At 50.8% G+C, this 70,601-nt stretch overlaps 1 protein-coding gene across 1 annotated transcript; it reads right to left on the reverse strand.

Moving 5' to 3' along the window:
* Window positions 1–27,670: 27,670 nt before the first annotated feature.
* Window positions 27,671–57,044, reverse strand: LOC144487564 (uncharacterized). The gene is made up of 4 exons (XM_078205647.1): window positions 56,963–57,044; window positions 49,138–49,263; window positions 45,121–45,375; window positions 27,671–27,933 (listed from the first exon to the last, which is right to left on the reverse strand). Exons 1-4 carry the CDS (start codon window positions 57,042–57,044, stop codon window positions 27,671–27,673), a joined length of 726 nt encoding a protein of 241 aa, XP_078061773.1.
* Window positions 57,045–70,601: the final 13,557 nt, after the last annotated feature.

Genomic DNA, 70,601 nt, shown 5'->3' on the forward strand with positions numbered 1-70,601 from the left:
ATGTTAATCCAGCTCCCTCACACTGTCACTCAGTAACCTCTCTCCCCCAGCACCCTATGTTACTGACTGTATCTCTACTGATGTTAAGCCAGCTACCTCACACTGTCACTCAGTAACCCCTCTCCCCCAGCGCTCTGTGTTACTGACTGTATCTGTACTGATGTTAATCCAGCTCCCTCACACTGTCACTCAGTAACCCCTCTCCCCCAGCACTCTGTGTTACTGACTGTATCTCTACTGATGTTAATCCAGCTCCCTCACACTGTCACTCAGTAACCCCTCTCCCCAGCACCCTGTGATACTGACTGTATCTCTACTGACGTTAATCCAGCTCCCTCACACTGTCACTCAGCAACCCCTCTCCCCCAGCACCCTGTGTTACTGACTGTATCTCTACTGATGTTAATCCAGCTCCCTCACACTGTCACTCAGTAACCCCTCTCCTCCCAGCACCCTGTGTTACCGATGGCATCGTTCCCTCAGGTCTAATTTGGACCATAAGATATCGGAGCAAAATTAGGCCATTCGACCCATCGAGTCTGCACCGACCACAATCCCACCCCGGACCTATCCTTGTAGCCCGGAATTTACCTTGCTAATCCCCCTGAGAGTAGGGGGCAATTTACCAGGGCCAATCCCCCTAACCTGCACATCTTTGGACTGTGGGAGGAAACCGGAGCACCCGGAGGAAACCCACGCAGACACGGGGAGAACGTGCAGACTCCGCACAGACAGTGACCCAAGCCGGGAATCAAACCCAGGTCCCTGGCGCTGTGAGGCAGCAGTGCTAACCCACTGTGCCACCGTGCCGCCCACCTTTTCCCCATAACCTTTGACCCCTTTACCAATCAAGAACCTCTCTATCTCTGTCTTAAATACACTCAGTGACCCGGCCTCCTCTGTGGCAATGAATTCCACAGATTCACCACCCTCTGGCTGAAGAAATTCCTCCTCATCTCGGTTCTAAAGTGTTGTCCCTTTACTCTGAGGCTGTGCCCTCGGATCCTCGTCTCTCCCACTAATGGAAACACCTTCCCCACGTCCACTCCATCCAGGCCTTTCAGTATTCTGTAAGTTTCAATGAGATTCCCCCCTCATCCTCTTAAACTCCATCGAGTACAGACCCAGAGTCCTCCCTTTGATAGAAGCGGGTCCTGGTTTGTGACCTTTGAACCTTGGGGGCAGGCAGAGTGACGGGGTCAGAGTCCACTTTTAAAATATCGAGTGGTGTTTCCGCCCCTCCCACCCGTTTTCCCCCTCCGCCCCCCCCCCCCAACCCCTCCAAAACACACAGGAACTGCGCATCAACGGGGGTTGTAGAATCGCGTTCTCAGCCCTCTCACCTTAACATTGAAGGCCTCCCAAACCCAAACGTGAGTTGAGAATTCCCGTCCGTGCTTCTGCAGATGTTCAGCCCCTCTTTAAAAGCGCTCGGTATTCAACTTCCAAAGCACCAGCCTCAAACGACAAAACAGATTCTTTCTGACTGGAAGTAGGGAATGCAAGAATCGCTGGAAACGGATGTTTTGTTGAAGTTTTTCCTCTCGCACTCATCAGGTCAATTCGCAGGAGGTGTGACGATACTGCGCCTTTAAGAAGTTTACTTTAATCATTTTTAAAATTAATTCGTGGGTCATGGGTGTCGCTGGCTGGGCCAACACATATTGCCCATCCCTAGTTGCCTTTGAACTGAGTGGCTTGTTAGGCCATTTCAGAGGGCATTTGAGAGTCATAGAAACTAGAAACACGAGGAGGCCATTCGACCCTTCGAGCCTGCTCCGCCATTCATTTCGATCATGGCTGATCATCGAGTTCAATATTCTGATGCCCCCTTCCCCCCATATCCCTTGGCCCCTTTAGCCCCAAGAGCTATATCTAATTTTCTCTTGAAATCACACAACGTTTTGGCCTCAACTACTTTCTCTGGTCGTGAATTCCACACGTTCACCACCCTCTGGGTGAAGAAATTTCTCCTCACCTCAGTTCTAAAAGGTTTACCCCTTATCCTCAAACTATGACCCCTAGTTCCAGACTCCCCCCACCATCGGGAACATTCTTTCTGAATCCACCCTGTCTAACCCTGTTAGAATTTTATAAGTTTCTATGAGATCCCCTCTCACTCTTCTAAACTCCAGTGAATATAATCCTAACCGACTTAGTCTCTCCTCATATGACAGACCTGCCATCCCCCAGGAATCAGCCTGGTAAACCTTCGCTGTGCTCCCTCTACAACAAAGACATCCTTCCTCAGATAAGGAGACCAAAACTGCACACAATACTCCAGGTGTGGCCTCACCAACGCCCTGTACAATTGCAGCAAAACATCCCCATCCCGATACTCAAATCCTCTCGCTATGAAGGCCAACATCCATTTGCCTTCTTTACTGCCTGCTGTACCTGCACGCTTACTTTCAAAGAACAAAGAGCAGTACAGCACAGGAACGGGCCCTTCGGCCCTCTAAGCCTGCGCCAATCATGATGCTTGCCTAAACTAAAACCGTATGCACTTCCGGAGTCCGTATCCTTCCATTCCCATCCTATTCATGTATTCGTCTAGTTGCCCCTTAAATGCCGCTATTGTACCTGCTCCCACCACCTCCCCGGGCAGTGCGTTCCAGACATTCACCACCCTCTGTGTAAAAAAAAGTTGCCTCGCACATCTCCTCTAAACTTTTCCCCCACGCACCTTAAACCTATGTTCCTGAGTACATGACTTTTCTACTCTAGGAAACAGCATCTGACTATCCACTCTGTCCATGCCACTCATAGAGTCACAGAGTCATAGAGATTTACAGCATGGAAACAGGCCCTTCGGCCCAACTTGTCCATGCTGCCTTTTTTTAAAACCCTAAGCTCGTCCCAATTGCCCACATTTGGCCCATATCCCTCTATACCCATCGTACCCATGTAACTGTCTAAATGCTTTTTAAAAGACAAAATTGTACCCTCCTCTACTACTGCCTCTGGCAGCTCATTCCAGACACTCACCACCCTCTGTGTGAAAAAATTGCCCCTCTGGACCCTTTTGTATCTCTCCCCTCTCACCTTAAACCTATGCCCTCTAGTTTTAGACTCCCCTACCTTTGGGAAAAGATATTGACTATCTAACTGATCTGTGCCCCTCATTATTTTATAGACCTCTAAAAGGTCACCCCTAAGCCTCCTACGCTCCAGAGAAAAAAGTCCCAGTCTATCCAGCCTCTCCTTATAACTCAAACCATCAAGTCCCGGTAGCATCCTAGTAAATCTTCTCTGCACTCTTTCTAGTTTAATAATATCCTTTCTATAACAGGGTGACTCATAACCTTGTAAACCGCTATCAGGTCACCCTTCAACCTCTGCCATTCCAGTCAGCGACTGATGCACAAGGACACCAAGGTCTCGCTGAGTATCCACCTCTCTCAATTTGCACCCATTCAAGTGATTATCTGCCTTTCTGTTATTGCTACCAAGGTGGATAATCACAATGTGATCAACCACATTGCTGTGGCTCTGGAGTCACAAGTAGGCCAGACCAGGTAAGGACAGCAGATTTCCTTTTCCCGAAAGGACATTAGTGAACCAGATGGGTTTTTACAACAATCAACAACAGTTTCATGGTCATCAGTAGATTCTTAATTCCTGATATTTTGTATTGAATTCAAATTCCACCATCTGCTGTGGTGGGATTCGAACCCAGGTCCCCAGAACATTAGCTGAGTTTCTGGATTAATAGTCCAGCGATAATACCTCTTGGCCATCACCTCCCTGCAGTTTTCTTCACAAGAACATAAGAACTAGGAGCAGGAGTGGGCCATCTGGCCCCTCGAGCCTGCTCCGCCATTCAATAAGATCATGGCTGATCTTTTCGTGGACTCGGCTGCACTTACCCGCCCGCTCACCATAACCCTTTACTGTTCAAAAATGTATCTATCCTTGCCTTAAAAACATTCAATGAGGTAGCCTCAACTGCTTCACGGGGCAGGGAATTCCACAGATTTACAACCCTTTGTGTGAAGAAGTTCCTCCTCAACTCAGTCCTAAATCTGCTTCCCCTTATTTTGAGGCCATGCCCCCTAGTTCCAGTTTCACCCACCAGTGGAAACAACTTCCCTGCTTCTATCTTACCTATTCCCTTCATGCATCTCCTGGCATTTTAATTTTAGCACCGTAATGTCTGTAACCAAGATCCTCTGTAATTGTTACTGATGCAAAATACTAGGCATCATATATATTTTAATCTGGCCTAATGCAGTGTCCTGGGGTTTTAATATCCTTTGGGGATTGCTGAGTGGGGCTGGATTTGAGGATGATTGACAGGTCAGGTGATGTCTGGTTGGACAGATTTTTTTCCACAGAGAAAGCCAACGTTTTAGGAAGGCAGTGGCAGGATTTCTCTGGCCGTTCATGCTGGCAGGATTCTCCAGTCCTGCTGGCAACGCAGCCCCTGCTCGTGGGTTTCCCATCGGTGTGGGGGCGACATCACCGGGAATTCCCATTGACAGCAACGGGACCAGAGAATCCCGCCACTGGCAAACAACGCGCCACTTCCTACCAGCAGGAAGCACGCGGTTTGGAGGCCGGTGTTATTAGCCCCAGTGTGGTTTCTATCTCTGTCTCTCTCTCCAGAGGCATGCTGAAAGTTCCAGGGCTGGAAAGCCTCAGAGTTTTAATCCAACATCCAAAGGGCCAATTCACAGTAGGTGTTAAAATCTCTTACCAACTTTTACAGATGCACCATAGAAAGCATTCTTTCTGGTTGTATCACAGCTTGGTCTGGGGCTCCTGCTCTGCCCAAGACCGCAAGGAACTACAAAAGGTCGTGAATGTAGCCCAATCCATCACGCGAACCAGTCTCCCATCCATTGGCTCAGTCTACACTTCCCGCTGCCTTGGAAAGGCAGCCAGCATAATTAAGGACCCCACACACCCCGGACATTCTCTCTTCCACCTTCTTCCGTCGAGAAAAAGATACAAAAGTCTGAGGTCACCTACCAACCGACTCAAGAACAGCTTCTTCCCTGCTGCCATCAGACTTTTGAATGGACCTACCTCGCATTAAGTTGATCTTTCTCTACACTCTAGCTATGACTGTAACATTACATTCTGCACTCTCTCCTTTCCTTCTCTATGAACGGTATGCTTTGTCTGTATAGCGCGCAAGAAACAATACGTTTCACTGTATGTTAATACATGTGACAATAATAAATCAAATCAAATCAAAAATCCAGCATCACATGAGCATACTTGCTTTCTGTGTTAAGTCTAAAAAGGGGTGTATGTTTGTGGGATGTTGTTTGACTTGGAACAACAGAGAGAGCTAGCTGTTAAGTTTGATACAATATCATGGTTGTTTTCTTGTAATTGGTTAAAGCTATGCTAATTCTTTTTGTTACATTTTAACTGTGTTCTTAAACAATGATGAGACAGAGTACAGGGATGAGATAGAGAATCTGGTGAACTGGTGCGGCAACAATAATCTCTCCCTCAATGTCAACAAAACGGAGGAGATAGTCATCGACTTCAGGACGCGTAAAGGAGAACATGCTCCTGTCTACATCAACGGGGACAAAGTAGAATGGTCGAGAGCTTCAGGTTTTTAGGTGTCCAGATCACCAACAACTTGTCCTAGTGTCCATACCGACACTAAGGTTAAGAAAGCCCACCAACACCTCTATTTTCTCAGAAGACAAAGGAAATGGCAGTAAATATACAGTAAATGGCAGAACTCTTAAGAGTATTGATAGGCAGAGGGATCTGGGTGTAGAGGTACACAGGTCACTGAAAGTGGCAATGCAGGTGGAGAAGGTAGTCAAGAAGGCATACGGCATGCTTGCCTTCATCGGCCGGGGCATTGAGTTTAAAAATTGGCAAGTCATGTTGCAGCTTTATAGAACCTTAGTTAGGCCGCACTTGGAATATAGTGTTCAATTCTGGTCGCCACACTATCAGAAGGATGGTGGAGACTTTGGAGAGGGTACAGAAAAGATTTACCAGGATGTTGCCTGGTATGGAGGGCATTAGCTATGAGGAGAGGTTGGAGAAACTTGGTTTGTTCTCACTGGAACGATGGAAGTTGAGGGGAGACCTGATAGAAGTCTACAAGATTATGAGGGGCATGGACAGAGTGGATAGTCAGAAGTTTTTTCCCAGGGTGGAAGAGTCAATTACTAAGGGGCATAGGTTTAAGATGCGAGGGGCAAGGTTTAAAACAGATGTACGAGGCAGATCTTTTACACAGAGAGTAGTGGGTGCCTGGAACTCGTAGCCGGGGGAGGTAGTGGAAGCAGATACGGTAGTGACTTTTAAGGGGCGTCTTGACAAGTACATGAATAGGATGGGAATAGAGGGATATGGTCCCCGGAAGGGTAGGGGGCTTTAGTTAGGTCGGGCAGCATGGTCGGTGCAGGTTTGGAGGGCCGAAGGGCCTGTTCCTGTGCTGTAATTTTCTTTGTTCTTTGTTCTTTGAAATTTGGCATGTCACCAAGTTTTACAGATGCTCCATAGAAAGCATTCTTTCTGGTTGGATCACAGCTTGGTGTGGCTCCTGCTCTGTCTAAGACTGCAAGAAGCTACAAAGGGTCAGGAATGTAGCCCAATCTATCACGCAAACCAGCCTCCCATCATTGACTCCGTCTACAGTTCCCGCTGCCTTGGCAAAGCAGCCGGCATAATCAAGGACCCCAAGCACCCCGGACATTCTCTCTTCCACCTTCTTCCTTCAGGAGAAAGATAAAAAGTCTGAGGTCACGTACCAACCGACTAAAGAACAGCTTCTTCTCTGCTGCCATCAGACTTTTGAATGGACCTACCTCACACACTAAATTGATTTTTCTACACCCTAGCTATGACTGTAACAGTACATTCTGCACTCTCTCCTTTCCTTCTCTATGAACAGTATGCTTTGTCTGTATAGTGCGCAAGAAACAATACTTTTCACCGTATACTAATACATGTGACAATAATAAATCAAATCAAAATCAAATCAAATAAACTTTGTTTGATAAAAGCTTCCTAGTGGGTCACTTGAATCATACGTGGAGTGAAACATATCATTTATCCCATGCCAAGTTCAAAGTGCAAAACTTATGATCTAGGCTAACTTCATAAAACACCGTGGGGCGGTAAATGCATTGGGATAGGGCCTGGGTAGGATTGTGGTCGGTGCAGACTCGATGGGCCAAATGGCCTCCTTCTGCACTGTAGGGATTCTATGATTATTCTATGTTAACATCTTAGGGTTTCTGGCCTGGGGCATGACAGAGGGGACAGTGATTCATACTGCTTGGGAAGCCAGGATGATTGGCTGACAATTGGCTGAGGTGGCACGGTGGCACGGTGGTTAGCGCTGCTGCCTCACAGCACCGGGGATCCGGGTTCAATTCCGGCCTCAGGTCACCGTCTGTGTGGAGTTTGTAGGTTCCCCATGTCTGCGTGGGTTTCCTCCGGGTGCTCCGGTTTCCTCCCACAGTCCAAAGAAGTACGGGTTAGGTGGATTGGCCGTGCTAAATTAACCCTAGTTTCAGGGGATTAGCAGGGTAAATATATGGGGTTATGGGGATCGGGCCTGAGTGAGATTGTGGTTGGTGCAGACCCAATGGGCCGAATGGCCTCCTTCTGCAGTGTAGGATTCTATGATTCTATGAATTAGATTCTGAATGTCTTGACCAATCAGAGTTCCCCCCTCAATCAGCACTCTCCTTCCGTGCGGTGTAAATTGTTGCCTCCTTTTGCGGTTCCGTATTCTTGCCAATTGCCCTGATGAGTACAAGGCGGAAAGCTTCGTCAACACCTGCTTTTTTTTCCAGATCCGCTCAACGGGAGTAATAAAGTTGAAAATTGAACGCAGGTAAACACTGGAGACAGTGAAGGGACGGAGAGACTTTTAAGGATGGAAGTCAGTTCTGCCCCCTCAGGTGTGGTGGCTGGCCAGTCGCTTGCAGTTGGCTGGTCTGGAGTGAAAAGATGGAGTTGGTCAGCTGAGTTCAGCAGCAGCGATGGCTCTTATAGTTGAATTTAGAGGTTTCCTGATTTTGGGGACTCACGGGGGTGCAGCAGATTTCGGGAGAGAGAAAAGATGTTCCTCACGAGTTCTGCGGTTGCAGTGCTTCAGGAGGACTCCAATTCTTTATCGCAGAACAGCCGTCGATTGTGGACTCCTTCCTCTTTTGCCTCCCTTGGCCAAGATGACAAGATGAGTGGCAGAGCAAAGTGTACAGAGGATGCTGAAAGTCTGCAAAGGGATATAGATAAGCTAAGTGAGTGGGCGGGGGTCTGGCAGATAGAGTACAATGTTGGTAAATGCGAGGTCATCCATTTTGGTAGGAATAACAGCAAAATGGACTATTATTTAAATGGTAAAAAATTGCAGCATGCAGCTGTGCAGAGGGACCTGGGTGTCCTTGTGCAGGAGTCTCAAGGAGTTGGTTTGCAGGTGCAGCAGGTAATTAAGAAGGCAACTGGAATTTTGTCCTTCATTGCTAGAGGGATGGAGTTTAAAAACAGAGAGGTTATGTTGCAGCTGTATAAGGTGCTGGTGAGGCCACACCTGGAGTACTGTGTACAGTTATGGTCTCCTTACTTGAGAAAGGATATACTGGCACTGGAGAGGGTGCAGAGGAGATTCACTCGGTTGATTCCGGAGTTGAGAGGGTTGGCTTATGAGGAGAGACTGAGTAGACTGGGGCTATACTCATTGGAATTCAGAAGAATGAGGAGAGATCTTATAGAAACATATAAGATTATGAAGGGAATAGATAAGATAGAAGCAGGGAAGTTGTTTCCACTGGCGGGTGAAACTAGAACTAGGGGCATAGCCTCAAAATAAGGGGAAACAGATTTTGGGCTAAGTTGAGGAGGAACTTCTTCACACAAAGGGTTGTGAATCTGTGGAATTCCCTGCCCAGTGAAGCAGTTGAGGCTACCTCATTGAAGATAGATACATTTTTGAACAGTAAAGGAATTAAGGGTTATGGGGAGCGGGGTGGGTAAGTGGAGCTGAATCCACAAAAAGATCAGCCATGATCTTACTGAATGGCGGAGCAGGCTCGAGGAGCCAGATGGCCTACTCCTGCTCCTAGTCCTGATGTAACACTCTCCGAAGGCGTATCTCAGAGTGCTTCCCTGTAGCGTGCAGGGATGGGGTTTCTGCCCAGGTGGCTTTCTCAGACTGTCTTCATCATAACCAAAGCAAAACTTGCTGCTCGGTCAATTTCAAATGAGCCATTGTTCAGGCAGCAAATGACGCTGAGGGAATGAACCTCAATCGCAGCCTGTGCCCGCAACCACTACCACCTCGAGGGACAAGAGGGCAAGACCACCACCTGCAATTCCCCCTCCTACCCCCCCTCCCCCGCCCCCCCCACCCCGAGCCTCTCACACACACGATCCCGACTTAGAAATATATCGGCCATTCCTTCACTGTGGCTGGGGTCAAAATCCTAAAACTCCCTCCCTAACAGCGCTGTGGGTGTACCTACACAACACGGGGTCTGCAGCGGGTTCAAGATGGCGGCTCACCCACCGCCTTCTCAAGGGGGCAATTAGGGATGGGGGTTAAATGTTGGGCCCGGCCAGCCACGCCCACATCCCTGTGAACGAATAAATTCACAGGATTTGAATATTACTGAGAAAAGGCACCTACAGTTGAAGTTTTCCCTCTCGGACTCATCAGGGCAATCCGCAAGAATACCAAATTATTGAGGGAACAACAATTTATACTTCTAGGAGAGTGCTGATCAGTTGAAATAATTGACTCTGAATGCCTTGACTGAAACAGAAAGTTTAGTGAGGAGCTGAAGGAAATCAGCATTAGTAGAGAAATGGTTTGGGGAAAACTGTTGGGATTGAAGGTGGATAAATCTCCAGGGTCTGATAATCTTCATCCCAGAGCACTTAAGGAAGTGGCCCTGGAAATAGAAGATCCGTGGATGGTCATTTTCCAATATTCTTTGGGCTCTGGACTTGTTCCAGCAGATTGGAGGGTGGCTAATGTAAGCCTGGTATTCAAAAAGGGAGGTAGAGAGAAAACAGGGAACTATAGACCAGTGAGCCTAACGCCGGTACTGGGGAAGTTGCTAAAGCAGTGGTATAATCAGACAAAGTCAGCACGGATTTACAAAAGGGAACTCATGTTTGACGGATCTATTGGAATTCTTTGAGGAGGTAACTAGTAGAGTTGACCGAGGAGAACCAGTGGATGTGGTTTATTTAGACTTTCAGAAGGCTTTCAACAAGGTCTCACATAGCAGGTTACTAAGTAAAGTTAAAGCACATGCGATTGCGGGTAATGTCTTGAAATGGATAGAAAGCTGGTTAGCAGATAGGAAGCAAAGAGTTGGCATAAATGGGTCTTTTCCCAATTGGTAGTTAGTGACTAGCAGGGTTCCGCAGGGATCTGTGCGAGGACCCCAACTGTTCACATTATGTATTAATGATTTGGAAGAGGGAACTGAATGTATTATCTCCAAATTTGCAGGTGATACAAAGGGTGAGCTGTGAGGAGGATGCAGAGATTTATTGAGCATGATTTGGACAGGCTGAGTGTGTGGGTATCTGCATGGCAGATGCAGTTTAATGTGGATGAGTGTGAGGTTATCCACTTTGGTCGCAATAACAGGAAGACAGATTATTAAGGAACTGGAGGAGTCTTGCATTTTAACGGCTATCAGCAGGTTTAGAGGCATCAGAGACTGATTGTGATGAATGTAGAACCATAGAAACCTTACAGTGCAGAAGAAGGTCATTCAGCCCATCGAGTCTGCACCGACTCTCCGATACAGCATCTTACTCAGGCCCACCCCACCCGCCATATCCCATGGCCAATCCACCTAGCCTCCACATCTTGGGACACCAAGGGGCAATTTACCATGGCCAATCCACCTAACCTACAGATCTTTGGACTGTGGGAGGAAACCGGAGCACCCGGAGGAAACCCACGCAGACACGGGGAGAACTTGCAGACTCCGCACAGACAGTGACAGAAGCCGGGAATCAACCCCAGGTCCCGGCGCTGTGAGGCAGCAGTGCTAACCACTGTGCCACCATGCCACATGTATCAATGGGAGATTCACTTGTACTTTGATATGTGCAGGTCTGCAATGCAACAAATCTTTTTTCTCCCTTATAGGACGCGGGCATTATTCGGCGCTCAAGAAATTTAGTATTAGCGCCAAGAAAAAAGTAATCAAAAGGGGATTATTGCATTTCTACTGGTAAACCAAGATCATTCATATTACAGCCACATCATTCATCAATATCCTGTCCTGATGGGGACAGTGTAGAGGCAGCTTTACTCTGTATAACCCCGTGCTGTACCTGTCCTGGGAGTGTTTGATGGGGACAGTGTAGAGGGAGCTTTACTCTATATCTAACCCTGTGCTGTACCTGTCCTGGGAGTGTTTGATGGGGACAGTGTAGAGGGAGCTTTACTCTATATCTAACCCTGTGCTGTACCTGTCCTGCGAGTGTTTGATGGGGACAGTGTAGAGGGAGCTTTACTCTATATCTAACCCTGTGCTGTACCTGTCCTGCGAGTGTTTGATGGGGACAGTGTAGAGGGAGCTTTACTCTGTATCTAACCCCGTGCTGTACCTGTCCTGGGAGTGTTTGATGGGGACAGTGTAGAGGGAGCTTTACTCTGTATCTAACCCCGTGCTGTACCTGTCCTGGGAGTGTTTGATGGGGACAGTGTAGAGGGAGCTTTACTCTATATCTAACCCCGTGCTGTACCTGTCCTGGGAGTGTTTGATGGGGACAGTGTAGAGGGAGCTTTACTCTGTATCTAACCCCGTGCTGTACCTGTCCTGGGAGTGTTTGATGGGGACAGTGTAGAGGGAGCTTTACTCTGTATCTAACCCAGTGCTGTACGTGTCCTGGGAGTGTTTGATGGGGACAGTGTAGAGGGAGCTTTACTCTATATCTAACCCTGTGCTGTACCTGTCCTGGGAGTGTTTGATGGGGACAGTGTAGAGGGAGCTTTACTCTGTATCTAACCCCGTGCTGTACCTGTCCTGGGAGTGTTTGATGGGGACAGTGTAGAGGGAGCTTTACTCTGTATCTAACCCCATGCTGTACCTGTCCTGGGAGTGTTTGATGGGGACAGTGTAGAGGGAGCTTTACTCTGTATCTAACCCCATGCTGTACCTGTCCTGGGAGTGTTTGATGGGGACAGTGTAGAGGGAGCTTTACTCTGTACCTAACCCCGTGCTGTACCTGTCCTGGGAGTGTTTGATGGGGACAGTGTAGAGGGAGCTTTACTCTGTATCTAACCCCATGCTGTACCTGTCCTGGGAGTGTTTGATGGGGACAGTGTAGAGGGAGTTTTACTCTGTATCTAACCCCGTGCTGTACCTGTCCTGGGAGTGTTTGATGGGGACAGTGTAGAGGGAGCTTTACTCTATATCTAACCCCGTGCTGTAGCTGTCCTGGGAGTGTTTGATGGGGACAGTGTAGAGGGAGCTTTACTCTGTATCTAACCCCGTGCTGTCCCTGTCCTGGGAGTGTTTGTTGGGGACAGTGTAGAGGGAGCTTTACTCATATCTAACCCTGTGCTGTACGTGTCCTGGGAGTGTTTGATGGGGACAGTGTAGAGGGAGCTTTACTCTATATCTAACCCTGTGCTGTACCTGTCCTGCGAGTGTTTGATGGGGACAGTGTAGAGGGAAACTTTACTCTGTATCTAACCCCGTGCTGTACCTGTCCTGGGAGTGTTTGATGGGGACAGTGTACAGGGAGCTTTACTCTGTATCTAACCCCGTGCTGTACCTGTCCTGGGAGTGTTTGATGGGGGACAGTGTAGAGGGAGCTTTACTCTGTATCTAACCCCGTGTTGTACCTGTCCTGGGAGTGTTTGATGGAGACAGTGTAGAGGGAGCTTTACTCTATATCTAACCCCGTGCTGTACCTGTCCTGGGAGTGTTTGATAAGGACAGTGTAGAGGGAGCTTTACTCTGTATCTAACCCCGTGCTGTACCTGTCCTGGGAGTGTTTAATGGGGGACAGTGTAGAAGGAGCTTTACTCTGTATCTAACCCCGTGTTGTACCTGTCCTGGGAGTGTTTGATGGGGACAGTGCAGAGGGAGCTTTACTCTGTATCTAACCCCATGCTGTACCTGTCCTGGGAGTGTTTGAAGGGGACAGTGTACAGGGAGCTTTACTCTGTATCTAACCCCGTGCTGTACCTGTCCTGGGAGTGTTTGATGGGGACAGTGTAGAGGGAGCTTTACTCTGTATCTAACCCCGTGCTGTACCTGTCCTGGGAGTGTTTGATGGGGGACAGTGTAGAGGGAGCTTTACTCTGTATCTAACCCCGTGTTGTACCTGTCCTGGGAGTGTTTGATGGAGACAGTGTAGAGGGAGCTTTACTCTGTATCTAACCCCGTGCTGTACCTGTCCTGGGAGTGTTTGATAAGGACAGTGTAGAGGGAGCTTTACTCTGTATCTAACCCCGTGCTGTACCTGTCCTGGGAGTGTTTGATGGGGGACAGTGTAGAAGGAGCTTTACTCTGTATCTAACCCCGTGCTGTACCTGTCCTGGGAGTGTTTGATAAGGACAGTGTAGAGGGAGCTTTACTCTGTATCTAACCCCGTGCTGTACCTGTCCTGGGAGTGTTTGATGGGGGACAGTGTAGAAGGAGCTTTACTCTGTATCTAACCCCGTGTTGTACCTGTCCTGGGAGTGTTTGATGGGGACAGTGTAGAGGGAGCTTTACTCTGTATCTAACCCCGTGCTGTACCTGTCCTGGGAGTGTTTGATGGGGACAGTGCAGAGGGAGCTTTACTCTGTATCTAACCCCATGCTGTACCTGTCCTGGGAGTGTTTGAAGGGGACAGTGTAGAGGGAGCTTTACTCTGTATCTAACCCCGTGCTGTACCTGTCCTGGGAGTGTTTGATGGGGGACAGTGTAGAGGGAGCTTTACTCTGTATCTAACCCCGTGCTGTACCTGTCCTGGGAGTGTTTGATGGGGACAGTGCAGAGGGAGCTTTACTCTGTATCTAACCCTGTGCTGTACCTGTCCTGGGAGTGTTTGAAGGGGACAGTGTAGAGGGAGCTTTACTCTGTATCTAACCCCATGCTGTACCTGTCCTGGGAGTGTTTGAAGGGGACAGTGTAGAGGGAGCTTTACTCTGTATCTAACCCCGTGCTGTACCTGTCCTGGGAGTGTTTGATGGGGGACAGTGTAGAGGGAGCTTTACTCTGTATCTAACCCCGTGCTGTACCTGTCCTGGGAGTGTTTGATGGGGACAGTGTAGAGGGAGCTTTACTCTGTATCTAACCCCGTGCTGTACCTGTCCTGGGAGTGTTTGATGGGGACAGTGTAGAGGGAGCTTTACTCTGCAGCTAATCCCGTGCTGACAAACTGGGTCTTTTCTGGCCCTCACACAGGCCGCGCTGCCTGTGCCTTATTGCCACACATGGCTCTGTTGTTCGACAACCTCTTGCCTCTGTGAACTGATGCCAAGTAAGGTCACCGCATCGGCAGGCCTGAGATATGAGGTGGGCCTGCGTAAATGGCCCCTCCCTGCCTATTTGTTCCCAGTGTGCTGCTAACTACGGGTCCCAGGGGAGGACTATCTTCCCTCGCAGCTTTGTTTGCTTAGGCCCGAATTCAGGCCTGTCAACTGACGTAGTGAGGGCCTCAAAAAAAGAAACAAGCTGCCGGCGACCTGTCATCGCCAGGGCCCCTCCCGAGGATTAACCAGCAAGAGGAAAGGACAGAATTCTGTGCAAAGAGAGGCCCAGAATTCTGTCAGAGCCACACTGATTCCTCTGAATAGTTCTGAACACTTCCACCAAGGGCGGTGAGGCCTACCACTACTCTGACATCCTGCTGCGTAGGCGGAAAGGATTCGCTCCCCTACTGCATCTTTCACCAGGATTAGGGTCAGGGTTATTCCCTCACAATCAATGAAGGATTTCACTTTTGCACGGTGTCCACTGTTGTCTTGAAGGCAGTCAGGGGAACAATGCTGGTGCACAGAAAGATCCCACAGAGTTTTAATTACAGACATTCGTTGGGGGTTAAATAGCGACCCCATCTGAGATATTTTACAGGCACTTCATAGGGTCCTTGGGAGCGCCACACTGTGGGAGGGTCAGTGCTGAGGGAGCGCCACACTGTGGGAGGGTCAGTGCTGAAAGAGTGCCGCACTGTCGGAGGGTCAGCGCTGAGGGAGCGCCGCACTGTGGGAGGGTCAGTGCTGAGGGAGCGCCGCACTGTGGGAGGGTCAGTGCTGAGGGAGCGCCGCACTGTGGGAGGGTCAGTGCTGAGGGAGCGCCGCACTGTCGGAGGGTCAGCGCTGAGGGAGCGCCGCACTGTGGGAGGGTCAGTGCTGAGGGAGTGCCGCAGTGTGGGAGGGTCAGTGCTGAGGGAGCGCCGCACTGTGGGAGGGTCAGTGCTGAGGGAGCGCCGCACTGTTGGAGGGTCAGGGCAGAGGGAGCGCCGCACTGTGGGAGGGTCAGTGCTGAGGGAGCGCCGCACTGTGGGAGGGTCAGTGCTGAGGCAGCGCCGCACTGTGGGTGGGTCAGTGCAGAGGGAGCGCCGCACTGTGGGAGGGTCAGTGCTGAGGAAGCGCCGCACTGTGGGAGGGTCAGTGCTGAGGGAGTGCCGCACTGTGGGAGGGTCAGTGCTGAGGAAGCGCCGCACTGTGGGAGGGTCAGTGCTGAGGGAGTGCCGCACTGTGGGAGGGTCAGTGCTGAGGGAGCGCCGCACTGTGGGAGGGTCAGTGCTGAGGGAGTGCCGCACTGTGGGAGGGTCAGTGCTGAGGGAGCACCGCACTGTGGGAGGGTCAGTGCTGAGGGAGCGCCGCACTGTGGGAGGGTCAGTGCTGAGGGAGCGCCGCACTGTGGGAGGGAATATCTTTTTGAGTGCAGCTCTAATCCCGAGGCCCCAGCTCAAGGGGTGGTTTAACTAACAGAACGCAGAGTGGGGGTAAATGGGTGTTTTTCTGGTTGCCGATCAGTGACTAGTGGTGTGCCTCTGGGATCAGTGTTGGGACCGCAATTGTTTACGATTTACATAGATGATTTGGAGTTGGGGACCAAGTGTAGAGTGTCAAAATTCGCAGATGACACTAAGATGGTTGGAAGAGCAAAGTGTGCAGAGGACGCTGAAAGTCTGCAAAGGGATATAGATAATAGAACATAAGAACATAAGAAATAGGAGCAGGAGTAGGCCATCTAGCCCCTCGAGCCTGCCCCGCCATTCAATTAGATCATGGCTGATCTGAAGTGGATCAGTTCCACTGACCCGCCTGATCCCCATAACCCCTAATTCCCTTACCGATCAGGAATCCATCTATCCGTGATTTAAACATATTCAACGAGGTAGCCTCCACCACTTCAGTGGGCAGAGAATTCCAGAGATTCACCACCCTCTGAGAGAAGAAGTTCCTCCTCAACTCTGTCCTAAACTGACCCCCCCTTTATTTTGAGGCTGTGCCCTCTAGTTCTAGCTTCCTTTCTAAGTGGAAAGAATCTCTCCAACTCTACCCTATCCAGCCCCTTCATTATCTTATAGGTCTCAATAAGATCCCCCCTCAGCCTTCTAAATTCCAATGAGTACAAACCCAATCTGCTCAGTCTCTCCTCATAATCAACACCCCTCATCTCTGGTATCAACCTGGTGAACCTTCTCTGCACTCCCTCCAAGGCCAATATATCCTTCCGCAAATAAGGGGACCAATACTGCACACAGTATTCCAGCTGCGGCCTCACCAATGCCCTGTACAGATGCAGCAAGACATCTCTGCTTTTACATTCTATCCCCCTTGTGATATAGGCCAACATCCCATTTGCCTTCTTGATCACCTGTTGCACCTGCAGACTGGGTTTTTGCGTCTCATGCACAAGGACCCCCAGGTCCCTTTGCACAGTAGCATGTTGTAATTTTTTTCCATTTAGATAAGAGTCCAATTTGCTATTATTTCCTCCAAAGTGAATAACCTCGCATTTGTCAACGTTATACTCCATCTGCCAGATCCTCGCCCACTCACTCAGCCTGTCCAAATCTCTCTGCAGACCTTCTACGCCCTCCACACGATTCACTTTTCCACTTATCTTTGTGTCGTCTGCAAACTTTGTTACCCTACACTCAGTCCCCTCCTCCAGATCGTCTATATAAATGGTAAATAGTTGAGGCCTCAGTACCGATCCCAGCGGCACGCCACTAGTTACCATCTAAGTGAGTGGGCGAGGGTCTGGCAGATGGAGTACAATGTTGGTAAGTGTGAGGTCATCCATTTTGGTAGGAATAACAGCAAAATGGACTATTATTTAAATGGTAAAATATTGCAGCATGCTGCTGTGCAGAGGGACCTGGGTGTCCTTGTGCAAGAATCTCAAGGAGTTGGTTTGCAGGTGCAGCAGGTAATTAAGAAGGCAAATGGAATTTTGTCCTTCATTGCTAGAGGGATGGAGTTTAAAAACAGCGAGATTGTGTTGCAGCTGTATAAGGTGCTGGTGAGGCCACACCTGGAGTACTGTGTACAGTTTTGGTCTCCTTACTTGAGAAAGGATATACTGGCACTGGAGGGGGTGCAGAGGAGATACACTAGGTTGATTCCGGAGTTGAGAGGGTTGGCTTATGAGGAGAGACTGAGTAGACTGGGACTATGCTCATTGGAATTCAGAAGAATGAGGGGAGATCTTACAGAAACATATAAGATTATGAAGGGAATAGATAAGATAGAAGGAGGGAGGTTGTTTCCACGGGCGGGTGAAACCAGAACTGGGGGGCATAGCCTCAAAATAAGGAGAAGCAGATTTAGGACTGAGTTGATGAGGAACTTCTTCACCCAAAGGGTTGTGAATCTGTGGAATTCCCTGCCCAGTGAAGCAGTTGAGGCTACCTCATTGAATGTTTTTAAGGCAAGGATAGATAAATTTTTGAACAGTAAAGGAATTAAGGGTTATGGGGAGCGGGCGGGTAAGTGGAGCTGAGTCCACGAAAAGATCAGCCATGATCTTATTGAATGGCGGAGCAGGCTCGAGGGGCCAGATGGCCTACTCCTGCTCCTAGTTCTTATGATCATCTTTACTGATCCTACAGACATCATTCATATAAAGAGTAGTCGGGAGAAGTCCACCCCCAAATGCCCTTGGACCAGCAATCAACCTACATGGCAGACAATCTGCGTCATTATCACCTCAACTGTCTTTTTGGGATCTTCCTGTGCATAAACCTGGTCCTGCACTCCCCGTTGTTGACCAACACTTTGAAACTCCTTTGTGTGAGGCTTGTTGGGACATCCTGAGGAAGCTTCTAGAATGAGTGTCTCGCTCGAACCAGTTCAGCGAGGGGCAATTAACGGTTGATCCTAGTAACATGTAGGCCAGACCTGCGTAAGGACGGACAATTTCCTTCCATAAAAGTCTTAAGCATTCCCCCCTACCCCCACCATCGTCTTCTCCCCCCCTCCCACCCCACTGCCCCAAGCTCCGGTAGCCAAAGGAAGGGACCAATGCCCCCTTACTGACCAGGCTGCACGCGGGGCCTGTTGGCAGCAGGTCAGAGGTCAACCCCAGTGCATCAACGAGCAAGGAGACAAAATATTGTGACATCGGGAGCGATTAGCTAATCTCTGTTGTGGAAAAAGTCAAGAGAAGATCGTTCTCTGGGTTGGGTGGGGTCCAGCCCTGTGTGTGTTTTGACAAAAAGGCCCCGATTAAAGGACCACCTTTTTTCAAACCAAACGCGCACAGATATAAATATACGTATAAAACTGTTGATTAATCTCCCCGGGGACCTGGTAGGAAATGAGAGAAAGCTGATGTTTTGTTAAGAGGCTGACATCAGAAAGCTGCCTCTTGGCCCGTTGCCCCTGGCAACTCACTGCGGCCCCGGTGCCAAAGCGAGGAAGGCCCAGGCCCAGGATTTGAGGCCCAGGCTGACTCCTTGGTCGGGGCAAAGGTCGGTCCTGGCGCCAATCAATCAGGTGGATTGCGCCGGGGATGGGCGGGAGCGATAAATTATAACAGCCTCGGGCCTAGCTGGCATGAGGTGTCAAGGCGACCTGAAGAAAGCAGGCCAAAGGCAAAACAACTCGAGAGGGGCAAATCTCATCAGCTCGTGCCTCCTCATGAACGCACGCTGAGGGTGTTGGCATTAGCGAAGCTTGTTGTTGTTAGGGGGCAGGGGTGAAATGACCGACCTTTGCCCACAGAACAGTGGGCAACTTGTGGCTTTGCTACTGTCCCGTCCTGCTTCAGAGTCTGACCCCTCCGTCCCGAGCAACGGGAGGAGATATTAGGGACAGGTGACCCAGAGGGTCGGTCAGTGAGGTCGGTTTTTAAGGATCGTCTTGAAGTAAGAGAGAGAGAGGGAAAGAGAGAGGGTGAGACACAGATAGAGAGGGAGAGCGAGAGAGACAGAGAGAGAAAGAGAGATACAGAGAGATACAGAGAGAGGGAGCAAGAGAGAGAGAGACAAAGAGAGACAGAGAGAGAGGGAGCGAGAAAGAGAGACAGAGAGAGAGTTGCAGAGGTTTCGGGGGGGAATTCCAGAGCTTAGGGCCCCCCAGGCAGCTGAAGGCACGGCCGCCAACGGTGGAGCGATGGGAATCGGGGGATGCTCGAGAGGCCGGAATTGGAGGAGTTCAGAGATCACGGAGGGTTGTAGGAGGTTACAGAGATAGGGAGGATTGTTGGGGCTGGAGGAGGTTACAGAGATAGGGAGGGTTGTAGTGGCTGGAGGAGGTTACAGAGATAGGGAGGGTTGTTAGGGCTGGAGGAGGTTACAGAGATAGGGAGGGTTGTTGGGGCTGGAGGAGGTTACAGAGATAGGGAGCGTTGTAGGGGCTGGAGGAGGTTATAGAGATAGGGAGCGTGTAGGGGCTGGAGGAGGTTACAGAGATAGGGAGGGTTGTTGGGGCTGGAGGAGGTTATAGAGATAGGGAGGTTCATCGGGGCTGGAGGGGGTTACAGAGATAGGGAGGGTGAGTTTCTGGATGAATGTGAAAACAAGGTGAGTTGAGTGGTGCTGATGCTGATTTTTTTGGTGGATTTTGCTTCAGTCTGCGTCTAATCCGTTAATGATCCGGAATCTGATCCAAGGCCTGATCTCTCAGGCTTGTGGGCTTTGTCCAAATGTTCAGGGAGGGCATTCCCTGGAGGCAACATCAAAGCAGATCAGAGAACTCAGCTCCGAGCCTGCCAGCAGCTCCTGGGAACACGTCCATCCATCCCGGAGAGAGGGAAGATCCATATTCCGAGCGAGAGAGAGACTCTCATTCTCACCCCTTCCCCGGACCATCGGAGCCCTGCCCAGAACCCCCGACCACCCCCCACCGCTGACAACCCCCCACCCAACTCCTCACCCCGCAAACTCCCCCAAACTCCCCCCCAACCTCCCCCCCGACTCTCTCTCCCCGCCGACCCTCTCTCTCCCCGCCGACTCTCTCTCTCCCCCCAGACTCTCTCTCTCCCCCCCGACTCTCTCTCTCCCCCCCGACTCTCTCTCTCCCCCCGCCTCTCTCCCCCCGACACTCTCTCCCCCCCGACACTCTCTCCCCCCCGACACTCTCTCCCCCCCAACACTCTCTCCCCCCCGACACTCTCTCCCCCCCGACACTCTCTCCCCCCCGACTCTCTCTCCCCCCCGACTCTCTCTCCCCCCCCGACTCTCCTCTCCCCCCCGACTCTCTCTCCCCCCCCGACTCTCTCTCCCCCCCCGACTCTCTCCCCCCCCGACTCTCTCTCCCCCCCCGACTCTCTCTCCCCCCCCCGACTCTCTCTCCCCCCCGACTCTCTCTCCCCCCCGACTCTCTCTCCCCCCCGACTCTCTCTCCCCCCGACCCTCTCCCCCCCCAACTCTCTCCCCCGGACTCCCTCCCCCCGACTCCCCCCACACTCTCCCCTGACTCCCTCCCTGACCCTCCCCCCCGACACCTTCCCCCCCCCGACTCCCCCCCGACTCTTCCCCCCCCCCGACACTCTTCCCCCGACACCCTTCCCCCAACACCCCCTGACTCCGTCACCCTGACTCCCCTCCAACTCTCCCCCCCCCCGACACTCTCCCCCCAACTCCATACCCCTGACTCCCCCGCCACCCCCCCCCCCCGCCCCCCCCCCACCCCGACTCCACCCCTGACTCTCCTCCACAACATCCTTTGCCTGGCATTGCCCACAAACATGGCATCACCATTGCTAGAGAACAATGAACGTGAGGCAGGAGTGAGGGGCGGTCCCCGACCCGGCCACCCGCACCCCCTGCCATCCCCCGTATTCACACACCAGTCTCCCCTCAATTGGAAGGGGCGAGGCACTTACCTTCATATAGCACCTTTCTCATCCAAGGGCAATACTGCCCACCTATCGCCCACGGCAAATGAAATACTCGCTGAATGTGTCAGCCGCTCTCTACACAGCAGGATCCCACAAAGAGACGCCAACTACACAGCGTTCCCTCGGCACTGACCCGCCCAAAGTGCGGTGCTCCCTCGGCACTGACCCTCCCACAGTGTAGCGCTCCCTCAGCACTGACCCTCCCACAGTGCGGCGCTCCCTCAGCACTGACCCCTCTCACAGTGCGGCGCTCCCTCAGCATTGACCCTCCCACAGTGCGGCGCTCCCTCAGCACTGACCCTCCCACAGTGCGGCGCTCCCTCAGCACTGACCCTCCCACAGTGCGGCGCTCCCTCAGCACTGACCCTCCCACAGTGCGGCGCTCCCTCAGCACTGACCCTCCCACAGTGCGGCGCTCCCTCAGCACTGACCCTCCCACAGTGCGGCGCTCCCTCAGCACTGACCCCTCCCACAGTGCGGCGCTCCGTCAGCACTGACCCTCCCACAGTGCAGCGCTCCCTCAGCACTGACCCTCCCACAGTGCGGCGCTCCCTCAGCACTGATCCTCCCACAGTGCGGCGCTCCCTCAGCACTGACCCTCCCACAGTGCGGCGCTCCCTCAGCACTGACCCTCCCACAGTGCGGCGTTCCCTCAGCACTGACCCTCCCACAGTGCGGCGCTCCCTCAGCACTGACCCTCCCACAGTGCGGTGCTCCCTCAGCACTGACCCTCCCACAGTGCGGCCCTCCCTCAGCACTGACCCTCCCACAGTGCAGCGCTCCCTCAGCACTGACCCTCCCACAGTGCGGTGCTCCCTCAGCACTGACCATCTGACAGTCCAGCGCTCCCTCAGCACTAACTCTCGGACAGGTAATGTGTCACATCTTTGGAGTATGGCGGGGGGCCGGGGTTTGAACTCCTCAGAGTGGAAGGCCAGACTGTGACCAATTGAGACAAAGTTGCCTCCAATCACCGTCTGACTCCCACTTCCCAACACCAAGTCTTGGACTGGAAATTATTGCTTCCAATGGGCAAAGATTGACTTCGAGCGATTGAGACTTGAAAAGAATCCAAGAATAAAGGCTCAATATGTACTTACTGAGTAATTTTATTTTTTTTTACTGAAATATAGCAAATATGCAGTATAAAAGCCATAACTAATTCACATGAAGAGGACAGCTTGTATATTAACATGGTAAATGTACACCTCCCAGTACTCTTAGAAAATGCCAACATCCTGCCCTTTAGAACCCTTTTCTTTTTGGTGTCTTCCAACCAGGATTATCCGAGATCCTGTCACAATGTTATTGCGAATGGCGATCTCGGAATAACGAACAATGGAATCCCCCATTGGGATTTCCAGCTCACACCATCTCACCCTTAATCAATTCACCGTGAATGGGCCTCCAATGTGGACTAACAGCTGCTGCTACTCCCCTGCCATGTCAGTTAGGGGTGCCGCTCTGTCACGTGACATTGTCAAACAGTGGCCAGAGTTCTGCCCAAAGGCCGAAAAGTCGCCTCTTGTTTCTTTTTTGAAACTCAGCCAAGTATTCATAATATGCTGTCACGCCGGCCCTTGGAAAATGCCAACAATGAAATCCATAGAATCCTGCCGGAATGGATGGTCAGGGTTTTCTTTTTTTGCAAAGCCACACCAGGTGGCCTGTCAAACAAGGAGAAACCAATGAACATTTACCATCGGGCTGTACTGACAAAGCTTGAGGGTGGGATTGGCTGTTGGAACCAGCACCCAGAGGTCAAGATCCTTCCTGCACGCTTATTCCCGGGATGCGGGCAAGATTTTCACTTGAGAGTGTCGACCGGGTAACAGAGAGGATCAGAGGTTGACATTCGTGGGTGTGGATTTCCAAAAGAGGTTTGAGGACTCATTTGAATAGGCTTGTTCACCAAGACTGAAGCCAATATTGGGGGAAGGAGCTGAAGGTGTAGTGGGTACAGCGTTGGCACAGGGTGAGAAAGCAGAGAGTCGTGGTGGGGGTCATTTTTCAAATGGGAGGGGAATATACAGTGGAGTTCCCCAACAATTAGGGGTTAGGATCACTGTTTCCTCTGATATACATATTAATGCACACACACACACACACACATACCTGTGGTAGGGTGGTTAATCATGATGAAGATGATCGTAGGTTATAGGAAGATATAAATGTGTTGGTCAGACGGACAGAGCAGTGGCAGATGGTATTTAACCCTGAGAAGTGTGAAGTCAGAAGAACTAACAAGACAAGGCAGTATTTAATGAAAGGCGGGACACTGGGAAGCTCAGAGGAACTGATGGATCTTGGGGTAATTATTCACAGATGCCTGAAGGCGGCAGAGCAGGTGACTAGAATAGTTAAGAAGACACGCGGTACACTTTTATCAGTTGTGGTATTGATGATAAGAGCAAGGAGGTAAAGTTGGAGCCGGACAGAGCGTTGGTTTGGCCACAGCTGGAGAACTGAGTCCAGTTCTGGTCACCTCACTATAGGAAGGATGTGATTGCGCTAGAGGGGGTGTGGAGGAGATTCACCAGGATGCTGCCTGGGACGGAGCATTTGAGCTCTAAGGAGAGACCGGATAAGTTTGGATTGTTTTCTCTAGAGTCTTGGGAAATCTCAACAATGATGCCTGTTGAAATGTCAGCAACAGATGGTGAATTTTCCCTAAGCTACACCAGATGGCCTGTCAATCAATGCACTGCCGCAATGTGTGCTTTCTGGCTACTCGAGCCGATACCCGCGGGCTTTTTTCCTATTTACAAAGGGCTGGGGCCTTTAAAAAAAGCTATAGGTCACGGTACTTAAGCAGAGAGAGACAAGGTAAGAGTTCGAGGCGGTTGGGGAGTGGGGGGAGATATAGAGTGAGAGAGAGAAGTCAAAACTGGTTTCTAAATTTCTAATTGCTCCCGGCGGGGAGGGATTCGAAACATCCTCCCAGGTATTGAGCCAGGACCTATGAATGACCTGCCCGGCAATCTAACCAATGGGGAGGGGAGAGAGGCAGCCCCACCAATAGAGAGGAGACAGGGGCAACCCCATTGGCAATGGGCCTTTATCTTGTCAATACAACTCATCATTATAAGGTAGGATGGTCCTAATCATCATTGAATCATAGAATCCTACAGTGCAGAAGGCCATTCGGCCCATCGAGTCTGCACCGACAACAATCCCACCCAGGCCCGATTCCCATAACCCCATGTATTTACCCTGCTAATCCCCCTGACACTAAGGGGCAATTTATCATGGTCAATCCACCTAACCCGCATATCTTTGGACTGTGGGAGGAAACCGGAGCACCTGGAGGAAACCCACGCAGACACGGGGAGAACGTGCAGACTCCGCACAGACAGTGACCAGAGGGCAGAATTGAACCCGAGTCTCTGACGCTGTGAGGCAACAGTGCTAACCACTGTGCCGCCATGGTGATACAAGGTACTATTGGAGAAAGGTCTGTCACTGTATAACACTGGGGTACAGTACTGGTGGGGACGGGTCTGTCACTGTATAACACGGGTACAGTACTGGTGGGGACGGGTCTGTCACTGTATAACACTGGGGTACAGTACTGGTGGGGACGGGTCTGTCACTGTATAACACGGGTACAGTACTGGTGAAGACGGGCCTGTCACTGTATAACACTGGGGTACAGTACTGGTGGGGACGGGTCTGTCACTGTATAACACTGGGGTACAGTACTGGTGGGGACAGGTCTGTCACTGTGTAACACTGGGGCACAGTACTGGTGGGGACGGGTCTGTTACTGTATAACACTGGGGTACAGTACTGGTGGGGACGGGTCTGTCACTGTATAACACTGGGGTACAGTACTGGTGGGGATGGGTCTGTCACTGTATAACACTGGGGTACAGTACTGGTGGGGACGGGTCTGTCACTGTATAACACTGGGGTACAGTACTGGTGGGGACGGGTCTGTCACTGTATAACACTGGGGTACAGTACTGGTGGGGACGGGTCTGTCACTGTATAACACTGGGGTACAGTACTGGTGGGGACGGGTCTGTCACTGTATAACACTGGGGTACAGTACTGGTGGGGACGGGTCTGTCACTGTATAACACTGGGGTACAGTACTGGTGGGGACGGGTCTGTCACTGTATAACACTGGGGTACAGTACTGGTGGGGACGGGTCTGTCGCTGTATAACACTGGGGTACAGTACTGGTGGGGACGGATCTGATACTGTATAACACTGGGGTACAGTACTGGTGGGGACGGATCTGATACTGTATAACACTGGGGTACAGTACTGGTGGGGACGGGTCTGTCGCTGTATAACACTGGGGTACAGTACTGGTGGGGACGGGTCTGTCACTGTATAACACTGGGGTACAGTACTGGTGGGGACGGGTCTGTCGCTGTATAACACTGGGGTACAGTACTGGTGGGGACGGGTCTGTCGCTGTATAACACTGGGGTACAGTACTGGTGGGGACGGGTCTGTCGCTGTATAACACTGGGGTACAGTACTGGTGGGGACGGGTCTGTCACTGTATAACACTGGGGTACAGTACTGGTGGGGACGGGTCTGTCACTGTATAACACTGGGGTACAGTACTGGTGGGGACGGGTCTGTCGCTGTATAACACTGGGGTACAGTACTGGTGGGGACGGGTCTGTCACTGTATAACACTGGGGTACAGTACTGGTGGGGACGGGTCTGTCGCTGTATAACACTGGGGTACAGTACTGGTGGGGACGGGTCTGTCACTGTATAACACTGGGGTACAGTACTGGTGGGGACGGGTCTGTCACTGTATAACACTGGGGTACAGTACTGGTGGGGACGGGTCTGTCGCTGTATAACACTGGGGTACAGTACTGGTGGGGACGGGTCTGTCACTGTATAACACTGGGGTACAGTACTGGTGGGGACGGGTCTGTCGCTGTATAACACTGGGGTACAGTACTGGTGGGGACGGGTCTGTCGCTGTATAACACTGGGGTACAGTACTGGTGGGGACGGGTCTGTCACTGTATAACACTGGGGTACAGTACTGCTGGGGATGGGACTGTCACTGTATAACACTGGGGTACAGTACTGGTGGGGATGGGTCTGTCACTGTATAACAGTGGGGTACAGTACTGGTGGGGACGGGTCTGTCACTGTATAACAGTGGGGTACAGTACTGGTGGGGACGGGTCTGTCACTGTATAACACTGGGGTACAGTACTGGTGGGGACGGGTCTGATACTGTATAACACTGTTTACGTTTACTTCTTCGTGTCACAAGTAGGCTTACATTAACACTGCAATGAAGTTACTGTGAAAATCCCCTAGTCGCCACACTCCGGCGCCTGTTCGGGTACACTGAGGGAGAATTTAGCACGGCCAATGTACCTAACCAGCACGTCTTTCAGACTGTGGGAGGAAACCGGAGCACCCGGAGGAAACCCACGCAGACACGGGGAGAACGTGCAGACTCCACACAGACAGTGACCCAAGGCGGGAATCGAACCCGGGTCCCTGATGCTGTGAGACAGCAGTGCTAACCACTGTGCCACCGTGCCACCCCCAAATCTCCACTGGGCCTGAGCACACCAGTGGGAGTGAGGAAGGGGTTTTGTACAAGGCGCGGAGGGAAGGGAGTGTGTGCAAGGGGGATTTGGAAAGTGAGGGTGTGGAGGGTAAGGGAGATGGAGAGGTGGGGGGGGAGGGGAAGAGGGGGGATGGGAAGGAAGAGAGAGGGCGAGGGCGGACGGGGGCCAGGGAGGGGAAGGGGGTGAGGGGAAGGAGGACAGATGGAGGCGGGGGGGGCAAATGTAATGGGGCAGGGGGAGAAAATGTCAGATGGGCGAGTGGGAGGGCCAGGAGGGTCAGAGAAAGGGAGAAGAGGAGGCAAGGGCATAGGGAGAGGAGGGAGGAGATGGTGGAGGGGAAGGTAAGGGAAGGGGTGGATTGGGGGGAAGGAAAAAGGTAGGAAGGGGGCAGGAGGAAAGATGGGGGGGGTAGGAGGCGGGGGGAGTTGGGGAAGAGGCAGGGCTGAGGGGAAGCGGGGGGGCAGGGGATGGGGGAGGTGGGAAGGGATAGGGAGGGGAAGTAGAAAGGTGGAGGGGAAGGCGGAGGTGGGGGATGGTGGGGGGGAGATGGGGAGGGCAATGGGTGAGGGGAGGGGAACAATGAGGGAGGGGAGGAGGTGGCTGAGGGAGTGAGGAAGGGCCCGTGGGTGAGGGGGCAGGGTTGGGCAGGGGGTTGGCGCATTGGGAAGAGGCAATGGGGTGAGCTGGGGAAGGGAAGGGAAGTGGAAGGGGCTGGCTACATGTTAAAGAGAGACTCTTGACCAATATTGTGGAGGCTCTCAGGCCTCTGCTCAGGCCTCTGCTCAGGCCTCCTTTTGGGATAATGCTTAGGCCTTCTCTCCGGCCTCTGCTCCGGCCTCTGCTCAGGCTGGGAAACAGATGGAACAACATTCCAGACAAATCTCCAGGCAGTCGGATGAGCCACAGCAATCCTCCAGTACGTTGCACTCCACCTTGCAGGGGCAGCCCTCATCACTCCCTTGGCAGGCCTCCCCGCAGCCACAGCAGCAGCAGGCCTGAGCACCAGCCTCACCCTCGGCTCCGCACGAGGTACAATCCAGCAGCAGGTCGCAAAACACCAGCAACTCACAAAACAGGCAGGCCAGGATGCAATGGACACAGCAATCTGCAGCAGGGAGGTGGGGGTAGATAGAGAGAGGGGCGTGGGGAGAGATCAGAACAGGGAGGGAGAGAGAGAGGTGTGGCGTGAGAAGAGGGAGAGGGAGGAGTGCAGGGAAAGAGGAGAGAGAGAAAGAGAGGAATGTGCAGAGAGAGAGAGGATTGCCAAGTGAGAGAGGGTGGGGAGTTGTAGGAGAGAGATAGAGGAATGTAGGGAGAGAGAGAGAGATAGAGGAGTGTAGGGAGAGAGAGAGAGATAGAGGAATGTAGGGAGAGAGAGAGAGATAGAGGAGTGTAGGGAGAGAGAGAGAGATAGAGGAGTGTAGGGAGAGAGAGAGAGATAGAGGAATGTAGGGAGAGAGAGAGAGATAGAGGAGTGTAGGGAGAGAGAGAGAGATAGAGGAATGTAGGGAGAGAGAGAGAGATAGAGGAATGTAGGGAGAGAGAGAGAGATAGAGGAATGTAGGGAGAGAGAGAGAGATAGAGGAGTGTAGGGAGAGAGAGAGAGATAGAGGAGTGTAGGGAGAGAGAGAGAGATAGAGGAGTGTAGGGAGAGAGAGAGAGATAGAGGAGTGTAGGGAGAGAGAGAGAGATAGAGGAGTGTAGGGAGAGAGAGAGAGATAGAGGAGTGTAGGGAGAGAGAGAGAGATAGAGGAGTGTAGGGAGAGAGAGAGAGATAGAGGAGTGTAGGGAGAGAGAGAGAGATAGAGGAGTGTAGGGAGAGAGAGAGAGATAGAGGAATGTAGGGAGAGAGAGAGAGATAGAGGAGTGTAGGGAGAGAGAGAGAGATAGAGGAGTGTAGGGAGAGAGAGAGAGATAGAGGAGTGTAGGGAGAGAGAGAGAGATAGAGGAGTGTAGGGAGAGAGAGAGAGATAGAGGAGTGTAGGGAGAGAGAGAGAGATAGAGGAGTGTAGGGAGAGAGAGAGAGATAGAGGAGTGTAGGGAGAGAGAGAGAGATAGAGGAGTGTAGGGAGAGAGAGAGAGATAGAGGAGTGTAGGGAGAGAGAGAGAGATAGAGGAGTGTAGGGAGAGAGAGAGAGATAGAGGAGTGTAGGGAGAGAGAGAGAGATAGAGGAGTGTAGGGAGAGAGAGAGAGATAGAGGAGTGTAGGGAGAGAGAGAGAGATAGAGGAGTGTAGGGAGAGAGAGAGAGATAGAGGAGTGTAGGGAGAGAGAGAGAGATAGAGGAGTGTAGGTGAGAGAGAGAGAGATAGAGGAGTGTAGGGAGAGAGAGAGAGATAGAGGAATGTAGGGAGAGAGAGAGAGATAGAGGAGTGGAGGTGAGAGGACAGTGCGGGACAAGGAAGAGAGGTGGTAGAGAGAAGGGGAAGGGAGAAAGTGTAAGGGAGAGGGATGGAGAGAAAGAGAGACAGACAGAGAGAGAGAGACACACACACACAGAGACGGAGAGAGATAGAGAGAGAGACGAAGAGAGGGAGAGAGAGAGAGAGACAGAGCGCGAGAGAGACACAGAGAGAGAAAGAGAGAGAGACAGGGAGAGTCAAACAGAGAGAAGACAGAGAGAGAGACAAAGGGAGAGAGACAGAGAGAGACAGAGAGAGAGAGACACACACACACAGAGACAAAAGGAGATAGAGAGAGATAAAGAGAGAGTGAGAGAGATGGAGAGAGAGAGACAGACAGATAGAGAAAGAGAGACAGAGAGAGACGGAGAAACAGAGAGAGAGAGAGACACACAGATGAGTTTAGGTCAGAGGAGGGTGCAGGACAAGGGAGAGAAGGGATGAGAGAAAGTGAAAGGGAGAAGGACAGAGAGAGAGAAAGAGAGAGGGACCAAGGGGGGAGAGAGAGGGGAAGACAGAGAGGAAGAGGGCAATAAACAAAAGAGAGAGAGAGACAATGAGAGACAAGGGAAAGAGAGACTGGGAAGAGGGAGCAAGAGTGATAGGTGAGCGAAAGAGAGAGCGAGAAAGAGAGGGAGAGATAGAGTGAAGAAAAGGTGAGATGAGGGTGTGAGGGGGCAGTGGGTGGGAAGGGAGAGAGGGCAGGGTTTGAAAGAGAGAGAAAGGAACGAGAGGACAAGAGATTGAGGGAGGTGCGAGGGAGAGACGGAGTGGAGAGGGAGAGAGAGAGAGGAGGAAAGAAAGAGAGAGGGAGAAGAGTCAGGAAATAGATAGAGGACAGGAGAGATCGGGGACGACCAGATGCAGGGAAGAGGAGGAACAGAGAGTGGGAGAGAGAGTGAAAAAGGAGTGAATGGAAGAGAAAGGGGGTTGCGGCAAGAGAGAAAAAAACAGGTTAGAGCAAAATCACCCAACACCAAAACACAAAGAAACCACGGGGAACTTAAACAGAAATTACACTGAGGGGTGTGAGATATATCAGAGTGTTACAGTGAGGGGTGTGGGATATATCAGAGTGTTACAGTGAGGGGTGTGGGATATATCAGAGTGTTACAGTGAGGGGTGTGGGGTATATCAGAGTGTTACAGTGAGGGGTGTGGGATATATCAGAGTGTTACAGTGAGGGGTGTGGGATATATCAGAGTGTTACAGTGAGGGGTGTGGGGTATATCAGAGTGTTACAGTGAGGGGTGTGGGGTATATCAGAGTGTTACAGTGAGGGGTGTGGGGTATATCAGAGTGTTACAGTGAGGGGTGTGGGGTATGTCAGAGTGTTACAGTGAGGGGTGTGGGGTATGTCAGAGTGTTACAGTGAGGGGTGTGGGGTATATCAGAGTGTTGCAGTGAGGGGTGTGAGATATATCAGAGTGTTACAGTGAGAGGTGTGGGGTATATCAGAATGTTACAGTGAGGGGTGTGGGGTATATCAGAGTGTTACAGTGAGGGGTGTGGGGTATGTCAGAGTGTTACAGTGAGGGGTGTGGGGTATATCAGAGTGCTACAGTGAGGGGTGTGGGATATATCAGAGTGTTACAGTGAGGGGTGTGGGATATATCAGAGTGTTACAGTGAGGGGTGTGGGATATATCAGAGTGTTACAGTGAGGGGTGTGGGGTATATCAGAGTGTTACAGTGAGGGGTGTGGGGTATATCAGAGTGTTACAGTGAGGGGTGTGGGGTATATCAGAGTGTTCCAGTGAGGGGTGTGGGGTATATCAGAGTGTTACAGTGAGGGGTGTGGGGTATATCAGAGTGTTACAGTGAAGGGTGTGGGGTATATCAGAATGTTACAGTGAGGGTTGTGGGGTATATCAGAATGTTACAGTGAGGGTTGTGGGGTATATCAGAGTGTTACAGTGAGGGTTGTGGGGTATATCAGAGTGTTACAGTGACGTGTGTGAGAAATATCATCGAAACATAGAAAACTACAGCACAAAACAGGCCCGTCGGCCCCACAAGTTGTGCCAAACATATCCCTCCCTTCTAGGCTTACCTATAACCCTCCATCCTATTAAGTCCCATGTACTCATCCAGGAGTCTCTTAAAAGACCCTATTGAGTTTGCCTCCACCACCACTGACGGCAGCCCATTCCACTCACCCACCACCCTCTGTGTGAAAAACTTCCCCCTAACATCTCCCCTGTACCTACCCCCCAGCACCTTAAACCTGTGTCCTCTAGTAGCAGCCATTTCCACCCTGGGAAAAAGCCTTCTCGAGTCCACCCGATCTATGCCTCTCAACATCTTATATACCTCTAATAGGTCTCCTCTCATCCTACGTCTCTCCAAGGAGAAAAGACTGAGCTCCCTCAGCCTATCCTCACAAGGCATGCCACTCAATCCAGGCAACATCCTTGTAAATCTCCTCTGCACCCTTTCAATCTTTTCCACATCCTTCCTGTAATGAGGCGACCAGAACTGAGCACAGTACTCCAAGTGGGGTCTGACGAGGGTCTTATATAGCTGCATCATTATCCCCGGACTCCAAAACTCAATCCCTCGATTGATAAAGGCCAGCACACCATACACCTTCTTAACCACCTCCTCCACCTGCGGGGCCGATTTTAGAGTCCTATGGACCCTGACCCCAAGGTCCTTCTGACCATCTACAGTACTAAGTCTTTCCCTTTATATTGTACTCCTTCATCCCATTTGACCTGCCAAAATGGACCACTACGCATTTATCTGGGTTGAAGTCCATCTGCCACTTCTCCGCCCAGTCTTGCATCCTATCTATGTCCCTCTGTAACTTCTGACATCCTTCCAGACTATCCACAACCCCACCAACCTTTGTGTCGTCGGCAAACTTACCAACCCATCCCTCCACTTCCTCATCCAGGTCATTTATGAAAATGACAAACAGCAAGGGTCCCAGAACAGATCCCTGGGGCACACCACTGGTGATCGACCCCCATTTAGAAAAAGACCCATCTATACCCACTTTCTGCCTCCTTTGGACAAGCAGTTTTTCTGTGCCCTGTTTGAGAGTAGATTTCCACTCCATCTGACGAAGGAGCAGCGCTCCGAAAGCTAATGGCATTTGCTACCAAATAAACCTGTCGGACTTTAACCTGGTGTTGTTAAAACTCTTACTGTCCTTTGGGCAAGCCAGTTCTGGATCCACCGGGCAGCAGCCCCTTGGATCCCATGCCCTCTCACTTTTTCTAGAAGCCTTGCATGGGGGACCTTATCGAACGCCTTGCTAAAATCCACATAAACCACATCTACCGCTTTCCCTTCGTCAATGTGTTTAGTCACATTTTCGAAGAACTCCACCAGGCTCGTAAGGCACGATCTGCCTTTGACAAAGCCATGCTGAGTATTCTTGAGCATACTAAACTTCTCTAAATGCTCATAAATCTTGTCCCTCAGGATCTTCTCCATCAGCTTACCAACCACTGAGGTTAGACTCACCGGTCGGTAATTTCCTGGGCTATCCCTATTTCCCTTCTTGAAAATAGGAACCACATCCGCAATCCTCCGGCACCTCTCCCGTCTCCATCGACGACGCAAAGATCATCGCCAGAGGCTCTGCAATCTCTTCCCTCGCTTCCCACAGTAACCTGGGGTACATCCCATCCGGACCCGGCGACTTATCTATCTTGATGCCATTCAAAGATTCCAGCACAACCTCTTTCTTAAAGTCCACATACTCAATCTCTTCAGTCCACCGCAAGCCCGCAGTACATCCACCCAGGTCCTTCTCCTCTGTGAAAACCGAGGCAAAATACTCATTAAGCACCTCTGCCATTTCTACTGGTTCCGTACAGATTTTCCCGCCTTCACCTTTTATAGGCATTATTCCTTCACGCCTCATCCTATCTCATCATATCAGAGTCTTACAGTGAGGGGTGTGATTTATATCAGAGTGTTACAGTGAGCAGTTTGGGGTATCTCAAAGTATTACAGTGAGGGGTGTGGGATAGATCAGAGTGTTACATTGAGGGGTAGAACATAGAACATAGAACATTACAGCACAGAACAGGCCCTTCGGCCCACGATGATGTGCCGAGCTTTATCTGAAACCAAGATCAAGCTATCCCACTCCCTATCATCCTGGTGTGCTCCATGTGCCTATCCAATAACCGCTTAAATATTCCTAAAATGTCTGACTCCACTATCACTGCAGGCAGTCCATTCCACACCCCAACCACTCTCTGCGTAAAGAACCTACCTCTGATATCCTTCCTGTATCTCCCACCACGAACCCTATAGTTATGCCCCCTTGTAATAGCTCCATCCACCCGAGGAAATAGTCTTTGAACGTTCACTCTATCTATCCCCTTCATCATTTTATAAACCTCTATTAAGTCTCCCCTCAGCCTCCTCCGCTCCAGAGAGAACAGCCCTAGCTCCCGCAACCTTTCCTCATAAGACCTACCTTCCAAACCAGGCAGCATCCTGGTAAATCTCCTCTGCACTCTTTCCAGCGCTTCCACATCCTTCTTATAGTGAGGTGACCAGAACTGCACACAATATTCCAAATGTGGTCTCACCAAGATCCTGTACAGTTGCAGCATAACCCCACGGCTCTTAAACTCCAACCCCCTGTTAATAAAAGCTAACACACTATAGGCCTTCTTCACAGCTCTATCCACTTGAGTGGCAACCTTTAGAGATCTGTGGATATGGACCCCAAGATCTCTCTGTTCCTCCACAGTCTTCAGAACCCTACCTTTGACCCTGTAATACACATTTAAATGAGTCCTACCAAAATGAATCACCTCACATTTATCAGGGTTAAACTCCATTTGCCATTTTTCAGCCCAGCTTTGCATCCTATCTATGTCTCTTTGCAGCCGACAACAGTCCTCCAACTCATCCACTACTCCACCAATCTTGGTGTCATCAGCAAATTTACTGATCCACCCTTCAGCCCCCTCCTCTAAGTCATTAATAAAAATCACAAAGAGCAGAGGACCAAGCACTGATCCCTGCGGCACTCCGCTAGCACCTGCCTCCAGTCCGAAAATTTTCCATCCACCACCACCCTCTGTCTTCGATCAGATAGCCAGTTACCTATCCAATATGCCAACTTTCCCTCTATCCCACACCTCCTAACTTTCATCATAAGCCGACCATGGGGGACCTTATCAAACGCCTTACTAAAATCCATGTATATGACATCAACTGCCCTACCTTCATCAACACACTTAGTTACCTCCTCAAAAAATGTGGGATATATCAGAGTGTTACATTGAGGGGTGTGGGGTATATCAGAGTGTGACTGTGAGGGGTGTGGGATATATCTTAATGTTACAGTGAGGGGTGTGGGATATATCAGAGTGTTGCAGTGAGGGGTGTGGGATATATCAGAGTGTTACAGTGAGGGGTGTGGGATATATCAGAGTGTTGCAGTGAGGGGTGTGGGGTATATCAGAGTGTTACAGTGAGGGGTGTGGGATATATCAGAGTGTTGCAGTGAGGGGTGTGGGATATATCAGAGTGTTACAGTGAGGGGTGTGGGATATATCAGAGTGTTACAGTGAGGGGTGTGGGGTATATCAGAGTGTTACTGTGAGGGGAATGGGATATATCAGAGTGTTACAGTGAGGGGAGAGCCATATACCAGAGTGTTACAGTGAGGGGTGTGGGATATATCAGAGTGTTACAGTGAGGGGTGTGGGATATATCTTAATGTTACAGTGTGGGGTGAGGGATATATCAGACTGTTACAGTGAGGGGAATGGGATATATCAGAGTGTTACAGTGAGGGGAGAGCCATATACCAGAGTGTTACAGTGAGGGGAGTGGGATATACCAGAGTGTTAAACTGAGGGGAGTGGGATATACCAGAGTGTTACACTGAGGCGAGTGGGGTGTATCGGAGTGTTACAGTGAGGGGTGTGGGGTATATCAGAGTGTTACAGTGAGGGGTGTGGGGTATAACAGAGTGGAACAGTGAGGGGTGTGGGGTATATCAGAGTGTTACAGTGAGGGGTGTGGGATATATCAGAGTGTTACAGTGAGGGGTGTGGGGTATATCAGAGTGTTACAGTGAGGGGTGTGGGATATATCAGAGTGTTACAGTGAGGGGTGTGGGATATATCAGAGTGTTACAGTGAGGGGTGTGGGGTATATCAGAGTGTTACAGTGAGGGGTGTGGGGTATATCAGAGTGTTACAGTGAGGGGTGTGGGGTATATCAGAGTGTTACAGTGAGGGGTGTGGGATATACCAGAGTGTTATAGTGAGGGGTGTGGGGTATATCAGAGTGTTACAGTGAGGGGAGTGGGATATATCAGAGTGTTACAGTGAGGGGTGTGGGGTATACCAGAGTGTTACAGTGAGGGGTGTGGGATATATCAGAGTGTTACAGTGAGGGGAGTGGGGTTTATCAGAGTGTTACAGTGAGGGATGTGGGGTATATCAGAGTGTTACAGTGAGGGGTGTGGGATATATCAGAGTGTTACACTGAGGGGTGTGGGGTATATCAGAGTGTTACAGTGAGGGGTGTGGGGTATATCAGAGTGTTACAGTGAGGGGTGTGGGGTATATCAGAGTGTTACAGTGAGGGGTGTGGGATAGATCAGAGTGTTACAGTGAGGGGTGTGGGGTATATCAGAGTGTTACAGTGAGGGGAGTGGGGTATATCAGAGTGTTACAGTGAGGGATGTGGGGTATATCAGAGTGTTACAGTGAGGGGTGTGGGGTATATCAGAGTGTTACAGTGAGGGGTGTGGGATAGATCAGAGTGTTACAGTGAGGGGTGTGGGGTATATCAGAGTGTTACAGTGAGGGGTGTGGGATAGATCAGAGTGTTACAGTGAGGGGTCTGGGGTATATCAGAGTGTTACAGTGAGGGGTGTGGGGTATATCAGAGTGTTACAGTGAGGGGTGTGGGGTATATCAGTGTGTTACAGTGAGGGGTGTGGGGTATATCAGAGTGTTACAGTGAGGGGTGTGGGGTATATCAGAGTGTTACAGTGAGGGGTGTGGGGTATATCAGAGTGTTGCAGTGAGGGTTGTGGGATATATCAGAGTGTTACAGTGAGGGGAGTGGGGTATATCAGTGTGTTACAGTGAGGGGTGTGGGGTATATCAGAGTGTTACAGTGAGGGTTGTGGGATATATCAGAGTGTTACAGTGAGGGGTGTGGGGTATATCAGAGTGTTACAGTGAGGTGTGTGGGGTATATCAGAGTGTTACAGTGAGGGGAGTGGGGTATATCAGTGTGTTACAGTGAGGGGAGTGGGGTATATCAGAGTGTTACAGTGAGGGGTGTGGGGTATATCAGTGTGTTACAGTGAGGGGAGTGGGGTATATCAGAGTGTTACAGTGAGGGGTGTGGGGTATATCAGTGTTACAGTGAGGGGTGTGGGGTATATCAGAGTGTTACAGTGAGGGGTGTGGGGTATATCAGAGTGTTACAGTGAGGGGTGTGGGGTATATCAGAGTGTTACAGTGAGGGGTGTGGGGTATATCAGAGTGTTACAGTGAGGGGTGTGGGGTATATCAGAGTGTTACAGTGAGTGGTGTGGGGTATATCAGAGTGTTACAGTGAGAGGTGTGGGGTATATCAGAGTGTTACAGTGAGGGGTGTGGGATGTATCAGAGTGTTACAGTGAGAGGTGTGGGGTATATCAGAGTGTTACAGTGAGGGGTGTGGGGTATATCAGAGTGTTACAGTGAGGGGAGTGGGGTATATCAGAGTGTTACAGTGAGGGGTGTGGGGTATATCAGAGTGTGACAGTGAGGGGTGTGGGGTATATCAGAGTGTTACAGTGAGGGGTGTGGGGTATATCAGAGTGTTACAGTGAGGGGTGTGGGGTATATCAGAGTGTTACAGTGAGGGGTGTGGGGTATATCAGAGTGTTACAGTGAGGGGAGTGGGGTATATCAGAGTGTTACAGTGAGGGGTGTGGGGTATATCAGAGTGTTACAGTGAGGGGTGTGGGGTATATCAGAGTGTTACAGTGAGGGGTGTGGGGTATATCAGAGTGTTACAGTGAGGGGTGTGGGGTATATCAGAGTGTTACAGTGAGGGGTGTGGGGTATATCAGAGTGTTACAGTGAGGGGTGTGGGGTATATCAGAGTGTTACAGTGAGGGGTGTGGGGTATATCAGAGTGTTACAGTGAGGGGTGTGGGGTATATCAGAGTGTTACAGTGAGTGGTGTGGGGTATATTGGAATGTTATAATTATTGTCCTTTGATAATGCCAGCCCCAGCGGAATGGGCAGAGTGGCCTCCTCACTGACCTCCTGCGGGTCATGCACTGCCTGTTCATGCCGCCTCGTCTCAGTGGTAACACAGCTCGGAAATCTCCATGGCCAGCTCCAAGCACTCGCCGGTCTGCTGACACACATCGAACACTGACGATTCCGGGTCACAGCCACACCAGCACTCAGCCCCGGAGCGCTCCCTCTCCACCACCGCTGGCATGGCAGCTCCTGGGCAGCACAACAGGCTGCCCAGCGTCTCCAGGCACAGGGTGGGCAACAGCTGGCAACAGTCAGAGAACTGGCAGAAGAGACACGAGAGCAGGAAGGTGGCACAGACATCTGCGGAGTACCGTGGGAGCGGAGGGAAGAGACCGGAGGAAAGGAGAAATGGATTGGAGGGAGAGATAGTGAGAGAGAGAGAGGAAGAGAGGTGTTAGTGGAAGAACAGCCTTGTTAGTGTCTCCCTGTATCCCTCAATCCCACCCGTCTCCCCGTATCCCTCAATCCCACGCCCTCCCCGTGTCCCTCAATCCCACCCAGACCCCCGTATTCTCAATCCCACACGTCTCCCTGTATCCCTTGATCCAACTTCTCCCCATATCCCTCAGTGCCACCCAACCCCCCTATCCCTCAATCCCAACCCCTCCCCGTATCCCTCAATCCCACCTTCTCCCGCTATCCGTCAATCCTCACCTTCTCCCCGTATCCCTCAATCCCACCTTCCCCCCCGTATCCCTCAATCCCACCCACACCCCCGTATCCCTCAATCCCACACGTCTCCCTGTATCCCTCAATCCCACCTTCTCCCGCTATCCCTCAATCCTCACCTTCTCCCCGTATCCCTCAATCCCACCTTCTCCCCGTATCCCTCAATCCCACCTTCTCCCCGTATCCCTCAATCCCCACCTTGTCCCCGTATCCCACAATCCCACCTTCTCCCTGTATCCCTCAATCCCACCTTCTCCCCGTATCCCTCAATCCCACCTTCTCCCCGTATCCCTCAATCCCCACCTTGTCCCCGTATCCCATAATCCCCACCTTCTCCCCGTATCTCTCAATCCCCACCTTCTCCCCGTATCCCTCAATCCCCACCTTCTCCCCGTATCCCTCAATCCCCACCTTATCCCCGTATCCCTCAATCCCCACCTTCTCCCCGTATCCCTCAATCCCCACCTTCTCCCCGTATCTCTCAATCCCCACCTTCTCCCCATATCCCTCAATCCCACCTTCTCCCCATATCTCTCAATCCCACCCACTCCCCGTATCCCTCAATCTCACCCACTCCCCGTATCCCTCAATCCCCACCCACTCCCCGTATCCCTCAATCCCACCCACTCCCCGTATCCCTCAATCCCACCCACTCCCCGTATCCCTCAATCCCACCTTCCCCCCGTATCCCTCAATCCCACCCACTCCCCGTATCCCTCAATCCCACCCACTCCCCGTATCCCTCAATCCCACCCACTCCCCGTATCCCTCAATCCCACCCACTCCCCGTATCCCTCAATCCCACCCACTCCCCGTATCCCTCAATCCCCACCCACTCCCCGTATCCCTCAATCCCACCAACTCCCCGTATCCCTCAATCCCACCCACTCCCCGTATCCCTCAATCCCACCCACTCCCCGTATCCCTCAATCCCACCAACTCCCCGTATCCCTCAATCCCACCCACTCCCCGTATCCCTCAATCCCACCCACTCCCCGTATCCTTCAATCCCACTTTCCCCCCCATATCCCTCAATCCCACCCACTCCCCGTATCCCTCAATCCCACCCAGTGTTTAACCCAAAGTCCTCATCCCTGGAATAGCCTCTCCCCCCCTATAATTCTTCCTCCCAAGGTGTTACTGTGTAAGTCTCCCCCCTGGCACACAATCTGGTCCCTGTGTGTCCGATCGGTAGAACCATTGGACATCTGACCTTCCCAAAATTCTCCAGCACTGCGGGGAGCAAGGAGCAGGATTAGATTGGAAAAACAGAACTGAGCAACAGCCTGAGTTGTGATAGCATCTTCAACACAGTCAGATATCCCAAAACTGTTTCGCCAGAGAGTGTCAGTCAGACAGAAGCTGACACCACGTCAGGAGGTATTAGGCACAGGCGACCAAAAGCTAGGCTTTTAAGGAGCATCTTAAAGGACTAGAGGGAGAGAATATGAGAGAGAGAGCGAGAGAGGCAAAGAGGGAGAGGCAGAGCGAAAGTAGGAGCAAGAAAGAGAAGAAGAGAGAGGGAGAGAGAGAACCAGAGAGAGAGAACCAGAGAGAGAGAACCAGAGAGAGAGAACCAGAGAGAGAGAACGATAGAACCATGGAGAGTGAGAGAGAGAACCAGAGCGAGAGAGAGAGAACCAGAGAGAGAGAGAACCATTGAGAGAGAGAGAACCATTGAGAGAGAGAGAACCATTGAGAGAGAAAAAGAGAGAGAACCAGAGAGAGAGAGAGAACCAGAGAGGGAATCAGAGAGAGTGACAGAGGGAGGGAGGAGGAGAGGGAAAAAGGTGGAGAGAGGGAAAGAGGCAGAGAGAGGAACAAGAGGGAGAGGGGCTGAGAGAAGGAGAGAGGAGGAGAGAGGGCAAGAAAGTCACCAAGAGAGGAGAGGCAGAGAGAGAGAGAGGCAGAGAGAGAGAGAGAGAGAGGCAGAGAGAGAGAGAGGGGCAGAGAGAGAGAGAGACAGAGAGGCAGAGAGAGATAGAGAGAGGCAGAAAGAGAGAGAGGCAGAGAAAGAGAGAGGGGTAGAGAGAGAGAGAGAGACAGAGAGAGAGAGACGCAGAGAGGTTGAGGGAGGGGGGTCCTAGGCCCGAGGGCAGCTGAAGACACAGATATCCAATGATAAAGAGACCAGAATTGGAGGAACGCCGAGATCCCAGAGGCCTTAAGGATGTTACAGAGATAGAGAGGAGAGTGAAGGTTAGAGGGGTTTGAAAGCGAGGAGGAGAATTTGAAAATGGGGCCTTTGGGACTGGGAGCCAGTGTGGGTCAGTGAGCAGAGCGATGGGTGAAAGGTGTGGGTTCGGACACGGGGTTGCGGGAATGGAGGGGATGGGGACCGGGGTGGGTTAGATTAAGGCCTTGAGGCTGAATAGTCGAATGTGAAGCGGGGGAGGTAAGACCGGGATAAGGGCTTTCAGCAGCAGGTGGAGTGAGGCAGGGGAAGGAACCCTGCGACACTGCCTGGGAATGAGGCCTAGTTACAGACTGCCACCAATCCTCCCAGAATGCAGTGCGAGCGAGCGGCCTGCAGCGGTAACTCCGGGGAATCGGTGTTTACCATCCTTTCACTGGTACTGGGAGGGCTGCCAGGAAACAAGAGACAACCACACGACACACGAGCCCCTGAATAAACTTTGGTTTCCTGGCAGTTGCCGAGGAACAGGCCCCAGGCTTCCTCTCCAGAAAAAGCGCGCAAAGGTCAGAAAAACAAAACCACTTCTCCCTGTTCCGCGTTCAAAACAGTTACTACGAAAAAATGCAGGACGGGAGAAAGCAAAATGTTAAATACTTTCTGTACATTTTCTGCATAGTTTCCATTCTCTGTCAGACACTTTGGCCGAGGGTCAGCCTTAACTCCAAGTGTGAAACAATGGTGACAATCTCTCCCTGAGATACATCTGTCAGCATTCAGATAACTCCCTGAGAGAGAGAGGGGACTGAGAGACACCAGTCAGTGTACAGATATCTCCCTGAGAGAGAGAGGGGACTGAGAGACACCAGTCAGTGTACAGATATCTCCCTGAGAGAGAGAGGGGACTGAGAGACACCAGTCAGTGTACAGATATCGCCCTGAGTGAGAGAGGGGACTGAGAGACACCAGTCAGTGCACAGATATTTCCCTGAGAGAGAGAGGACTGAGAGACACCAGTCAGTGTACAGATATCTCCCTGAGAGAGAGAGGGGATTGAGAGACACCAGTCAGTGTCCAGATATCTCCCTGAGAGATGGGGCTGAGAGACACCAGTCGGTGTACAGATATCTCCCTGAGAGAGGGGGGACTGAGAGACACCAGTCAGTGTACTGATATCTCCCTGAGTGAGTGAGAGAGGGGACTGAGAGACACCAGTCAGTGCACAGATATCTCCCTGAGAGACACCAGTCAGTGTCCAGATATCTACTTGAGAGACAGAGGGGACAGAGAGACACTAGTCATTGTACAGATATCTCCCTGAGAGAGTGAGAGGGGATTGAGAGACACCAGTCAGTGTACAGATATCTCCCTGAGAGAGATGGGGCTGAGAGACACCAGTCAATGTACAGATATCTCCCTGAGTGAGAGAGGGGACTGAGAGACACCAGTCAGTGCACAGATATTTCCCTGAGAGAGAGAGGACTGAGAGACACCAGTCAGTGTACAGACATCTCCCTGAGAGAGAGAGGGGATTGAGAGACACCAGTCAGTGTCCAGATATCTCCCTGAGAGATGGGGCTGAGAGACACCAGTCGGTGTACAGATATCTCCCTGAGAGAGGGGGGACTGAGAGACACCAGTCAGTGTACAGATATCTCCCTGAGTGAGTGAGAGAGGGGACTGAGAGACACCAGTCAGTGCACAGATATCTCCCTGAGAGACACCAGTCAGTGTCCAGATATCTCCTTGAGAGACAGAGGGGACAGAGAGACACTAGTCATTGTACAGATATCTCCCTGAGAGAGTGAGAGGGGATTGAGAGACACCAGTCAGTGTACAGATATCTCCCTGAGAGAGATGGGGCTGAGAGACACCAGTCAATGTACAGATATCTCCCTGAGAGAGAAGGGACAGAGAGACACCAATCAGTGTACAGATATCTCCCTGAGAGAGAGGGGATTGAGAGACACCAGTCAGTGAACAGATATCTCCCTGAGAGACACCAGTCAGTGTCCATATATCTCCTTGAGAGACAGAGGGGACAGAGAGACACTAGTCATTGTACAGATATCTCCCTGAGAGAGTGAGAGGGGATTGAGAGACACCAGTCAGTGTACAGATATCTCCCTGAGAGAGATGGGGCTGAGAGACACCAGTCAATGTACAGATATCTCCCTGAGAGAGAAGGGACAGAGAGACACCAATCAGTGTACAGATATCTCCCTGAGAGAGAGGGGATTGAGAGACACCAGTCAGTGAACAGATATCTCCCTGAGAGACACCAGTCAGTGTCCATATATCTCCTTGAGAGACAGAGGGGACAGAGAGACACTAGTCATTGTACAGATATCTCCCTGAGAGTGAGAGGGGATTGAGAGACACCAGTCAGTGTACAGATATCTCCCTGAGAGAGATGGGGCTGAGAGACACCAGTCAGTGTACCAGATATCTCCCTGATAGAGAGAGAGGGAACTGAGAGACACGGTAACACAGTGGTTAGCACTGCTGCTTCACAGCTCCAGGGACCTGGGTTTGATTCCCGGCTTGGGTCACTGTCTGTGTGGAGTTTGCACATTCTCCTCGTGTCTGCGTGGGTTTCCTCCGGGTGCTCCGGTTTCCTCCCACAGTCCAAAGATGTGCGGGTTAGGTTGATTGGCCATGCTAAAATTGACCTTAGTGTCCTGGGATGTGTAAGTTACAGGGATTAGTGGGTAAATATGTAGGGATATGGGGGTAGGGCCTGGGTGGGATTGTGGTCGGTGCAGACTCGATGAGCCGAATGGCCTCCTTCTGTGCTGTAGGGTTTCTAAGATTCTAAGATTTCTAAGGCACCAGTCAGTGTACAGATATCTCCCTGAGAGTGAGAGGGGATTGAGAGACACCAGTCAGTGTACTGATATCTCCCTGAGAGTGAGAGGGGACTGAGAGACACCAGTCAGTGTACAGACATCTCCCTGAGAGAGGGAGAGAGGACTGAGAGACACCAGTCAGTGTACAGACATCTCCCTGAGAGTGAGGGAGGGGACTGAGAGACACCAGTCAGTGTACAGATATCTCTCTGAGAGAGAGGGAGGGGACTGAGAGACACCAGTCAGTGTACAGATATCTCTCTGAGAGAGAGGGAGGGGACTGAGAGACACCAGTCAGTGTACAGATATCTCCCTGAGAGAGAGAGAGAGAGAGAGAGAGGAGTGGGAAGAATGTAGAAGTCGCTCCCACAGTGGTGTTCCGCAGGGCTCTGTACTGGGACCTCTGCTATTTGTGATATATATAAATGATTTGGAAGAAGGTGTAACTGGTGTAATCAGCAAGTTTGCGGATGACACGAAGATGGCTGGAATTGCGGATAGCGAAGAGCATTGTCGGGCAATACAGCAGGATATAGATAGGCTGGAAAATTGGGTGGAGAGGTGGCAGATGGAGTTTAATCCGGATAAATGCGAAGTGATGCATTTTGGAAGAAATAATGTAGGGAGGAGTTATACAATAAATGGCAGAGTCATCAGGAGTATAGAAACACAGAGGGACCTAGGTGTGCAAGTCCACAAATCCTTGAAGGTGGCAACACAAGTGGAGAAGGTGGTGCAGAAGGCATATGGTATGCTTGCCTTTATAGGACGGGGTATAGAGTATAAAAGCTGGAGTCTGATGATGCAGCTGTATAGAACGCTGGTTAGGCCACATTTGGAGTACTGCGTCCAGTTCTGGTCGCCGCACTACCAGAAGGACGTGGAGGCATTGGAGAGAGTGCAGAGAAGGTTTACCAGGATGTTGCCTGGTATGGAGGGTCTTAGCTATGAGGAGAGATTGGGTAGACTGGGGTTGTTCTCCTTGGAAAGACGGAGAATGAGGGGAGATCTAATAGAGGTATACAAGATTATGAAGGGTATAGATAAGGTGAACAGTGGGAAGCTTTTTCCCAGGTCGGAGGTGACAATTATGAGGGGTCACGGGCTCAAGCTGAGAGGGGCGAGGTACAACTCAGACATCAGAGGGACGTTTTTTACACAGAGGGTGGTGGGGGCCTGGAATGCGCTGCCAAGTAGGGTGGTGGAGGCAGACACGCTGACATCGTTTAAGACTTACCTGGATAGTCACATGAGCAGCCTGGGAATGGAGGGATACAAACGATTGGTCTAGTTGGACTAAGGAGCGGCACAGGCTTGGAGGGCCGAAGGGCCTGTTTCCTGTGCTGTACTGTTCTTTGTTCTTTGGAGTGGGGAGGATGTGGAAGTCGCTCCCACAGGGAGTGGTTGAGGTGAATCGTGTCGCTCTGTTTAAGGGTGGAAGCTGGATAAACACATGCGGGAGGAAGGAATAGAAGGATGTGGGGAATGGGGAGGGGGAAGAAGTCGGGAATGTGGGAGGAACATAGTATGGGGGCAGGATCACCGACATAGAGGGGCCAAATAGCTTGTTTCTGGGTGACACAATTCTCCATGTACAGTTCCCAGAGACAGAACCCCGAACCCGTCTCCCACTGATTCGATAGATGGCCGATTAACTCAGTTCCTTCTGTCTCTTCGATCCTTCCCCTGGACAGGCAAATGTAACCACCGTTGATGCCGTTAATCGCTCTCACACAAAGACTTTTATGTGGCACCTTCCCCAGAGCCTTCTGTCAACACTACCTGTGGAGAGGCAGTCCCTCAGCGCTGCTGGGGCTGGGGGGCTATCGCATGGGGCTTCTGCCACTAGTGTTGGGGATTCCCAAACCCTCGCCAGGGTTTGGTAACAAGGCAGAGAGGTAAGAGCCCCCACACCCACCCCCATGTCCACCCAGACTAGCTCCGGCTGCCTATCTGGACTTCACAGAGAGTTACTCACCTTCGCCCACTGGTGGTGGCAGCTGGGAGGACGCTGACTTGTAGCTGCTTCGAGTGTAGACGGAGGATGTGGAACCCAGCCGCGCCTTCTCGGGGCGGGCGCCCGGGGACGTACAAATGGGCGCCGGCAGCGGACCTGGGTGGCTCTGGGCATTGCTGCAGGTGGCACCCCCATTGGCATACAGGGAGGGCACTCGCTTCGACGCTGTGTCACCCAAAACTGGCGCGGGCAACTCTGGCTGAGATATGGAGGTGTCTGCATCGCAAAAAAGAGAGAGAGAAAGAGAGCGAAAGAGAGAGAGAAAGAACGAGAGAGAGTTGATCAGTTCAACACAGTCACAAACAGATATCAAATGTCCCCATCAAACACTCCCAGGACAGGTACAGCATGGGGTTAGATATAGAGTAAAGCTCCCTCTACACTGTCCCCCATCAAACACTCCCAGGACAGGTACAGCACGGGGTTAGATACAGAGTAAAGCTCCCTCTACACTGTCCCCATCAAACACTCCCAGGACAGGTACAGCACAGGGTTAGATACAGAGTAAAGCTCCCTCTACACTGTCCCCATCAAACACTCCCAGGGCAGGTACAGCACGGGGTTAGATACAGAGTAAAGCTCCCTCTACACTGTCCCCATCAAACACTCCCAGGACAGGTACAGCACGGGGTTATACAGAGTAAAGCTCCCTCTACACTGTCCCCCATCAAACACTCCTAGGACAGGTACAGCACGGGGTTAGATACAGGGTAAAGCTCCCTCGACACTGTCCACATCAAACACTCCCAGGACAGGTACAGCAAGGGGTTAGACACAGAGTAAAGCTCCCTCTACACTGTCCCCCATCAAACACTCCCAGGGCAGGTACAGCAAGGGGTTAGATACAGAGTAAAGCTCCCTCTACACTGTCCCCCATCAAACACTCCCAGGACAGGTACAGCAAGGGGTTAGACACAGAGTAAAGCTCCCTCTACACTGTCCCCATCAAACACTCCCAGGGCAGGTACAGCATGGGGTTAGATACAGAGTAAAGCTCCCTCTACACTGTCCCCCATCAAACACTCCCAGGGCAGGTACAGCACGGGGTTAGATACAAAGTAAAGCTCCCTCTACACTGTCCCCCATCAAACACTCCCAGGGCAGGTACAGCACAGGGTTAGATACAGAGTAAAGCTCCCCCTACACTATCCCCATCAAACACTCCCAGGACAGGTACAGCAAGGGGTTAGACACAGAGTAAAGCTCCCTCTACACTGTCCCCCATCAAACACTCCCAGGGCAGGTACAGCATGGGGTTAGATACAGAGTAAAGCTCCCTCTACACTGTCCCCATCAAACACTCCCAGGACAGGTACAGCACGGGGTTAGATACAGAGTAAAGCTCCCTCTACACTGTCCCCATCAAACACTCCCAGGACAGGTACAGCACGGGGTTAGATACAAAGTAAAGCTCCCTCTACACTGTCCCCCATCAAACACTCCCAGGGCAGGTACAGCACGGGGTTAGATACAGGGTAAAGCTCCCTCGACACTGTCCACATCAAACACTCCCAGGACAGGTACAGCAAGGGGTTAGACACAGAGTAAAGCTCCCTCTACACTGTCCCCCATCAAACACTCCCAGGGCAGGTACAGCACGGTGTTAGATACAGAGTAAAGCTCCCTCTACACTGTCACCATCAAACACTCCCAGGACAGGTATAGCACGGGGTTAGATACAGAGTAAAGCTCCCTCTACACTGTCCCCATCAAACACTCCCAGGGCAGGTACAGCACGGGGTTAGATACAGAGTAAAGCTCCCTCTACACTATCCCCATCAAACACTCCCAGGACAGGTACAGCATGGGGTTAGATACAGAGTGAAGCTCCCTCTACACTATCCCCATCAAACACTCCCAGGACAGGTACAGCACAGGGTTAGATACAGAGTAAAGCTCCCTCTACACTATCCCCATCAAACACTCCCAGGACAGGTACAGCACGGGGTTAGATACAGAGTAAAGCTCCCTCTACACTGTCCCCATCAAACACTCCCAGGACAGGTACAGCACGGGGTTAGATACAGAGTAAAGCTCCCTCTACACTGTCCCCCATCAAACACTCCCAGGACAGGTACAGCACGGGGTTAGATACTGAGTAAAGCTCCCTCTACACTGTCCCCATCAAACACTCCCAGGACAGGTACAGCACGGGGTTAGATACAGAGTAAAGCTCCCTCTGCGCCCGATTAGCTAAGGGATTTACACAATGGGATCCTGCTGTGTGAAAATGGCCCTGTTTGGTGCCACAGAAGCAGGGAATGTCTGTTGGAATGCTTCATTAGATGGACAAGGTTTGGACAGGACAAGCCTGTGTTTAATTGCTGATTGTCCTCTCTGCACTGAGCTGTAATTGATGTTACATGGCCCCTGTGGGACGGACTTGTTCACAAACTCAGCAAGAAAGCTTTAAGTGGAGATGAAAGGTAGTGCGGGACTGAGTGGATGCATTTGTCTCCTTAGCATCAATCTTCATTACAGGCCTGTCTCATCCCCGCCTGGCACTCCCCCTCTCTCCTCCCTGTCTCTCTCACACACTGCACTGAATCTAGACGTCTGGGTGTGATCGCCTGAGAGACTGGATCTCGACGCTCACCCTCCCCCCCACGCCTTTCTGTACCCAGGAAGATGCCATTCCTCCCAACTGCTCCGTGCTAGCACTTACATTCCACATGAACCTCTGCCCACCCCGTTGATATCTTCAACACACTCTCTCTCTTCCTCTCTATCTTGCCATCGCATTCTCTCTCACACATTCTCTCTCTCTTGCTCTCACATTTTCTCTCTCATGCGTTTTCCCTCCCTCCTTCTCCCTTTCTCTCACACACCTCTCTCTCTTTCTCTCACACATTCTCTTTCTCTCTCTCACGTGTTTTCTCTCCCTTTCTCGTCCACGCATATTCTCTCTCCCATGCATTCACCCTCTCTCTTCCTCCCTTTCTCTCAGACGCTTCTCTCTCTTTTTCTCTCACATTCTCTCTCTCTTTCTCTCACTCACACATTCTCTTTCTCTCTCCCTCTCTCTTTCTCTCTTTCTCACTCACACATTCTCTCTCTTTCTCTCTCTCCCTCTCTCTCGCTCACTCACACATTCTCTCTCTTTCTCATACACTCATTCTCTCTCTCGTATTCTCTCTCTCAAGTGTTCTCCCTCCCTCTTTCTCGCATCCATTCCCTCTCTCTCTCTTTTTCTCACACATTTTCTCTCTCTCTCTCTCTCATCCATTCCCTCTCTCTCTTTCTTTCACACATTCTCTCTCTTTCTTTCACACATTCTCTCTCTCTCTCTCTTTCACACATTCTCTCTCTCTCTTTCTCTCACACATTCTCTCCCTCTTTCTCTCACATCCTCTCTCTCACATTCTCTCTCTCTCTTTCTCTCACACATTCTCTCTCTCTCTCTTTCACACACATTCTCTCTCTCTTTCTCTCACACATTCTCTCTCTCTCTCTCTTTCTTTCACACATTCTCTCTCTCTCTCTTTCACACATTCTCTCTCTCTCTTTCACACATTCTCTCTCTCTCTCTTTCTCTCACACGTTCTCTCTCTCTTTCTCTCACATCCTCTCTCTCACATTCTCTCTCTCTCTTCCACCCTTGCCCATTTTCCAGTTTGTCTGTGATGTGCCTCTGCCCACACTGGAGGAGCCGGAGAGGCAGCACGGATCGGGTGGGGGTGGGAGTCACTCTGTCCTGTAGCCCAGTGAGTAACAGCGGCCTCTGGGTGGAAGGAGCAACCCGGATCCCTCCTTTCCTGGCGGGGTGGTGGATGCGGAGCAGGGAGGTGGCCTGGCCTGGGCCGAATTTGGTTCTGCCCCCCAGGCTAGGTTGGCGAGGGGAGGGGGGAGGAGGGGAAGGGAGGGGGGAGGAGGCTGGCCTGGGCTGAGTTTGGTTCTGTCCCCAGGCCAGGCTGACGAGGGGAGGGGGGAGGAGGCCTGGCCTGCGGAGGGGGGCGGGGGGGGGGATCGTCTGTTTACCTCGTGGGGTGTCTGTGCTCGCTCCTCCTGGAGTGGGTATGAGCCGTGAGCTCTCGGTGCTGGTGAACTCGTCGCCAGTGATGGAGCGTTGGCTGTCCGACAGATATCCGTCTCCACCTTTGTCATCTGGTGTCAGAGCGAGAAAAGACGGGAGGTTAAAACTGGACATAATTAATAGCAGCAGCAATAGGCCATTCAGCCCTTTGAGCCTGTTACCCCAATCGATAGACCATAAGATATCGGAGCAGAATTAAACATTCGGCCCATCGAATCTGCTCTGCCATTCGATCACGGCTGATAAGTTTCCCAACCCAATTCTTTTCCCCGTAACCTTTGATCCCCTTGACCCGGCCTCCTCTGTGGCAACGAGTTCCACAGATTCACCAAACCCTCTGGCTGAAGAAATTCCTCCTCATCTCGGTTCTAAAAGGTCGTCCCTTTACTCTGAGGCCGGGCCCTCGGATCCGAGTCTCTCCCACTAATGGAAACATCTTCCTCACGTCCACTCCATCCAGGCCTTTCAGTATTCTGAGATCCCCCCTCATCCTTCTAAACTCCATCAAGTACAGACCCAGAATCCTCAGACGCTCCTCATACGTCAAGCTTTTCATTCCCGGGATCGTTCTCTGGACCCTCTCCAGGGCCGGCACATCCTTCCTTAGATACGGGGCCCAAAATTGCTCCCAATATTCCAAATGTGGCCTGACAGAGCCTTATAAAGCCTCAGCAGTACATTCCTGCCTGGCTGATCTGACTGAGGCCTAAACTCCTATTTTCCTAACTGTCCCCCGGTTCCCCCCTCTCCCCCATAACCCCTCGGCCACCCCCCCTCACCCCCTTGTCGATCAAAAATCTGTCTAACTCGACCTTGAATATATTCAGTGAGCCACAGCCCCCACGAGAGGGGGAAACATCCTCTCAGCATCCACCCTGTCAAACCCCCCCCTCAGAATCGGAGATGTTTCAATAAGATCCCCTCTCATTCTTCTAAACTCCAATGGGTTCAGGCCCCGACCTGCTCAACCTTCTCCTCATGAGACAAACCCCCCCCCCCTTCACCCCAGGAATCGGCCCAGTGAACCTTCTCTGAACGGCCTCCGATGCAGTTTGTTATTAAATTTGAAGGACTGGCTTTGTCCGTGTGGAATGGCGTTGGAGGATTGGGGCGGTGTTAATATACAGAGGACTTAGGAGCAAGAGGAGGGCCATTCGGCCCATCGAGCCTATTCGGTAAGATCATGTCTGATCTGTAACCTCATTCCCGCCGACCCCCCGATAACCTTTCACCCCCTCGTTAATCCAGACTCTATCCACCTCCGCCTTAAAAAGATTCCAAGACTCTGCTTCCCCCGCCTTCTGAGGAAGAGAGTTCCAGAGACTCAGCCCCCTCTGAGAGAAATCATTTCTCCTCATCTCCGTCTGCAATGGGCGACCCCCTTACTTTTAAACACTCACCCTCCCGCCCCCCCCACACCGAGTTCTCGACTCTCCCGCAAGAGGAAACATCCTCTCCACATCCACCCTGTCAAGAAACCCCCTCAGGATCTGAAAGGTTTGGATCGAGTCGTCTCTTACTCTTCTAAACTGCAGCGGATACAAGCCTAACCTGTCCGACCTTTCCACTCCACTCAAGTTGTTTTGTTTCTTAAAGACTTGATTCGTTGTAAGTATTCGCATTCCAACCATTATTCATGTAAATTGAGTCTGTGTCTTTATATGCTCTGTTTGTGAACAGAATTCCCACTCACCTGAAGAAGGGGTCTTGCAGCTCCGAAAGCTTGTGTGGCTTTTGCTACCAAATAAACCTGTTGGACTTTAACCTGGTGTTGTTAAACTTCTTACTGTCCAACGCCGGCATCTCCACATCACAACCTTTCCTCATCAGACAACCCACCCATTCCAAGGATCTCCCAGAAACGTATAAAATTCTAACGGGATTATAGATCATTGAATCATAGAATCCGACAGTGTAGAAGAAGGCCATTCGGCCCATCAAGTCTGCACCAACCACAATCCCACTCAGGCCCTATCCCCGTCCGTAACCCCATGCATGTACCCTGCTAATCCCCCTGACACTAAGGGGCAATTTAGCACGGCCAATTCTCCCAACCTACACTTCTTTGGACACTAAGGGGCAATTTAGCACGGCCAATCCACCCAACCTGCAGTGTGGGAGGAAACTGGAGCACCCAGAGGAAACCCACACAGACACAGGGAGAATGTGCAAACTCCATACAGACAGTGGCCCAAGCCAGGAATTGAACCCAACCCCTGGCGTTGTGAGGCAGCAGTGCTAACCCACTGTGCCACCGTGCCGCCCCTTAGATTAGACAGGGTCGATTCAGAAAGAATGTTCCCGATGGTGGGGGAGTCCAGAACTAGGGGTCACAGTTTGAGGATAAGGGGTAAACTTTTTAGGACTGAGATGAGGAGAAATTTCTTCACCCAGAGGGTGGTGAATGTGTGGAATTCACTCCCACAGAAAGTAGTTGGTGCCAAAACGTGTGATTTCGAGAAGAAATTAGATATCGCTCTTGGGGCTAAAGGGATCGAAGGATATGGGGGGAAGGGGGAATCAGGATATTCATAGAATCCTAGAATCCCTACAGTGAAGAAGGAGGCCATTCGGCCCATTGAGTTAGTACCAACCACAATCCCACCCAGGCCCTATTTCCGTAACCCTCATTTACCCTGCTAATCCCCTGACACTAGGGTCAATTTAGCATGACCAATCCACCTAACCTGCACATCTTTGGACACTAAGGGATAATTTAGCATGACCAATCCACCTAACCTGGACATCTTTGGACACTAAGGGATAATTTAGCATGGCCAATCCACCTAAACCTGGACATCTTTGGAAACTAAGGGATAATTTAGCATGGCCAATCCACCTAACCTGCACATCTTTGGACACTAAGGGATAATTTAGCATGGCCAATCCACCTAACCTGCACATCTTTGGACACTAAGGGATAATTTAGCATGGCCAATCCACCTAACCTGGACATCTTTGGACACTAAGGGATAATTTAGCATGACCAATCCACCTAACCTGCACATCTTTGGACACTAAGGGATAATTTAGCATGGCCAATCCACCTAACCTGCACATCTTTGGACACTAAGGGATAATTTAGCATGGCCAATCCACCTAACCTGCACATCTTTGGACACTAAGGGATAATTTAGCATGACCAATCCACCTAACCTGCACATCTTTGGACTGTGGGAGGAAACCGGAGCACCCGGAGGAAACCCACACAGACACGGGGAGAGCGTGCAGATTCCACACAGACAATGATATTGAATTCGATGATCATAATGAATGGTGGAGCAGGTTCGAAGCCCAAATGGCCTACTCCTGCTTCTAGTTTCTGTGTTTCGGAGTCTGGTAAATATTCTCTGTACCACTTCCAACACATTTATATCTTTACTTATACAAGGAGACCAATACTGTACACAATACTCCGGATGTGGCCTCAGTAGTGCCCTGTCTGATGTCAGAACTGACTTAATGTTACATCAAGGTTAATCACTTCTTAATATTCGAGCTTTGGCTGGCAGGGGGGGAGATACATTATGCCGTCTGCCTGGAGATGCCTGGGGGAATTGTCTAACTTCCAGAGCAGGAGACGTCTTAATGACCTCTCGCGATGGAACTGCCGAGGTGTCCATTAAGGGCCAGGTGGAGGCTTGGTGTGAAGGAACTGCACGTTTAAGATGGGTTCTGCCCCCTCCTTCCCCTGTGGGATATGGGGGCAACCGCAATTTTAGCTGGGACAGGCCAAGGCCCGGAAATTTCCGGATAGTCGGCGGTGGGGGAGGGGAGGTTTTTCCTTCCCACCCTCTAACGTGTCATAAAATCATAGCAGGGAGGAGCAGGAGTGGGCCATTCGGCCCTTCATTCCTGCCTTGCCATCCAGTATGATCATGGCTGACACCCTCTATCTCAATGCCACACACCCCACGCTCTCCCCAAACCCCCCTGGACACCTCCTGAATCTAAAAATCTATTTCCTTCTTAAATATATTCAGTAATTTGGCCCCCACAGCTTTCTGTGGTGGAGAATTCCACTGTTTCACCACCCTCCGAGTGAAGACATTTCTCCCAATCTCTATCCTAAATGGCCTCCCCCGTACCCTGAGACTGGGACCCCCTGTTCTCGACCCCTCCCCAGAGGAAACAACATCCCGGCACCCAGTCTGCCCAGCCCAGTCAGAATTTTATACATTTCAATGAGATCCCCCCTCATTCTTCTAAATCCCAGTGAATACAGGCCCGGTCGACCCAATCTCTCCCCATAGGACAATCCTGCCATCCCAGGAATAAAACCCAATACAGGCCCGGTCGACCCAATCTCTCCCAATAGGACAATCCTGCCATCCCAGGAATAAATCCCAATACAGGCCCGGTCGACCCAATCTCTCCCCATAGGACAATCCTGCCATCCCAGGAATAAATCCCAATACAGGCCCGGTCGACCCAATCTCTCCCCATAGGACAATGCTGCCATCCCAGGAATAAATCCCAATACAGGCCCGGTCGACCCAATCTCTCCCCATAGGACAATCCTGCCATCCCAGGAATAAATCCCAATACAGGCCCGGTCGACCCAATCTCTCCCCATAGGACAATCCTGCCATCCCAGGAATAAATCCCAATACAGGCCCGGTCGACCCAATCTCTCCCCATAGGACAATCCTGCCATCCCAGGAATAAATCCCAATACAGGCCCGGTCGACCCAATCTCTCCCCATAGGACAATCCTGCCATCCCAGGAATAAATCCCAATACAGGCCTGGTCGACCCAATCTCTCCCCATAGGACAATCCTGCCATCCCAGGAATAAATCCCAATACAGGCCCGGCCGACCCAATCTCTCCCCATAGGACAATCCTGCCATCCCAGGAATAAATCCCAATACAGGCCTGGTCGACCCAATCTCTCCCCATAGGACAATCCTGCCATCCCAGGAATAAATCCCAATACAGGCCCGGTCGACCCAATCTCTCCCCATAGGACAATGCTGCCATCCCAGGGATAAATTCCAGTGAATACAGGCCCGGTCGACCCAATCTCTCCCCATAGGACAATCCTGCCATCCCAGGAATAAATCCCAATACAGGCCCGGTCGACCCAATCTCTCCCCATAGGACAATCCTGCCATCCCAGGAATAAATCCCAATACAGGCCCGGTCGACCCAATCTCTCCCCATAGGACAATCCTGCCATCCCAGGAATAAATCCCAATACAGGCCCGGTCGACCTAATCTCTCCCCATAGGACAATCCTGCCATCGCAGGAATAAATCCCAATACAGGCCCGGTCGACCCAATCTCTCCCCATAGGACAATGCTGCCATCCCAGGGATAAATTCCAGTGAACACAGGCCTGGTCGACCCAATCTCTCCCCATAGGACAATCCTGCCATCCCAGGAATAAATCCCAATACAGGCCCGGTCGACCCAATCTCTCCCCATAGGACAATCCTGCCATCCCAGGAATAAATCCCAATACAGGCCCGGTCGACCCAATCTCTCCCCATAGGACAATCCTGCCATCCCAGGGATAAATCCAAGTGAATACAGGCCTGGTCGACCCAATCTCTCCCCATAGGACAATCCTGCCATCCCAGGAATCAGTCTGGTGAACCATCGCTGCGCTCCCTCCATGGCAAGTATATCCTTTCTTAGATAAAGAGACCAAAAGCCCGCACGATACTCCAGGTGTGGTCTCGCCAAGGCCTTGTACAGCTGTAGTTAGATATCCTTACTCCTGTACTCACCAATAATCATAGAAACCCTACAGTACAGAAAGAGGCCATTCGGCCCATCGAGTCTGCACCGACCACAATCCCACCCAGGCCCTACCCTCAATACTTCAGACCCGCGGCCATTTAATGCTCTGAGGAGCCTTAACTGGCCGGAGACAGGTTTTTGGCCCATCTCACAGGAGTACTCGGGTCTGGGAATGCCAGGAGCAGCAATGAAGATGTACTGCCATTTCTACCCACTACGCCAGGCCTCCTACCCCAGCCACTACTTCCCCTCTCCCTCCTCATCTCCCATTTCCTTCTATCCCTGTCTTCCTTCTTATTTTGTTCATTCGTGTCGCTGGCTGGGCCAGCATTTATTGCCCATCCCTAGTTGCCCTTGAACCGAGTGTCTCACTCGGCCATTTCAGAGGGCAATCGACAGTCGACCACATTGTTGTGGCTCTGGAGTCACATGTAGGCCAGACCAGGTAAGGACATAAGTGAACCAGATGGGATTTTCCAACAATCGACAATGGTTTCATGGTCATCAGTAGATTCTTAATTCCAGATTTTTTTTGACTGAATTAAAATTCCACCAACTGCTGTGGTGGGATTCGAACCCGGGTCCCCAGAACGTTCGCGGAGTTGCTGGATTAATAGGGGCGGCACGGTAGCACAGTGGTTAGCACTGCTGCTTCATAGCTCCAGGGGCCTGGGTTCGATTCCTGGATTGGGTCACTGTCTGTGTGGAGTTTGCACATTCTCCTCGTGTCTGCGTGGGTTTCCTCCGGGTGCTCCGGTTTCCTCCCACACTCCAAAGATGTGCTGGTTAGGTTGATTGGCCAGGTTAAAAATTGCCCCTTAGTGTCCTGAGATGCGTAGGTTAGAGGGATTAGTGGGTAACTATGTAGGGATATGGGGGTAGGGCCTGGGTGGGATTGTGGTCTGTGCAGACTTGATGGGCCGAATGGCCTCTTTCTGTACTGTAGGGGTTCTATGATATTTCTATGAATAGTCTAGCGAGAATACCACGAGGCCATCTTTTCTGTACCCTCTCCAAAGCCTCCACGTCCTTCTGGTAGTGGCGACAAGAACAGTACCCAATATTCCAAATGCGGCCTAACTACAATTTGATTCGAACCTGGGTCCCCAGAAAGTTAGCTGAGTTTCTGTTCTCCCTATCCCACTTGGAATACTGTGCACAGTTCCGGTCTCCCTATCCCACATGGAATACTGTGCACAGTTCCGGTCTCCCTATCCCACTTGGAATACTGTGCACAGTTCCGGTCTCCCTATCCCACTTGGAATACTGTGCACAGTTCCGGTCTCCCTATCCCACTTGGAATACTGTGCACAGTTCCGGTCTCCCTATCCCACTTGGAATACTGTGCACAGTTCCGGTCTCCCTATCCCACATGGAATACTGTGCACAGTTCCGGTCTCCCTATCCCACTTGGAATACTGTGCACAGTTCCAGTCTCCCTATCCCACTTGGAATACTGTGCACAGTTCCGGTCTCCGTATCCCACTTGGAATACTATGCACTGTTCCCATCTCTATATCCCACTTGGAGTACTATGCACTGTTCCCGTCTCTATATCCCACTTGGAATACTGTGCACAGTTCCGGTCTCCGTATCCCATTTGGAATACTGTGCACAGTTCCGGTCTCCCTATCCCACTTGGAACACTGTGCACAGTTCCGGTCGCTGTATCCCACTTGGAATACTGTGCACAGTTCCAGTCTCCCTATCCCACTTGGAATACTGTGCACAGTTCCGGTCTCCCTATCCCACTTGGAATACTGTGCACAGTTCCAGTCTTCCAATCCCACTTGGAATACCGTAGACAGGTACGACCTTCATATATGGGGGCACTGGACAATATCCCAAAATAATTGAGCCTGCCTCACACTCCTTCCCCATATCCCTTACACCCCAGGGTGGCCAGGGACTGGCCTCAGGGAACATCTCATCCCAATCCGTGACCCGAACAACTCTGGCACCCACGCATGCCCAGTTGCCCAGTCTGGCCAGCCTCGGTGACAGAGTGAGATGGCGCACTCACCCTTACGGATGGCTTCTTTCCCAGCTTCCGTCTGGGAATCGCGTCCTGGGCAATGGACGAGGACTTTCTCAGACTCCGACATCCGGCGGTGGGGGTCGCTAAGGAACGTGGAAAGGGATCAGCCAAGAGCTGGAGCCGGGTGTAACGGCCAGTGGCCTAGAGGGAGAGAGAGAGAGAGAGGAGGTGAAAGCAAAATAAGCCGCAGGCTTCAATTACATTTATTTACAACACTCCCATGTGTTCCTATTCCCCTCCAACACCATTCCTTCTCCGACTGAAAGTTCCCGGGGTAGGTGAAGGATCACGATTTTAGAATGTTTTGGGAATTTTTGACATACACCATTTCGCAATGTAAGAAGCCTCAATCTTAGGCCCACTTTCCCTCCATTTTACATTGCTTTAGCTTCCACCTTACTCAAAATCCACCCAAGAATCCTTCCCAAGTCATAGAATCCCTGCAGTGACCATTTGGCCCATCGAGTCTGTGCTGACTCTCTGACAGAGTGCCTTACCCAGGCCCTCTCCCCCAGCCTATCCCTGTACATTTACTATGTACAGGCACGTTTCCCAGGCACATTTACTATGGCCAATCCACCTAACCTGCACATCTTTGGACACTAAGGGGCAATTTAGCATGGCCAATCCACCTAACCTGCATATCTTTGGACACTAAGGGGCAATTTAGCATGGCCAATCCACCTAACCCGCACATCTTTGGATACTAAGGGGCAATTTAGCATGGCCAATCCACCTAACCTACACATCTTTGGATACTAAGGGGCAATTTAGCATGGCCAATCCACCTAACCTGCACATCTTTGGACACTAAGGGGCAATTTAGCATGGCCAATCCACCTAACCCGCACATCTTTGGATACTAAGGGGCAATTTAGCATGGCCAATCCACCTTACCTACACATCTTTGGATACTAAGGGGCAATTTAGCATGGCCAATCCACCTAACCTGCACATCTTTGGACACTAAGGGGCAATTTAGCATGGCCAATCCACCTTACCTACACATCTTTGGATACTAAGGAGCAATTTAGCATGGCCAATCCACCCAACCTGCATATCTTTGGGCACTAAGGGGCAATTTAGCATGGCCAATCCACCCAATCTGCACATCTTTGGGCACTAAGGGTCAATTTAGCATGGCCAATCCACCTAACCTGCACATCTTTGGAGTGTGGGAGGAAACGGGAGCACCCGGAGGAAACCCACGCAGACACTGGGAGAACGTGCAAACTCCACACAGACAGTGACCCGAGGCCAGAATTGAACCCGGGTCCCTGGCGCTGTGAGGCAGCAATGCTAACCACTGTACCACCAAAACTTACACTAAGGTTGATATGAGACAAGGCATCTCGAGAATTTGTTATAATAGAGGTTAATCCAAACAAGTGCAAGGTGTTGCATTCTGGAAGATCAAATTCAGGTGTGAATTATACGGTAAACGGCAGAACGTGTAGAAGCATTGACATGCAGAGGGATCTGGGCGTACTGGTCCACGGGTCTCTGAAAGTGGCAACACAGGTGGATAAGGTGGTCAAGAAGGCATATGGCATGATTGCCTTTATCGGTCGGGGCACCGAGTATAAAAGTTGGCAAGTCATGTTGGCAGCTGTACAAAACTTTAGTTAGGCCGCATTTGGAATATTGCGTGCAGTTCTGGTCGCCACACTACCAGAAGGACATGGAAGCTTTGGAGAGAGTACAAAGATGTTGCCTGGTCTCGAGGGTGTTGGTTATGAGGAGAGGTTGAATAAACTAGAATTGTTTTGACTAGAAAGATGGAGGCTGAGGGGAGACCTGGTCTACAGAATGATGAGAGGCACAGACAGGGTGGATAGTCAGAGGCTTTTCCCCCAGGGTGGAAGTGTCAATTACAAGGGGGCACAGGTTCAAGGTGAGAGGGGGGAAGTTTAGGGGCAACATGTGGGGAAAGCTTTTCACACAAGAAGGTGGGTGCCTGGAACGTGTTGGCAGTGAAGGTGGTGGAAGCGGGCACAATAGCAACACTCAAGGGGTATCTTGATAGGCACATGAACGGGAGGTGAATAGAGGGATAGAAAACACGTATCGGCACAGGCTTGGTGGGCTGAAGGGCCTGTTCCTGTGCAATATTGTTCTTTGTACACACACAAAGGTTTAGACCAGGATACCTGGCTACCCTTTGGAGTCTCAATGGCGTTGGCAGTTCTCCACGACGGAAGACTTTACTGAAATAATTCCTCAGACCCCGGTGTCCCTTCACCAGCTTCCCTTTATTTACAAACTCTATTCCACTCCGAAGAGCGCTTCAGGTAGAGTCAGAAGCCACAACCCGGAGAGTCAGGAGCCCTGACACTCCTCAATATATTTTTATAACGGTGAAACTTCAGGCAGGCGATCCTTACCTCAATCAGGGAGCTCACACTCAAGAGACCCACCTCATGTCCCTCAGTGCGTTCCATCCACCTACCTACTGTAGTTGTCTATCTAAGTGATGTACTGATTACAGGAGCATCTAAATCGGAGCACCTAGCTAATCTTTAAGAAGTTTTAAATTGATTAAATAAATTGACCTCCAAGGTAAAAGAGTGAGGAAAAACCTGGAACATTTTGACACATCGAAACTAGAAGCAGGAGGAGGCCATTCGGCCCTTCGAGCTGCTCCGCCATTCATTATGATCACGGCTGATCATCAAATTCAATATCCTGATCCCCCCCCTTCCCCCCCATATCCCTCGACCCCTTTAGCCCCAAGAGCGATATCTAATTTCCTCTTGAAATCACACAATGTTTTGGCCTTAACTACTTTCTGTGGGAGTGAATTCCACACATTCACCACCCTCTGGGTGAAGAAATTTCTCCTCACCTCAGTCCTAAAAGGTTTATCCCTTATCCTCCAGCTATGACCCCTAGTTCTGGATTCCCCCACCATCGGGAACATTCTTTCTGAATCTACCCTGTCGAACCCTATTAGAATTTTATAAGTTTCTATGAGATCCCCTCTCACTCTTCTAAACTCCAGTGAATATAATCCTCACCAACTCAATCTCTCCTCAAATGACAGACCTGCCATCCCAGGAATCAGCCGGGTAAACCTTCGCTGTACACCCTCTATAGCAAGGACATCCTTCCTCAGATAAGGAGACCAAAACTGCACACAATACTCCAGGTGTGGCCTCACCAACGCCCTGTACAATTGCAGCAAAACATCCCTATCCCTATACTCAAACCCTCTCGCTGTGAAGGCCAACATACCATCTGCCTTCTTTATTGCCTGCTGTACCTGCGCGCTTACTCTCAGCGACTGATGCACGAGGGCTCCAAGGTCTGGCTGAGTTTCCGCCTCTCTCAATTTACACCCATTCCAGTAATAATCTGCCTTCCTATTATTGCTGCCAGAGTGGATAACCTCACATTTATCCACATTAAACTGCATCTGCCATGCAGATACCCACACACTCAGCCTGTCCAAATCACACTGAAGCATTTAAACACAATTCCTTACAAGATAAATTAATCAGGGCATTTCCTGATCCTATGGACTGGGGTGGGCACAATAAGTAGTCTCACAACACCAGGTTAAAGTCCAACTGGTTTATTTGGAATCACGAGGTTTCAGCACTGCTCCGTCAGGTGACTCACCTCCTGAAGGAGCAGTGCTCCAAAAGCTCGTGATTCCAAATAAACCAGTTGGACTTTAACCTGGTGTTGTGAGACTACTTATTGTGCCCACTCCAGTCCATAGGATCAGGAAATGCCCTGATTAATTTATCTTGTAAGGAATTGTGTTTGAGGTCCAATTCTTGTGTAATATTGCGAATAATTCAATTGTTATTGAAATGTGTTCCTCCGAATCTTAAAGAGGAGGGATGTGGCAGTGTGCACCTTTAAGGGGCAAGTTCACGCAGGGTCACGTGATCCATTTGGCCGCTTGGGCCAGAGTGCTAGAATCCAGGAGCTGAGTGCAGGTTTTCCCCAGCAATAAGGAGTCTGGGCACGTTATCTTCACTCTCTGTAAACAGCAACTCACCCCAATAAATGGTTCATTCATTAATCTACTTGGTGTTCGCTCAACTTTGCAAGATACTACACACCTACATAAAACCCTCTCTCACACACGCACACACACAATCCTCTCTCTCACACACCCACAGACTGTCCTCTCTCACACACACACACACAATCCTCTCTCACATACACACACACACAATCCTCTCTCACACGCACAAAACAATCTCTCTCTCTCACACACACTATCCTCTCTCTCACACACACACGCACACACAATCCTCTCTCACATGCACACACAATCCTCTCTCTCACCCACACACACAATCCTCTCTCTCTCACACACACACAATCCTCTCTCACTCGCACAAAACAATCTCTCTCACACACAATATCCTCTCCCTCACACACACACAATCCTCTCTCACTCGCACAAAACAATCTCTCTTCACACACACTATCCTCTCTCTCTCACATACACACACTATCCTCTCTCACACGCACACACAATCCTCTCTCACTCGCACAAAACAATCTCTCTCTCACACCCGCACACTCAATCCTCTCTCACACCCACACACCCAATCCTCTCTCACGCACACACACTATCCTCTCTCACACCCGCACACTCAATCCTCTCTCACACCCACACACACAATCCTCCCTCTCTCACACACACAGACTATCCTCTCTCACACAAACAGTCCTCTCTCACACACGCAATCATCTCTCACACACAATCCTCTCTCACACACGCATAATCCTCTCTCTCACACATGCACAATCCTCCCTCTCTCTCACACACACACACTCACACATACACAATCCTCTCTCACACACACAATCTTTTCTCACACACACATAATCCACCCTCTCACACACACATAATCCTGCCTCTCTCTCTCACACACATACAGTCCTCCCTCTTTCACACACACAATCCCCTCTCCCTCTCATTCTCTCTCCCTCACACACACACAATCCCCTCTCTCTCTCTTTCTCTCACGCACACACTCAATCCTCTCTCTCTCTCACACAGACACAATCCTCCCACTCACACACACACACAATCCTCTCTCACACACACTCTCTCTCTCACACACACTCTCTCTCTCTCGCACACACTCTCTCTCTCTCTCACACACACTCTCTCTCACACACACTCTCTCTCTCACACACACTCTCACACACACTCTCACACACACATACACTCTCTCTCACACACACACTCTCTCTCTCTCTCACACACACACTCTCTCTCTCACACACACACAATCCTCTATCTTTCACACACACAATCCTCTCTCTCTCTCAGACACACACACAATCCTCCCTCTCACACACACAGATACACACAATCCTCTCTCTATTTCACTCACACAATCCTCTCTCTCTCACACACACACACAATCCTCTCTCACACAAACAATCCTCTCTCTCACATACACAATCCTCTCTCTCACACACACACAATCCTCTCTCTCACAAACACACACAATCCTCTCTCTCACACACGCAATCCTCTCTCTCACATACACGATCCTCTCTCACACACACAATCCTCTCTCTCACACACACAATCCTCTCTCTCACACACACAATCCTCTCTCTCACATACATGATCCTCTCTCTCACACATACACACAATCCTCTCTCTCACACACACAATCCTCTCTCTCACATACACGATCCTCTCTCTCACACATACACACAATCCTCTCTCACACACACACACAATCCTCTCTCTCACACACACAGTCCTCTCTCTCTCTCTTACACACTCTCTCTCACTCTCTCTCACACACATACACAATCCTCTATCTTTCACACACACAATCCTCCCTCTCTCTCACACAGACACACACACAATCCTCTCTCTCACACAGACACACACACAATCCTCTCTCACACACACACTCTCTCTCTCACACACACACTCTCTCTCTCTCACACACACACTCTCTCTCACACTCTCTCTCTCACACACACACAATCCTCTATCTTTCACACACACAATCCTCCCTCTCTCTCTCACACAGACACACACATAATCCTTCTCTCGCACATATACAATCCTCTCTCCCACACATTCACAATTCCTTCGCTCTTACATACACAATCCTTTCTCTCTCTCACACACATTCTCTCTCTCTCACTCACACATATAATCCTTCTCTCACACACACACACACACACCCTCATGCACACACACATAACCCTGTCTCACTCACACACACACAACCCTCTCTCTTACACACACAACCCTCTCTCTCTCTCTCACACAGACAGACACACACACAATACTCACTCTCTCAGACTCACAATCCTTCTCTCTCACACATACACACAATCCTCTCTCTCTCACACACAATCCTCTCTCTCTAACACTCATAACTCCTCCGCAATTCTTTCTCTCTCTCACATACATTTCTCACTCTCTCTCACACACATAAACCTTCTCCCACACACACACACACGTGCAATCCTCTTTCACACACACAATCCTTTCTCTCTCACACACACACAACCCTCTCTCACACAACAATCCTCTCTCTCACACACACACACTCTCTCTCTCACACACACACAATCCTCTTGCTCACACACACACTCTCTCACTCTCACACATACACACACACACGCACACGCACAATCCTCTCTCTCTCTCACATGCATTAACAATCCACACAGAATGATTTATTCCCAGTTACAAAGCTTAATACATTCTGAAGTTTAAAACATCCCAGACAATTTAATCTGAATGTTACACCAGAACAGAGTCTCAAAAATACAAAGCAAATTTCATTCTGTCTCTCTGTCAACATCCCTCCCATAAACTCACTCTGTCTCCACCTCTCTCACTCTCTATCTGTCTTGCTGTCTTTCACATTCTGTCTCTCTCTGTCTCTCTTTCTCCCTTACTCTGTCTGTCTCTCTCTCTCTCCCTTACTCTGTCTATCTGTCTCTCTCTGTTAACAACCGCCCCCCCCTCCCCCGTCTCCGTCTCTCTCACTCTCTATTTATCTCGCTGTCTCTCTCTCTCTCGCTGTCTGTCTCTCCCTGTCTGTTTCAGTCTCTCTCTCTCTCTCTCTCCCTCTGTCTCTCTCTCAGTCTCTCTCACTCTCTATCGCACTCTCTGTTTGTCTGTCTGTCTCTCTCTCTGTCTTTCCCTCTCTCTGTCTTTCCTTCTTTCTGTCTCTCTCTCTGTCTATTTCTCTCTCTGTCTCTCTCTCTCTGTCTCTCTCTCTCTCTGCCTCTCACTCACTCTCTATCGCTCGGTCTCTCTCTCGGTCTCTCTCTCGGTCTCTCTGTCTCTCACTCTCTATCGCTCTCTCTGTCTCTTTCTCTCTCTGTCTCTCTGTCTCTCACTCGCTCTCTCTCTCTCTGTCTCTCTGTCTCTCACTCACTCTCTATCGCTCTCTCTCTCTTGTAAGTTGTATCTCCAGCTGGATGCTGCAGTGACAGTTTTGTGCAAATGGTTTTGTTCAGTAACACACGTACCTTTCACTCCGGGATCGACACAGCTCTGTGCACATGTAAAACACAATCTTCCTTTCTCTAGATGATAGTTTGGGTGCGAGCGTTCTCTCTTTTTCACGAGGTCTCTTCTATGCGCTGCTTCCCTGCATGTGAAAGTGACAGAGATCTGTTCCTTACCCTCGCTCTCTCGCTCTTTCTCTCTGTCTCACTCTCCCTCTTTCCCTCTGTTTCTTTCTGTCTGTCACTCTCTCTCACTCTCTCTGTCTCTCTCACTCTGTCTCTTCCTGTCTCTGTGTCCCTCTATCTCTCTATGTTTCTCTCTCTGTCTGTCACTCTGTCTCTACCTCCCTGTCTGTCTCTCTCAATCGGTCTGTCTCTCTCTCTTTCTCTCTCCTGTGTTAATTGTTCTCTCCCAGGTCACTGCCCAGTTTACGTGAAGCTGACAGGAGATGGAGCTGTCAGAATTTCCGGAGCTCTGGAATACAAAAGTGAAAAGCTAAATCCTGGCACATGGCCTGAGCTCAGCAAAGTACCAATCCAAAAACCAGTCCAAACCCAACTGAAAACAGAGCCCCAACCTAAACCCAACCCCAAACTCAAACCAAAACCCAACCCCAAACCCATACCCAAAACCAAACCTAAACCTAAACCCAACCCCAAACTCAAACCAAAACCCAAACCCAAACCCAAACCCGAACACGACCCAACCTAAACCCAACCCAAACCCAAACCCAACCCAAACCCAAACCCAAACCCAACCCAAACCAAAACCCAAACCCAAACCAAAACCCAAACACAAATCCAAACCTGAACCCAACCCGAAACCCAAACCCAAACCTAAACCCAACCCCAAAGTCAAACCAAAACCCAAACCCAAACCCACCCCAACCCAAACCCAAACCCAACCTAAGCCCAACCCCAACCCCAACCCAAACCTGAACCCAAACCAAACCCAATCCCAAGCCAAAACCAACCCCAAACCCAAACCCAAACCAAAACCCAAACCCAAACCGAAACCTGAACCCAACCCTAAACCCAAACCCCAACCCTAAACCCAACCCCAAACTCAAACCCAACCCCAACCCCAAACCCAACCCCAAACCCAACCCCAAACCCAAACTCAACCCAAACCCAACCCAACCCAAACCCAACCCCAACCCCAACCCAAACCCAAACACAAACCCAACACAAACCCAAACACAAACCCAAACCAAACCCAAACCCAACCCAAACTCAAACCCAACCCAAACCCAAACCCAACCCAAACCCAACCCAAACCTGACTCAACCCAAACCCAAACACAACCCCAAACCCAACCCAAACCCAAACACTAACCCAACCTAAACCCAACCTCAAACCCAAAGCAAAACCCAAACCCAAACCCAACCCAATCCCAAACCCAAACCCAAACCCAAACCCAAACCCAAACCCAACCCAAACCCAACCCAAACCCAACACAAACCCAAACCCAAACCCAACCCAAACCCAACCCAATCCAAACCCAAACCCAACCCAAACCCAACCCCAAACCCAAACCCAAACCCAACCCAAACCCAACCCAAACCCAACACAAACCCAAACCCAAACCCAACCCAAACCCAACCCCAACCCAAACCCAAACCCAACCCAAACCCAACCCCAAACCCAAACCCAACCCCAAAGCCAAACCCAAACACAAACCCAACACAAACCCAAACACAAACCCAAACCAAACCCAAACCCAACCCAAACTCAAACCCAACCCAAACCCAAACCCAACCCAAACCCAACCCAAACCTGACCCAACCCAAACCCAAACACAACCCCAAACCCAAACCCAACCCAAACCCAAACACTAACCCAACCTAAACCCAACCTCAAACTCAAAGCAAAACCCAAACCCAAACCCAACTCAATCCCAAACCCAAACCCAACTCCAAACCCAAACCAAACCCGACCCAACCCAAACCCAACCCAAACCCAAACCCAAACCCAACCCAAACCCAACCCAAACCTGGCCCAACTCAAACCCAAACCCAAACCCAACACCAAACCCAACCCTGAACCCAAACCAAACCCAACCCCAAATCCAACCCAAGCCCAAATCCAACCCAAACCCAACCCAAACTCAAACCCAACCCAAACCCAAATCCAACCCAAACCCAAACCCAAACCCAACCCCAAACCCAAACCCAAATCCAACCCAAACCCAACACAAACCCAAACCCAACCCAAACCTAACACAAACCCAAACCCAACCCCAAACCCAAACCCAACCCAAACCCAAACCCAACCCAAACCCAACCCAAACCCAAATGCAACCCAACACAAACCCAAACCCAAACCCAACCGCAAACCAAAACCCAAACCCAAACCCGACCCAACCCAAACTCAACCCAAACCCAAACCCAACCCAAACCCCAACCCAAACGCCAACCCAAACCCCAACCCAAACCCAACCCCAATCCCAACCCCAACCCAAACCCAACCCAACCCCAAACCCAAACCCAAACCCAACACAAACCCAACCCCAACCCCAAACCCAACCCAAACCCAACCCCAAACCCAAACCCAACCCAACACAAACCCAAACACAAACCCAAACCCAAACCCAACCCCAACTCCAAACGAAAACCCAAACCCAAACCCAACGCAAACCCGACCCAAACTAAACCCAACCCAAACCCAACCCCAACCCCAAAACCCAAGTCAAACCCTAACCCAAACCCAAACCCAAACCCAACCCCAATCCCAACCCCAACCCAAACCCAACCCAACCCCAAACCCAAACCCAAACCCAACACAAACCCAACCCCAAACCCAAACCCAACCCAAACCCAACCCCAAACCCAAACCCAACCCAACACAAACCCAAACACAAACCCAAACCCAACCCCAACTCCAAACCAAAACCCAAACCCAACCCAAACTAAACCCAACCCAAACCCAACCCCAACCCCAAACCCAAGTCAAACCCTAACCCAAACCCAACCCCAACCCAAATCCAACCCCAACCCAAACCCATACCCAACACAAACCCAACCCAAACCCAACCCAACCCAACCCCAACCCCAAACCCAACCCAAACCCAAACCCATCCCCAACCCAAACCCAGCCCAACCCAACCCAACCCAACGCAACCCAAAATCAAACCCAAACCCAAACTCAAACCCAAACCCAAATCCAATCCCACGCCCAACCCCAAACCCAAACCAAACCAAACCCAACCCAAACCCAAACCCAAACCCAACCCCAACCCCAACCCCAACCCCAACCCAAACCCAACCCCAACCCCAACCCAAACCCAACCCCAAACTCAAACCAAACCCAAACCTGAATCCAAACCCAAACCCAAACCCAACCCCAACCCCAACCCCAACCCCAACCCAAACCCAACCCCAACCCCAACCCAAACGCAACCCCAAACTCAAAACAAACCAAACCCAAACCCAAACCCAACTTAAAACCCAACCCAAACCCGACCCAAACCGAAACACAACCCCAAACCCAACCCAAACCCAAACACTAACCCAACCCAATGCCAACCCCAAACTCAAACCAAACCCAAACCCAAACCTGAACCCAAGCCAAATCCAACCCAAAACCAACACACAACCCAAACCCAAACCCCAACCCAAACCCAACCACCCAACCAAACCCAACCCCAACCCAAACCAAAACCCAAACCCAAAACTCATCCCAAACTCAAACCATATAAAACTCCAACTCAAAGCAAATACCCAAACCCAAACACAAACAACCCAAAACCCACCCAAACACAACCCAAACAACCCAACACACTACCCAACCTAAACCCAACCCCAAAACTCAAACCAAAACCCAACTCAAACTCAACTCAAAAAACCCAAACCCAAACCCAAACCCCCAAACCCAAATCCAACCAAAACCCAACCCAAACCCAACACAAACCCAAACACAAACCCAACCCCAAACCCAAACCCAACCCAAACCCAAACCCAACCCAAACCCAACTCCAAACCCAAACCCAACCCCAAACCCAAACCCAACCCAAACCCAACCCAACCCAAACCCAACTCCAAACCCAAACCACCCAACCCAACCCAAACCCAACTCCAAACCCAAACCCAAACCCAACCCAAACGCAACCCCAAACCCAAACGCAACCCAACACAAACCCAAACCCAACCACAAACCAAAACCCAAACCCAAACCCAAACCCAAACCCAAACCCGACCCAACCCAAACCCAACCCAAACCCAACCAAAACCCAACTCAAACCCCAACCCAAACCCCAACCCAAACCCAATCCCAACCCAAACCAAACCCAACCCAACCCAAACCCAAACCCAAACCCAACACAAACCCAACCCCAAACCCAAACCCAACCCAAACCCAACCCCAAACCCAAACCCAAACCAAACCCAACCCCAAACCCAAACCCAACACAAACCCAAACCCAAACCCAACCCCAACTCCAAACCAAAACCCAAACCCAACCCAAACCCGACCCAAACCAAACCCAACCAAAACCCAAACCCAAACCGAACCCCAAGTCAAACCCTAACCCGAACCCAGATCCAACCCCAACCCAAACCCAACCCCAACCCAAATCCAATCCCAACCCCAACCCAAAGCCATACCCAACACAAACCCAAACACAACCCAAACCCAACCCAACCCAATCCCAACCCCAAACCCAAACCCAACCCAAACCCAAACCCAACCCCAAGTCAAACCCTAACCCGAACCCAGACCCAACCCCAACCCAAACCCAACCCCAACCCAAATCCAGCCCCGACCCAAAGCCATACCCAACACAAACCCAAACACAACCCAAACCCAACCCAACCCAACCCAACCCCAACCCCAAACCCAAACCCAACCCAAACCCATCCCCAACCCAAACACAGCCCAACCCAACCCAAAATGAAACCCAAACCCAAATCCAAATGCAAACTCAAATCCAAACCCAAACCCAAACCCAAACGCAAACCCAAACCCAACCCCAACCCCAACCCAAACCCAAACCCAAACACAAACCAATCCCAAACCCAACCCCAAACTCAAACCAAACCTGAATCCAAACCCAACCCAAACCCAAACCCAACCCAAACCCAACCCAAACCCAACCCAAACCCAAACCCAAACCCAACCTAAACCCAAACCCAACCCAAACCCAAACCCAACCCAAACCCAACCCAAACCCGACACAAACCCAAACACAACCCCAAACCCAACCCAAACCCAAACACTAACCCAACCCAATGCCAAACCCAAACTCAAACCAAACCCAAACCTGAACCCAAACCAAACCCAACCCAAAACCAAACACAACCCAAACCCCAACCTAAACCCAACCCCAAACTCAAACCAAAACCCAAACTCAACCCCAAACTCAAACCAAAACCCAAACTCAAACCAAAACCCAAACCCAAACCTGAACCCAAATCAAACCCAACCCAAACCCAAACCCAACCCAAACCCAAACCCAACACAAACCCAACCCAAATCCAAACCCAACCCCAACCCAAACCCAAACTCAACCCCAAACTCAAACCAAAACCCAAACTAAAAGCAAAACCCAAAGCCAATCCAAACCCAAACCCAACCCAAACCCAAACCCAACGCAAACCCAAACCTAAACCCAAACCCAACCCCAAACTCAAACCCAAATCCAACCCAAACCCAACATAATCCCAACCCAACCCAAATCCAACCCAAACCCAAACCCAAATCCAACCCCAAACCCAAACGCAACCCAAACCCAAACGCAAACCAACACACACCCAAACCCAAACCCATCCCCAAACCAAAACCCAAACCCAAACCAAACCCGACCCAAACCAAACCCAAACCCAACCCAAACCCAAACCCAACCCAAACCCAACCCCAAACCCAATCCCAACTCCAACCCAAACACAAACCCAGACCCAAAGCCAAACCCAACCCAAACCCCAACCCCAACCCAAACCCAACCCCAACACAATCCCTAACCCTAACCCGAACCCAAACCCAACCCAAATCCAAACCCAACCCAAACCCAAACCCAACACAAACCCAAACCCAAACCCAACCCAAACCCAACCCCAACCCCAAACCCAACACAAACCCAAATACAAATACAAACTCAAATCCAAACCCAAACCCAAACCCAACCCAACCTCAATCCCAACCCAAACCCAAATCCAAACCCAAC

The sequence above is a fragment of the Mustelus asterias genome, unplaced genomic scaffold (assembly GCF_964213995.1).
Source record: "Mustelus asterias unplaced genomic scaffold, sMusAst1.hap1.1 HAP1_SCAFFOLD_876, whole genome shotgun sequence".
Classification (NCBI taxonomy): domain Eukaryota; kingdom Metazoa; phylum Chordata; class Chondrichthyes; order Carcharhiniformes; family Triakidae; genus Mustelus; species Mustelus asterias.

Excerpts from the sequence above, each read along its gene's own strand:
- LOC144487564 (XM_078205647.1), bottom strand. The coding sequence starts at position 57,044 with ATGTCGGAGTCTGAGAAAGTCCTCGTCCATTGCCCAGGACGCGATTCC. Across the intron at positions 45,376-49,137 it reads GAGCACAGACACCCCACGAG|ACACCTCCATATCTCAGCCA; the intron begins GTAAACAGACGA and ends TTTGCGATGCAG. Across the intron at positions 27,934-45,120 it reads GCCACCACCAGTGGGCGAAG|ATTGCTGTGTCCATTGCATC; the intron begins GTGAGTAACTCT and ends TCCCTGCTGCAG.